At 35.9% G+C, this 60,948-nt stretch overlaps 5 protein-coding genes and 1 pseudogene across 5 annotated transcripts in view; 4 read left to right on the forward strand and 2 right to left on the reverse strand.

Annotated features, from left to right (window-relative positions):
- The window catches only part of LOC143562970 (uncharacterized), a 5,601-nt gene extending 2,170 nt beyond the window's left edge, over positions 1-3,431 (forward strand). The window contains exon 3 of the mRNA XM_077050628.1: positions 3,219-3,431. Coding sequence (XP_076906743.1) covers positions 3,219-3,248 — 30 coding nt within the window. The 3' untranslated portion in view covers positions 3,249-3,431. The remainder of the gene's footprint in view (positions 1-3,218) is intronic.
- Positions 2,467-3,212, reverse strand: LOC143562969 (serine carboxypeptidase 3-like). Its single transcript, XM_077050627.1, has 3 exons — positions 2,987-3,212; positions 2,741-2,909; positions 2,467-2,637 (listed from the first exon to the last, which is right to left on the reverse strand). Exons 2-3 carry the CDS (start codon positions 2,906-2,908, stop codon positions 2,485-2,487), a joined length of 321 nt encoding a protein of 106 aa, XP_076906742.1. The 5' UTR covers position 2,909; positions 2,987-3,212; the 3' UTR covers positions 2,467-2,484.
- A 7,880-nt stretch (positions 3,432-11,311) lies between the features above and the next one.
- On the reverse strand, positions 11,312-14,616 carry LOC143562950 (serine carboxypeptidase-like). The gene is made up of 10 exons (XM_077050612.1): positions 14,608-14,616; positions 14,309-14,562; positions 14,067-14,235; positions 13,653-13,772; positions 13,445-13,588; positions 13,213-13,363; positions 13,064-13,146; positions 12,117-12,366; positions 11,506-11,639; positions 11,312-11,426 (listed from the first exon to the last, which is right to left on the reverse strand). The coding sequence occupies exons 1-10, from the start codon at positions 14,614-14,616 to the stop codon at positions 11,337-11,339; spliced, it is 1,404 nt and encodes a 467-aa protein (XP_076906727.1). The 3' UTR covers positions 11,312-11,336.
- A 19,123-nt stretch (positions 14,617-33,739) lies between these two features.
- On the forward strand, positions 33,740-37,078 carry LOC143562963 (serine carboxypeptidase-like 49). The gene is made up of 8 exons (XM_077050622.1): positions 33,740-33,870; positions 34,280-34,448; positions 34,542-34,661; positions 35,496-35,636; positions 36,462-36,524; positions 36,606-36,711; positions 36,783-36,916; positions 36,989-37,078. The coding sequence occupies exons 1-8, from the start codon at positions 33,740-33,742 to the stop codon at positions 37,076-37,078; spliced, it is 954 nt and encodes a 317-aa protein (XP_076906737.1).
- An 817-nt stretch (positions 37,079-37,895) lies between these two features.
- Positions 37,896-40,088, forward strand: LOC143562951 (dynamin-related protein 4C pseudogene; annotated as a pseudogene).
- A 10,671-nt stretch (positions 40,089-50,759) lies between these two features.
- LOC143562964 (uncharacterized) lies at positions 50,760-51,389 on the forward strand. The gene has a single exon (XM_077050623.1). It carries the CDS (start codon positions 50,760-50,762, stop codon positions 51,387-51,389), a length of 630 nt encoding a protein of 209 aa, XP_076906738.1.
- The last annotated feature ends 9,559 nt before the right edge of the window (positions 51,390-60,948 follow it).

Consider the following 60,948-nt stretch of genomic DNA (forward strand, 5'->3'; position numbering starts at 1 on the left):
CTCCAAATCCCGCTTGACCCGGCCAATTCATGGCCTTGACCCATCTATAGTTCCCTGGATCATTATATCGGAATGTCTAGTCAACTAAGGTTTGATCATACCACATTTTTGTACATATTTGCTTGGATTATCACTCGACATATGAATTGCATTTTTACACTATTATCTATATGCTAAACTATGTTTACTCATCAACTATTTATAGTTGACACTCTATTTTATACTTGATAAGGTATGGACCCAGGATAATAAATCAAATACAATATTATTTATTGTTTATGTTATGTTCTGTTTGAATTATTTGATTTATGTGTGACAATTTAATATGGTTTTATTAAGTATATTGCAACTTTAATTAGTGTCATGTGCTATGAACAATTGCTCACGCCCCAACTAGGGGTGGCAATTGTGACCCATTGGGTTGAATGGATTAAAATGTATATAATGGGTAAGTATGGGTCAAACTAAAAAAAGGATTTGATTGAAACGGGTCAAAACAAGTTGACATTTCTCGAGGTTTTTTTTTGGAACGAGAAAAACGGAGGAAACTTTTTTGTACTTTTACTTTTTAAGTTTTTGATTTATATTTCGAGTTATGATTTTTTAATTATTTTTTTAAAATTTTTTAATGAGGGGTTTTTGAAATGGGTCAAATGGGTTGAGATTTCAGAAACCCCTCATTAAAAAATTCAAAAAAAAAAAATAATTAAAAAATTTTAACTTGAAATATAAATCAAAAACTAAAAAAGTAAAAATGCTAAAAAGTTTTCTTCGTTTTTCTTGTTCCATAAAAAAAAAGACTCGAGAAATGTCAACTCGTTTTTACCCGTTTCAGTCAATTTTTTTTTTAGTTTGACCCATTCTAACCTATTATATACATTTTAATACAACCAATGGGTCACAATTGCCACCCCTAGCCCCAATGTATAAACCGTCGTCAGTTGGGGTGTGACATATTAAATGGAATGCAATTCAGTCTTTCACATTCATGTTTTGAATTTTGAATTCAACATGAAAGAATCTTACCAAGCCAGCTACAAATAACATCATATTCTCCGGCATATATAAGCACCTTAATACCATTCTTCAAAATATCTGGAATACCACCTGCGAGGTTTTTCATTATGTCTTCACTCATTATTTCATCCACAGCATTACTACATGCTGCGAACTTTATATTTGGTGGTACCCCTAACGCTTTCTTTGTTGATGCCGTGTTCAAAAACTGTTCGATTTTGGACAAGTCATAACAATCTTTCCTCCTAATATCATATTGCTGTCACATTAGAGTATTGATTGATTAATCCAATAAGTTTAAATGAATAGCGCAAAATATTTGAGTTTAAGTGCCTACACATTTCTTGCTGATGTTCAAAATCTCTGAGTTAATCTTATAACATTTATTATGGGCATCAACACAGACGCTTTTGCCATTTGTCCTGCAAATAAAAATCTAATGAAGAAATGATTGAGAAGAATATATTCAAATTATTTAAAGTTCATTACCGCATTGATTTGCTGACTTTTCACTGTCGGGCACCAACTTATTTATTCTGTTGAAATCTTGTTGGTTAATTAGTTTATTCTCAAGAGCATAATCAGGAGATGCCGCGTACTGGGTTCCAGGTACAGTGAGTCCATTGCCTATCGCAATTCCCTATTCATTTAGTCATAATCCCATTAGTGAAATTAGGGTTGTTAATATATGACACAGACTTGTTAACACGACATGACACGACACGGGTTTTAACATTAACAGGTTAAAGACTGTTAACCTGTTAGTAACCTGTGTAGTTTTTTAATTTTAAAAAATAAATAAATATACACTCCTAAAGTTCTAAACCTAAAGTCATACTTATATACGCCATTTCACTCATGTCCATTAGAACCTGCAAATTTTTATTGGATGTTATGATTTGCTTCTATGGTTTTTTGTTTCAAGCATGCTATGGATTTGTGGTTTTTCGTTTCATATATATTAAGGATTGTGGTTTTTTGTTTCAAATATGTTATGGATTATGTATTATTTAAGACTTTTATGCTTGTTTTGAAAAATTTTGTTTCATTACGCTTGTATTATTCATTGTATGTTTAAACATGTCTCTTAACAAGTCTTAACATGTTAACCTGTTACTAAATAGGTTCGTGTTCTTGTTTGGAAAATATGACACGATTAGTTATCGTGTCGTGTTCGTGTTTAGTACCACAGGTTATCGTGTTTTATCGTGTCGTGTCTGGCATGTTACGACAACCCTAAGTGAATTGAAAATCTTAAACGGGTTACAAAATTCAAAGTTGTAGCTTAACCTTAAAGTTTATATGAACACCATTTTTGTTCGCGTTCCCCTGTATTATACGCGTAGCAAAAGCTGGAATGTATTTCCCCGCATATGATTCTCCAGTTACATAAAAATCGTTTTTCACCAAATCAGGGTGCGCACTGAAGAACCCCTGGTTCAGTATTAAGTTATTAAGTTTGAGTTTTCACAAAATATTAAGTAATTTCAATCTACATACCTGCATGAAATCATAAAGATCATCACTCACGCCCTTTTGATCACGTCGCATGTCTTTATCACTAGAACTGTAACTGAAACCAGTTCCAGTAGGTTGGTCAATGAATATAATATTGGAAACCTGTCATATATACCAATAGGAAGTTGTAAATAATACTTTTACATGTTGATTCAATGTTCATGATATATAAAGTTATGCACTTATGCATGAGTGTATAACAGACCTTATCCCAACCAAAGTCATTCCATGTTAGAGACGAATTATTGATCAAATGGAACGGACCGTTTTCTATAAAAAGTGCTATTGCACCGCTACAACCTGGCCCTCCAGTCAACCATAGAACTAGAGGATCATCCTTCTTGTTTCGTGACTGAAAATAGTAGTAAAACATCCTGCAAACATAGTTAGAATATAGTCATAGTCTGATTTTTAATAGCAATTTTTGCATATTTGGCTGCAACAAAAATACCTTGCACCAATAGTTTTATTAAGTTTAACATATCCAGCCAACTGGGCAAGATTTTGAATAGTAGCACCTGGTTCACCAAGGACATTGAGTCTTAACGGTTTCTCAACGACTCTGGAATTTGAAATGCTGACAGAATCGGACTCGTTTGGTTTAAATATGTTAGCATCTGGTTTGGGGTGCAGGTTTAATGCCTTAATATTGAATTCAAATTCTGTTTGTGTATGCTGTGAAGTTGAAGAAGGATTATGCGTTTGCGATTTAGCAAATATGAAGGGCAAATGACCAATGAGGGCAACGAGAAACATGTAATTTATAACTTGGGCCATGATGGATGTTTGATATGAGTTTTAGGGATTTGTTGACGGTTTAAATACATGTATCACTACAGAAATCAAGTCGATTTTAGTACACCTAACGAGAGTGATGGCATGTAATATATCTTTTATGTAAACTGCTAGAAATAGTCCCACATTTTTGTTGTGTGTCGCTCTCGATAAACAATTGAGTAGATCTATTGAGGAAATCTTGGATTTTCTTATCTCTAAAGGCTATAGTTATTATGCTTGAATTAATAGTTTCTTCTTTTATTATGATGCTTGTTCTCCATTAAAAAATGCCAACAGAAACTGGTCCTTTTGTATTATGTTTCTATATCTCATTACTTAATTTGTTAACTTTATATCTGTTACTATTGCCTTTTAAAAGAAGATTTGTTATTTGTCAAATGTGCTTACAAAAAATATGTTATTTCAAGAATAGTCTAGTTATTTTTAATGGTTTCAATTACCACTAGATTAATCATATACTAGTCACATTTAATGACTTCCTACTAGTTAATAGGATTGATTGTGATTAATGAACCTGAAGCCTGGAGAAGATTGTTTTTTCTCATAATAGTTTTCAAAACTAAAATTTTTTAGTAATCAGTTAGAGCGTAACATGAAGCTTCTTAGTCGTAACTAAAATTTTTTTGACTCTTTATATTCTTTTTTTTTTTGGACCAAGGCATCCACATTGATACATTAGACAACCGACTAAGCTTCTATGCATTTGAGGGTTTGTATCTTCCTTGTACTCACACTTGGACAGCTTCATGTTACGCTCCATAGGTGTAGTCATAGGTATGCAATAATTCATTCTAAAACAGTCAAGAATTCCCTTTGTATACTTTGTTCATTTAAATCTCTGTTTAGAAAAGCTGATTTAACGTTTATTTGGTGAAGATGCCAACCATATTGTGTGGCTAATGCTATCACTAACCGAACTGTTTCAAAACGTATGACATGTGCAAAGACATCTTGATAATCAATTCCATATTTCTCTTTATATCCTTTTAACTACTAAACGTCCCTTGTATTTATGTCACACTCAGCTCCTAGGAATGTGACTAATAGTTGATACCTGTTTTTTAATTACATCAAAGTTTTGACCACAACTGTGCAAAAGAAGGCTGCGTCTTCATTTTGTATATTCAGAAAGAACATGTTGAAAACTGATTCAACATTTTGTGCTTCCATCTGTTGTACTACTCATTAAAAACATTCTAAAAGATCGTATTTTCATAATATTCCATTCAGTTTGTAGTTAAGTTTTTCATCCATCCGCATTTTGGGCTTGTTTGATGATGATAATTACGTATCCAACAAAACTTTTGTATAGGTATGTTTTACGAAGTTGTTTTGGAAGTGTTCATACATGCATTATATATATATATATAGGGGAAGGTTAACATACAAATGAAATTAACATGCTAAACGTGAGAATCAAGTAGAGTAGTTATATATACAAGTAGAGTAATTATGTAATTACATCATAGAGTAATTATCATAGAATAATTACATAATTACTCTATTTGATTTTCACGTTTAGCACGTTAATTTCATTTGTATTTGATCTGAACCACACACACACACACACACACACACACACATATATATATATATAGGGGTGGGATCGAGAGAGAACTTCTCTTAAATAGAGAACTAGAGAACTCCTATAAATACATTAAATTCAATTGATATAATGCTGAAAATACTAAAAGTGAATGAAACTAAAAGAGGCGGGGTCTTGAAAGAAAAAGGGTAAACTTGGAATTAAAAATAAAATAAAATCATAAAGGCTTCCTCTTCACACTCTTCTTACTCTGAAATTTTCTCCAACTCCAATGAACATTTAGGGTTTTCAAAAATCGAGCAATCGGTGGTAAAATCAAGCACGAAACAGAAGATCATCAACAGGTAAATGATCGTAATAGTTGTTTTCATATTCTATGAGTTTCGATTTGGAGTATATCACGTTGATTCGAAGCGGGTTGTATATGTAGTATCGATTATTCGTATAATAAGTGTCGATTAGGTGTTTATTGCTTCGATTCTGAACGATTTGTGCATTTAGTATGGATTAGGCATATTGTAAGTGTTTATTAGGCCTATTATAAGTGTCAGTTACGAGTGACTCAGCTGTGATGATAATGTTACATCATTAATTTAGGTATAATAGACATGTGATATATTTTTGGATAACATTGTGCAGATTGGCAACAATATAGGGGAAAGTGTGAGCAAGGAATGATTATTAGATCTTTAAGCAAAGCTATTTCGATCGTCTAGTTTGTTCAATTCTTGTGCGAAACCGAACATAAATCTGAAGAAAAATAACAGGTAAACGACTGTAATGTTAAATCTCACACATTATCTCGTCGTTTAGGCTTATTATGCACCTAATCAAGCACAAACAGAGTTATCGCGTTCAGTTGGCCCTGTTTTTGTTCCTTTTTTGTTTCATTAAATAATCGTATAGCATTGATGAACATTAAGGAATATATCGATTATAAGTGAAAGCTATAAATAATGCACATGTTGATTTGTTTTTTGTACTTTACACGGTTTTTCCAAGCCTTACATATACGTATTGCTGATGCACTATACGTGTATGCATTGCTGATGTATTACACATATACGTGTTACAAATGTATTACACATATACAAGGTTTATGTGTATTACGTGTATGCACGGTACATATTTATTACATATACGCAATACATATGGATGACATATAAGCATTACTGATGTATTGCGTATATGCATTACTAATGTATTACATGTATATGCGGTTGTGGCGTATTACATATATGTAATACACATATGTGATTGCTCATGTCGATTTATATAGCATATATGTAATATGTTTGAATCTAGTAATATTAATGCAACCACACATATTTATTAATGTTGCATATATGTACTATATATACTAGAAATTTGTGATGTTAATGTTAATGCATTATTTTTTAGGCATGCTGCATAAATCTAGTACTATTGTAGTACGTATTGGGATGAAGAATCCAAGCAATGGGTGATTGTGGTTTCAGCGATGAAGATATTAGGACGATTGGATAGTTAAAGCTCATTAGAATATTCTATACCATTAGACTATGCTTTTAGATGTCGATGTATTCAAGCAACAGAGCGATTGAAGATGAAGAAAAACAACAAAAATGGAAGATCCAACGGTGAGACTAGTTAAAGGTGTCTTATTTGTAGTTTGTGGATATTAAAAGTTGGTTTTATCTTGTTATTGTATAGGGTGGAATTGTGTATTGGTTGGTTGTTATATCATGTGATGGAATTTGAATATGACTATTACGATATATTTACATGGTGGTTTTAATTGATGTATAAAACAAAAATGTGTGAAAATTATGTAGCGCTGATGTACAATGTGGGTATGTAATGCTGATAGACTACAAATATGCAATACTAATGTATTACACATGCGTAATACTGAGTACTGCGTTTTTGTAATAATGTTATTGTTGCATATATGTATATGTATTTCTTTTTTAGTATTACATATATGTAATAACATATTGCACGTGTGTAATACTCGGAATGTAACACTACTACAATATTACCATGTTTCCATCATGTATATATTTTATAACACCATTATATGTTTGTATATAACATATACGTAGTGTTAGTGGATTTCATATATGCAATACTATTGTATTACATATATGCACTACTAAAATATTACATATATGTATTATATATAAACACTAATTGTTTACTTTAACTTATAATCGGCGACGAAGATTAGACATTAAACTTACCAAAAAAAGTAGAAAAAATGAAAAGGAGGACTCGTAACAATTGTATTTTTCTATTACAAATATTTAAACAAAAAGGTAGTCCTCGTAAACAATGTAGCGCCTATATCTCTTGCTCATCTCATCAAGTTAATATGCTTGCTTCAACGACTGATTTATTTGTACGTCATATCTTGATTGTGTGGAATTTGCACTGTCGTGTAGTACTTCGGCTAAAGGTGTGATGGTAACGGTTACTTTGTGTACCGGGAACAAACCTTTACCGTATAAAGCTCAAACAACATCCGACATACCACATATCAACAAGTAGGATCATAAGTCGACTCCAAAACTGCATAATACAATGTTTAAAAAGTCAACAACCTGCATATATATATATATATTTATTATTATTACGTATATGTAATACTAACAGTATTATGAATATGCAATGCTTAATTGTCATACTGTTAGTATGTTAGTAGTATTACATGTTAGTATGTTTCTTTTTATTACTAAAATTATGCAATCTTAGTAGTATTACATGTATATAATACTAAATCTGCATATTACCATTAAAAGTCAGCACTAATTTATGAGCATATGTATGTCCAGATCATTGAATTATCCAAGCTTTTTCATTAAATTCATCCAAATATTAACATCTAATATCTGCACATTACTTATTTTATATTACCATTGAAAAATGCATAAATAAAACGGTATTATAAGTAGAGAAAGCAAATTAAATATAAGTAATTTTAGCTTTTTTACTTTAAACAATCAATTTTGTTGTGCCCGATCACTTTATCCAAAAAAAAATAAATTCTTATTAATGTGACTTAAATATGCAAGGATTTTATTGAAAGAAAAATATGATAAGCTTTGTTTAAACAATCACTCAAGGAAAGAATTTAATAATTACCTAAATCAAAGATTTCAATTCAACAAGAGGATTTGGTATCATAATGGTTGTATGCCCAACATTAGCCATCAAAGAAGGAGAGCAGCAATTGGTGGCAATACTAGTTTCTTGCCTTCATGACCAATTTTAAAGCAATTAAAGACCTAGCACATTATTACCAAGAAACTAATTTATAACAACTAAATCTCTCCAAGGAATATCCACGACATCATCTACAAACCCAGGTAAAATCATGACTCATATGAATGCCAAAGCAACAATAACTCAACAAGCCACTACATGTGTATGGATTAACCAATCAACACCTAAATTATTCTTATAAACAATAACACTGATACAGATGTGGAGGCCTCCACATATATTATCCCAAATTGATAAAATAAAAAATCAATTATCTCCTAATCATGCCTATCAACTTGTGACTCATAAATTCAATTAGAAGTGTAAAGAGGAGCCTTTAATGCTTACTTGTGCGATTGCTATAAGGAATTGATCTTCAATTTTCAATTTAATTACAGGAATCGGACTTCAAAATCATCGTTTATTTCTTGTAGTTGAATAGATGGCGTCAAATAAGGAATCGATCTTCAATATACTCGCCAATTAGGGTTCTAAATCATCGATTTCTTTCAATTTCTAAGTGTTGTCTCAATAACTAGGGTTCATAAGAGTCAATTGGTTTTTGGGATTGTATCGCACAGGGGAGGAAGCCAGACGTAAGAGACATATTGGGAAACAAATTGACAATTACACCCCCTCCATTTAGAAGTTCTCTAGTTCTCTCCCTAACAAGGAGTTCTCTCTCGATCCTTTCCCTATATATATATATATATATATATATATGTTTTGGACTTTTAATCAAATGTTAACGGATTGGATTTAACTGTATAAATAGTGTTACACTACAGTGTCATGGAAGACTAGAAAGCAGTTTGTTGTTTCACGTTCATCGGCTGAAGCCGAGTATTAGGCTATGGTAATTATCTTTTTGTTGGTCATTGTTCACATTATATAGCCTACATTATATACTAAGGTGTTGTTTGTTTTTCTTAAAAATATATTCGAAAGCTCTTTTGTTTGCGACGCGCATACCACGGCAGACATTGTCAATAGCAGACTATTTATTTTCTCGAATACGTTTTATTAAAAAAGTCTGTGCAAGCTCTTCTTGGTGCAGACTTGGCCTATCCACTTCTTAGATTTTTAAAGTCTGCGCAAGCTCTTCTTGGCCGCCTTCTACCACCACCACCTCCACCGTCTGACCACCACCCATCACCTACCATCCGCCACCACCATTACACCATCCAGTACCACCACCACCACTCACTACCACAGTTCGTAAATCACCACCAGTTTATTTTAGCTACAGACGTTCAAAAACAAACAGTCTTCTTATTGCAGACTGTAGAGGTTTGGTCCACCTCTTCTTCTACAGATGTAGGGGTGAGCAAATTAACCGTCATAACCGCAAACCGAACCATAACCGACATAACCGAACCGATTTTAACCGATAACCGAGATAACCGATGGGTTGGTTTAATGAATTTTTGAAAACCGCCAAATGTGGGTCGGTTTTGGTTAATGTTAATTCCAAACCCGCCATAACCGAACTGCCCCATTTACGTATCTATTAATCAAAATATAAGGGTTTGGAAATTAGAATTAGTGCATGAGCGATATATATTTACACTTTTACACTTATTGCCGTTAAAAAAAAAGTTCTCTGCACCTACTAGGATTTAGGCCAATAATAATAATAATACTGGTGATATTGTTTACCCTATTCATTATAATGTTACGTAATTGTCATTCTAAATTTCCGTCCAAATTGTCATTTCAATTATTTAATATGTCAACTAAATATGCATATTTCATAAATTGCAGTAAAAAAAAAAGAAAATATATTTGAATTCCACAATACAATTAGCGACTACTCAGTGTTCAGAATCATACGGAAGGATTGTTTATTTTAATCACGGTTAACCGACCCATAACCGAACCGTTATAACCGTTAAAACCGATTAACCGAAACCGCCATGACGGATCGGTTATGGTTATGGTTATCTATTAACCGCTATATCGGTTATGGTTATGGGTTTGGCCAAAAACCGCCCCAAACCGACCCATGCACACCCCTATATGCATATATGGTTTGCAGACTGCGAACATTTTACCTCTTAAAAAACAAACATCACCTAAGTTAATTGTTCACAGCATATCATTTAATTTACAATAATTTATTATAATTGTGTGTCGTAATTTATGAAAACAGGTGAGGCTGCAAGTACGATTCTGGAGGGGGAGATGTTGAAGGTGACACTTTCAAACCCTAGAAATGGCAATGCACAACATCAGCGTGTTGTATCTAGGGGTGAACAAATTAACCGCGATAACCGTTAACCGAACCATAACCGACATAACCGAACCGAATTTAACCGATAACCAACATAACCAGTGGGTCGGTTTAATGAATTTTCGAAAACCGCCAAATGCGGGTCGGTTTTGGTTAAAGGTTGGTCCAAACCCACCATACCCGAACCGCCCCATTTATATGATTGTTAATTGATAATAGGGGTTTGAAAATTGGAATTAGTGCGTAACCGGGAGATTTTTTTGACTCTTTGATTAAATAGAAGCTTCTTAGTCGTAACTGGTCTCTACACCTATTTAGCCAATATATTGGTGGTTACCATATTGATACCAAATTACCAATCTTCCATAATTGCCATTTTAAGTATCGTTTCAGTTATTTTAACACATCTATTAAACTTGAATATACTCCAAAGTCAAATTGTCATGTGCCATCTTCATTCCATACATGCAATTCCAAAAAAAATATATTACATATATATATATTCCATATGTTCAACAACCCATTCACAATCGTACATAATCCATTCAGCGACCCATTTACAACTGGCGACCCATTCAGTTTCAGACCCGAAGATTGACCCATTAATTTTATCATGGTTAACCGACCCATAACCGACTCACTATAACCTTCAAAACCGATTAACCGAAACCGCCATAACGGGTCGGTTATGGTTATGGTAATCTATTAACCGACATATCGGTTATGGTTATGGGTTTAGCCCAAAACCGCTCCAAACCGACCCATGCACACCCCTAGTTGTATCGGTTGTTCCGTTGAAGTCAGGTTTTCGCACTGTAATGAATACTATGGAGTAAGATCTGACCGTTAATTGTTCGTTATCTTTTTTTTATGCTGCAATATTCTATCAAATTTACAAATAAATTAAATAGCATTTTAAAAGATCATATTTTTGTAATATTATGTGTAGATATGTCTATTACACATAGAAAACATTCTCTTTTAGTGCAGTTTTCCTTCCATCCACATTTTTAACATCTGCAGTGACGCCTTCGGTTGATCCAGTGGAACCATATGTCCAGCATCACGCACCTGTTTGATACATAGGGTGGTCAACTCGTGTAGAGTTCAATGTTAATCGTAAATTGTTAATACACACGCACACACGAACCCTAAGGAAAGTGAGTAGATCCTGGATCTTTAGCAGTCCAGCTTCTTTCCCGTCTACGTCAAATTTGACATCCTTTGCTGCTCCAAATCCCGCTTGACCCGGCCAATTCATGGCCTTCACCCATCTATAGTTCCCTGGAACATTATATATCAGAATGTATATTATCATTAGGGTTTATTAGTATTGAGCCAACGAACCCAACTTACTGTTAAACGTGTACAACACCAACTCAGATTGATGACTCCTAGAATCTCGGACAATATTTAGTATAATAATAATTAGTTTATTATTATATATAAGTTAGTCTTATCTTTAATCCTAACTGTATTTGGTTTCAAATTATGTATTTGAAGTTGGTTAGGATTAGGAAATGTGGGTTTATATATACCCTAGGTTCAATGTGTTAGTTAATTATTAAGTTTTTCTCGTTTGTCGTTTTCTTAATAAAAGTTGATCGTGTGGTGATCAAATCTCGTGTTCGTGTTCTTGATTCACCCGCTAAAAGTTTAACACTTACATCCATATATATTGTAATCCCCTATTGAATGGAATGCAATTCAGTCTTTCATATTCATGTTTCGATTTTTGAATTCAGCATGAAAGAATCTTACCAAGCCAGCTACAAATAAGATCGTATTCTCCGGCATATATAAGCACCTTAATACCATTCTTCAGAATATCTGGAATACCACCTGCAAGGTTTTTAAATATGTCTTCCTTCATTGCGTCACCCACCGCACCACTACATGCTGCGTACTTTATATTCGGTGGCACCCCTAATGCTTGCTTTGTCGATGGCGTGTTCAAGAACTGTTCGATTTTGGACAAGTCATAGCAATCTTTCCTCCTAATATCATATTGCTGCCACATAGCATAAAGTTATATCGGGAGACTTCACATTATCACATATACATCTACAAACTTGAAAAAAATATCATATGTATTCATGCAAAACAAAAAATATCATATATGCCTGAGCCCACCCTACAAAATAGATACACTATCAAATGTACTTTGTTCATTAAAACAATTTAATAAATAACCAGTATACCCTTATTTTTATATATGCACATCTTTAATCCCAGAAAAATTATTTACCGTTTTAACTTTAATTTTATTTTACCCACTATCAACTTATTTTGTTTTTTTACCCATAAACTATAGTTTTCTCAAAATATTAGATTGATAATTATCGTTCGTTTAATCATGTGGTCTGGTTAATTGGGTTTATTTAATTCGAGTTTAAATATATGATCGCATGCAGATTGGAGTTTTCGATTATCTTCCGTTGCAAAATCAAAAAAGGCGCCTTAAATAAATATTCATTAAAGATGACGGTTTGATACTTATCATCTATGTCGATCAAAATCCAAACAAAAAGTAGGGTTTAAACAAGTATAATGTAAAGGGTAGAATGATCATTAAGTAAAAATTCATTAAAGCTGATGTGTGTGTGATATTCTTAGCTTCTTAGAGTATTGATTGATTAATCCACTAAGTTTAAATGAATAGCATTGTTAATTATGGCTGTAGGATTGTAAGATACTTGAATCCTTACACATTTCTTGCTGATGGTCAAAATCTCCGTATTAATCGGATGACATTTAGTCGGGGCATCAAGGCAGCTTTTGGCATTTGTCGCTACAAATAAAATGTAATGAACAAATGATTGAAAAGAATATATCAAAAGTATTTAAACTTCATTACCGCATTCATTTGCTGTTTTTTCACAGTCGGGCACCATCTTATTTATTCTGTCGAAATCTTGTTTGTTAATTAGTTTATTCTCAAGAGCGTAATCAGGAGATGACGCGTACTGGGTTCCAGGTGCAGTGAGTCCATTGCCTATTGCAATTCCCTATTCATATTACCATAATCCCATTATTGTAATTGATCGAAAATCTTAAAAGGGTTACAAAATTCAAAGTTGTAACTTAACCTTAAAGTTTATATGAACACCATTTTTGTTCGCGTTCCCTTGGATTATACGCGTAGCAAAAGCTGGAATGAAGTGCCCAGCATATGATTCTCCAGCTAGATAAAAATCATTTTTCACCAAATCAGGGTGCGCACTGAGGAACCCCTGGTTAAATATTAGGTTATTAAGTTTGAGTTTTCGACAAAATAAGTAATTTCAGTTTACAGACCTGCATGAAATCATAAAGATCATCACTCACGCCCTTTTGATCACGTCGCAAGTCTTTATCACTAGAACTGTAACTGAAACCAGTTCCGGTAGGCTGGTCAATGAATATAATATTGGAAACCTGTCATATATATATGCCAATTGGAAGTTGAAATAATACTGTTACAAGATGATTCAATGTTCATAATATATAAAGTTAGGGTTTGGATTAAATACAAATGAAATTAACATGCTAAACGTGAGAATCAAGTAGAGTAATTATATATATACAAGTAGAGTAATTATGTAATTACATCATAGAATAATCAATAATTACTCTACTTGTATATATAATTACTCCAATGATTTTCACGTTTAGCATGTTAATTTCATTTGTACGTTAACTTTCCCCTATAAAGTTAAGTGTATAACAGACCTTATCCCAACCAAAGTCATTCCATGTTAGAGACGAATTATTGATCAAATGGAACGGACCGTTTTCTATAAAAAGTGCTATCGCACCGCTACAACCTGGTCCTCCGGTCAACCATAGAACTAGAGGATCATCCTTCTTGGTTCGTGACTGAAAAAAGTAGTAAAAAATTCTGCAAATATAGTTAAAATATAGTTCTGGATTTTTAATAGCAATTTTTGCATATTTGGTGGCAACAAAAATACCTTGCACCAATAGTTTTATTAAGTTTAACATATCCAGCCAAATGAGCAAGATTTTGAATAGTAGCACCTGGTTCGCCAAGGACAGTGAGTCTTAACGGTTTCTCAACGAATCTGGAATTTGAAATGCTGACAGAATCGGACGCGTTTGGTTTAAATATGTTAGCATCTAGTTTTGGGTGCAGGTTTAATGCCTTAATATTGAATTCATATTCTGTTTCTGTATGCTGTGAAGTTGAAGAAGGATCATGCGTTTGCTATTTAGCAAATGTGAAGGCAAACAGAAACATGCAATAAATAACTTTGGCCATTGTGGTTGTTTAGTGTTGCTTTGCTATTTGCTTCCGGATTTGAGTTTTAGGGATATACAGACGGTTTAAATATACACATCACTACACAAAACATGTCGATTTTAGTACCTAACGGGAGTGATGGCATGCAGTTTATCTTCTAGGCGAAGTTTTATAGTTAATCGATCATGTTGTTTTACGAGTAACATGAAAATGGAAATGCATGATCCAACAAGTGTAAACTGCTAGAAATAGTCCACACTTTTGTTGTGTGTCGCTCTCGATGAACAATTGGGTAGATCTATTTAGGAAATCTTGGACTTGTTTATCTCAAAAGGCTATAGTTCTTATGCTTGAATAAGTGGTTTCTTATTTTATCAGGGTGATTACTTGTTCTCCTTCAAAGAATGCTACAAGAAACAGGCTTTTCAGTGTTATGTTTAAAGAATACTACTGCCTTCCAAAAGATGATTTGTTATATGTCAAAATGTGCTTACAAAAAATGTGTTATTTCAAGAATAGTCTAGTTATTTTAAATATAATCAATTATGAGGTTTTATGTGTACTTTGGACGGCATGTTTGACCCTCTTTTTATTGAGTTACTTTTTAGTTTAACCCCTAGTAATAGCAATGCCATCAACATATATAGTAACTGCCACGACCCGACCTTATACCCGGAAGAGGAGTCGTGAACACGAGCACTGGTATCGGTGTTATTCATTAGGACCGTCAGGGGCGGACCTGCCTAAGGAGGGAGCAGCTAGCTCTCAACTTTTTGCCGCAAGTGCAAATTTATTTATTTTTTTGACAGTTTTTATATTTCGATACCCCTAAAAAAATATAATCTTACCTCTCACTAATAGTCAAACACCGTATATTCTCAAAGATTAGTGAAAAGCCCAAGCAAATTTAAGCCTAAACTAATTAAAAGCCCACATCTACTCTAATTAAAAGCCCAAACCAATCTAAAAGTCCACTGTGACACCATTTGTTCTTTGTCTTTTAAAGCCCAAATTAAAGCCATCGACACTAGAGTTGATCAAAAAAACCGGTTCCTGGAACCGAACCGGTGGACCCGAACCGGAACCGAACCGGTTCCTACCCGTTTTTGGTAGGAACCGGACCCTATCTGATTCAACCCGATGATCCGTGACCGGTTCTTGCGTTTCTGAGTGGGGGCGGGTAGGAACCGGAACCGAACCGGAACCGGTTCCTAACCGGTTCCATCCGGAACCGGTTCTAGCCGTTGGATCGATTAAGCCGTTGGAAATCGTTTTTTTGGCCGTTTTTTGACCGTTGGGGTCAAAAATAGCCGTTTTTTGGCTCCCCCAAGCACCCCACTATTAGTATAAATAGGTATTTGGTGTCATGGGTTCATCACAACACTCAAAACGCAAACCCGAACGTAAAAAAATACAAAAAACGCTATTACAACGTTTTGAGTTCTCTAATATCTTGTTTTCTCTTCTTCTATATTCATATTTGTTGTTATGGCTGCCTCACAATCATCGGTTGGTCAAGGTTCCAACGCCGAACCAAATTCGTTCGTATTGTACCTCATAATCGTAATCAAGAGATTTGGTGCAATTGGGATTTGGTTGAATTGAGTGACCATTCATTGAAGGCTCGGTGCAAGTTTTGTGGGGTTTATTTAAACCCACTTTCGAATTCAAATTTGAAGAAACACATCGAAAAACCGTATTGCAAGGCGTTGAAAAAGAACGTCGATTCGCAACAAACGCAAATGGATAGTGAAGGCGGAATATTTACATACCAAATTGATCGAGTTCAAGATCGTATGGCGAAGTTTGTGATTCAAGAAACTTTGCGGTTTAGCCACTTCGACAACCCTCGCTTAACCGCCATGATTCGAGATACGCTTCAACCACAATACACTCACGTAAGTCGTCATACTCTTAAACGTTATTGTTTAAAATTGTGGAAGAAGGCCAAATAGGTACTAATTGCATATTTTGAAAATATAAATACGGGAATAAACTTAACTAGTGATGTTTGGTCGGCTCCACATGGTCTACCCGAATCTTATCTTTGTGTCACCGCTCATTGGGTAGACCCGTCATCGTGGGAAATGATGAAACGCACCATTGCTTTCGAACTCTTTGAGTATCCACATACGGGAGATAATTTGTTTGAAATTTTAGATTATGTTATAAAAACTTATAAACTTGAAAATAAAATATTTTCAATGGCATTTGATAACGCGTCGAATAATATATCGGCGGTTGATAAATTAAAATTAAAATATACGCCGATTTGCAATGGTGTATTTTTTCACTTAAGGTGTGTTGCACATATCATTAATTTAATCGTGCAAGACGAACTTGCTTCGGATGAGGTTACATCGGTTATAAATGATTTTAGACTAATGCTACATGAAGTTTTTAAGAAAAGTAAAAAAAGACAAATGGATTATAGAAAATTTTGTAAAGATACGGGAAGAAAAGCTTTGGGAGCTAATTGGGATGTACCTCATCGATGGAATTCCACTTGCACAATGTTTCAAAGTGCTTTGGAACAAAGAGAAACTTTACAAATGTTTCATTCTAGTCTTGCCGAGAATGATTTGGCAATCCCCTTTTCAAATGAGAAATGGGCAATTATCAATGACTTATCGACTTTTCTTGAAGTTTTTAAAACATCAACTACGAAACTATCGGGAACGTATTATCCGACAAGTCCCTTGGTTCTTTCAGAGTTATTTTTAATGGTTAACAATCTTAAAGAATTTGAAAATAAAAGTCCAATGTTTTCAAACATAATATTACCAATGAAGTTTAAATTAAAAAAATACTTTCTTGAATTGCCACCGGTTTTTACTTGCGCCGCCGCTTTAAACCCAATGTTAAATGTTACGGGGGTTGAATGTGTGATAGACGAAATTTTTTCAGCCTTAGATATGCATGAAATTGACCCAAACTTTTCAACAGAGGCAAAAAATTATTTTAACTTGAATTTTAAATTTATGTATGACTTTTATTTAAATAAATATGGGTCAAACATACACATGCCTATGCCGGGGGGGTCTTCATCAAGTTCAAGTGCTACTAGAGTACGAGATCCCATGATTAGCCTTATGAACACCGTTCGCAACGTAACGGCTAAAAAACAAAGGGGTAACACCCCTTCAAGCGAACTAGGAAGGTATAGTGCAAATGATTACTCTACCGGTTTATCCGAAGAGGAATATGGCACTTTTGATGTTTTGGCTTGGTGGAAGGTAAATGAAACCGAGTTTCCGATTCTTGCCACCATGGCCCGTGATTTACTAACCGTCCAAGCTTCTACGGTAGCTTCGGAATCCGCTTTTTCTCTTAGTGGCAGGGTAATATCGGTGAGAAGAACAAGACTAAATTCGGAGTCGGTGGAGATGTGCATTTGCTTAAAGGATCACTTGGACTCAATCGATCGTATTCAACACGTAACCACTCTCGAAGATGAAACACCACTTGATGTTCGAGTGCACGACGAACAAGAAGACATTTCTACAAGTAATTCCGAGGAAGAAGTCGCCGCTCAATAATTACGACGAACAAGAAGGCTTTTCTAGAAATTATATGTCACAACTTTATATTTATAAGTTTAATGTTTTGTTAGTTTGTTTTTGAAGATTTTAAAACATGTAACCTTTTTTTTTTGAACTTCTTAAAGTAAACAAAATGAATTTTATGTTAATTGTTTTGTTTATTTTTCATGCTATACAAATACGAATCGTAGTTTAGAATCCAAATCGCAAACGAAAAACGAAAAAAAATAAAATTTTTACACTGTAACCGGTTGGAACCGGTTACAGTGTAGGAACCGGTAAGAACCGGTTAGATAGGTTAGGGGTCCGAGGGTGGGAGAACCGGTTCGGTTCCCTAACCGGTTCGAGCCTGGAACCGGTTTAAAAGGGGGTTTTGAATATAGGAACCGGTTAGGAACCGGTTCCGGTTCCTAGTCCCAAACCGTTTTGAACATCTCTAATCGACACACACATGCGCCCTATTCTACCCTCCAACCTCCACTGCTGCAGCTGTTGCTCGGGCCTTCGATATTCCGACCTCCACAGTTTCAATTAGGTTTTTTTCCACTTATATTAAAAAATGTAAAGGTTTGTTTGTTTATATAAGGGATATTGGTTTTAAATACTTTAAACTTTGACTCATTGGTAGATAACACTTCCAACTTACGAAATTTTCCCCAACACTCCTAACTTTTAACGTATTTTCTTCTAGCACTCCCGAAGTAACGAGACACTAACTTCGTTAGTGTTTGGGGGTAAAGAATGTCATTTTTCAAAGTTTAAGGGATAAATCAAAATTTCATTTATTATATATTTCATCATCCCTCTCCAACCAACCACCACCCCTCTTCCCTGTCGACAGTCACCAATCACCACCGCCACTTACAGCCACCAACCACCACAGCTGCCACCACCACCACCATCGGAACTATATCGCCGGAACTTGGAAACATAACAAGACTTCAACAAATTTACCTTGGATATTATAACACTTACACCGGCGGTATTCCGTCAGAACTCGATAACATATCTAACCTCCGTAGCTTCGACGCCGCTAACTGCGGCCTATCTGATGAAGTCCCGCTTGAGATTGGAAAGCTTTAAATTTGTGATACCTTATTCACAAGCGAGATACAAGACTCATTCCGGAACCTCAAGAACCTCTCTTTACTAACCTGTTCTGTAACAAGCTTCACGGATCAATATTGGATTTCATCAGTGAGTTACCGGCTAGAGGTGCTGTTGTAGGTTCCCAGCCGGATCTACACGAGATATCGCGTACTACGCAGGTGCGGAATCCCTACGTAAGACGTTACGAGTATAGAAAACAATACGATTAACACACGATAATCAAACACGTTGTATACCAACCTTAAACACGTGATACGAAGATCACTTGATTACAGACTCTCTCTGACTCGAATACACGAAAACTGTAAAACTGAATTCATTATTAATAAGCCGTAACAGATGGATTATATAATCACGACAACTTCGCCTGGCATGTTCAGGCGAAGTTGTCACTAACTTCGCTTGTCTAACAAGTTCGCCCATATCAGCGAACTTGTTAGCAACTTCGCTTATACAAAACATAAAATATTACAAACGCAATTACAGACACTAGACACTGAACTACTGACATTATGCACCAACAGACTCCCCCTTGGTAGTAGCTTCATCTCTTTAGCTTCAATCACGTGTCTTGTAATCTTCAACCTTGTATCTTCACACATGCACTCCTTCTCGAACACAAACCGACACAACTCTTTGATATTTCCTCGCTTCGTCTTTCCAAGCAGGAATATAAAAGATTTTCTTCTCATTGAGCACCTGCAGATCAGCTTGCGATAAGTTTACCAAATGCATCGGATCGTAAACTCTTAGCACCTCTTGTTCATCCTCGTCTTCCATCACTGCCTCAGCTGTCTCACAATCTACAAACCACCACTTTAGGTCTTTAAGCACATCCTTGGGCATAAGCTTCATCGGTACTTCTTTCAAACACCGGATCGGTTTATACTTCATGACCATCCAAGGCTTTCCATCAGCTCTCAAACCTCTATCCTTGTTTTCAACAAGTTTTCCCTTCTGTGGTTTTAACAGCTCAAATTTCTTCTCTTTTATACTCTCTTTCCATACAATTTTCCCAATGACTCTAGCCATATTATCATCACTTCGATTGATTAACCCCAATCTGGCTAAGTCTTTCACTTCACATTCCGGCAGTGTATTCAACGATCTTAACATTCTTTTAAAATACTGAACACCGTCATACATTTTAATCACGAAGAGCCTCAACTGCTTATCATAGATCCAGCATATAATCCCTTTCTTCGCTTCAGCATAGCCTTTAATGTTGTAACTCTTCTTAAACATTGTAGGGACCGCCGGTTTCTTCGTTTTGACGAACCACTGAGCATAGCCTTCCTTCCATCTAGGCTGCTCTTCCCATTCAGACTCATCGCTTCCAATCTGTTCACTCAAACCTGCTTTCTCAACATCTGGTATCTCATGCTCCACATTCTCTTCTACTATCTCTCCCTCTTTTATCTCTGTATCAATCACAATATCTTCTCCAATCTTCTCTATCACATCACTTGGTAGTACATCATCATCACCAACCAAAACATCATCCATCTCTTCTACGTCCACTACCACCACATCATCACCACCAGCTGCAGTTGTCGACTCCCCCTGAGTTGTGGAAGTTCCAAGAGCTTGATCAGTTCTTGGTAGCTCACCACCTGCATCTTTCGACGCATTGGGATCATCGTCTCTATCATTCCTTCTCTTGGTCCTCAACTCGTCGCCTTTACAGCTCGTCTCCCCCTGAGATGCCAAGAACTCCTTCAGAGCATCTATGATCTTTCCATGTTCTACCAGCAGGGACGACTGCATCTGATTCTCTGCAACTAGGCGTTGAATAGCCTGGGTCTGGATAAGATTCACCCTTGATTGTTCTGCCACGACCCGTTCAAGTGCTGCTATTTGTTCTGAGTCTGAGAGGGTTGCATCGAAATCGAACCTCATATGTGAAATGTCTTGAGTGTACTGAGGAGGGATTTCCGATGTCACCGGGACCTCAGAAGTAGAAATAGACGTAACCGCAGGTGGTATCGTCACCGATAGCCCTGCAGTGGCCACAACAGTCGACTCAATAAAGCGTGCCACGACCTCCGATGGAGTAACAGTCGGAGGCGGCAACGAAACGATCACGGGAGCCAAAAGTTGGAAAGTAGTGGGTGGAAGGCCAAATGTAGATGAGGTAGCCACCACGGGAACACCCGTAGCGCTTGGCCTTGTAACCTGTAGGGATGAGGGAACCATTGTCATACCGGATAGTGCTGGTGGAGTGAAACGTACCACCCTAGAGCTTTCACCGGCTCCTGATCCTGCACCTATCCGTTCCCTTCTTGACCTTCTTATCAACTGTTGTACCTCTTTCTCAAAGTCTGACTCGTCATCATCATCTGTTCTCTTTCTTTTCCCATGTAGTCTTTCTCGAGTCACCATAATCCTTCTCGCCTCTGCCACTTCATCATCAGAATCTGAGCCAGCCACCGTTGTAGCTGCCCTAGTAACATGCACAGTCGAGGCACGTTCAACAGGGACCTGAACGTTCTCCTCTGGATCCACCCGATCCATATCAAAGAAGCCTTGACCACAAAATTCTGCATCAAGGTCCACGTTCTCCTCCGGTGACACAACAGTCGTATTCCACAGTCTGAACTCTTTGATTGTTACTCTTGACTTTAAAACTTCTTTATATAGGGCCGCAGATGTACCGGCGAAGTTGTGGATAACTTCGCCTATCAGGCGAAGTTATGCAGAACTTCGCTGATATTAAAATTTTTCAAAACAAACCCCATAATTTGAACAATTTGCAATTAGGTTTTAAAACATCATTTAAAGTGTTAAATGAAACGATCAAGACCAAGTAACCAGGTATAAAATCAAACAATTACAAAAGTAACAAAAATTTGAAAAATTAAAGTACACGGGATCAAATTTCAGTCTCGACAGGGACTACCATGTTTTGGAAAAGATCCGAACAGGAATCATACTAATTTCGTGACTGTCACACAGATCCGTGTTCCGCTGTATTATGACATAAAGAAACAGGTTGTAAGCAGGTAATATACTTAAAATGGTTTTCATCGTTTCTGTGATACGAGTTAGGTTCAATTAAGCTCAAAACTTAAGTGGGCAACAACTCAGAGATTATGATGCCTCCTATCTATTCTCAAGGCGTATTTGATTTTCCCCAAGTCACCCCGAATTGACCTCAACCCGTAGTGTCTGATTAAGTAGTAATTACTCTTCGATCTTAGACTCTGTTTCCCGTTCACCTTCTTGTGTCTTGATTGATAATCATTATCATTATGAACTCTAGAAATTATTATTATTATTATTTTATTATTATTAACACGTATATACACAACTTCAAGAAGAAAATAACTGCAAGTCCCGAATCTGGATCACTGCAGCGTCTTGACACTCTATCTTCACGGGAATCAGAACACTCACGGGCTCGTATATGACTGGGTAATCGATTTTCTGCCCATCATTCGGAAAGATATGTATGAAGACATGCACAACTCTTAAGGAGTTTCCACAAAAAATCGAGTAGATTTAGTTAGTATCACTTCTACTTTTACGCACCATAAAAAGCTACCATGACATACAATGACTGTTCTAAAGACTTTTAAGCCTAATAACTTCACTAGTTAAGCACACAGAATCAGTATACCTATCACTTTCCAAGGTTGGATCAATTTTCTGTTAAACATAGTAAAGTAACTTCTTACGTAGTAGTAGACTTGAAAAATAATTTCATCTCCCTAAAAGAAAAATTTAACTTCTATCGCCCCGACCAGATCAAAGTCTTCAGGTTAACGGCTATCCCGAAGATCCAATGGATCAGCTGGACCGACCACATACTAGTATGTGTCCTTCTAACTAAGTATGATCGAGTAATTTTCAGCGAAAGAATGAAAACTCATCATAAACCGCCCCGGTCACTTTCAGTCATCTGGTTAATGGCTATCCTCATATTCTACAAGTAGAAATAAGGACCAAACATATCCTAAGACATGTCCTTCAAACTGAGGCAACTGACATAGTTCTAAGCGATAGTGACGGTTTTTTTTTTTTAATAAAAAACACAAAGCATGGTTACTCGGGATTGATCATCCCATTCAGCTCAACAAGATTTTGAAATCTAGTTTTGTCAAACGCTTTCGTGAATAAGTCAGCGAAATTATCTAACGTATCAACCTTTTCGAGCTCAATCAGCTTCTTCTCAGCACAATCCCGTATAAAATGATGACGTATGTCAATATGTTTAGTTTTACTGTGCTTCACGGGATTGTTAGTTACTGAGATAGCAGCTGTGTTATCAATGCAAATAGGAGTAAGTGAGAAATTCAGACCATAGTCGCGCAACTGTTGTTGAATCCAAAGAACCTGGGAGCAGCAGTTGGATGCTGCCATGTATTCTGCTTCACAGGTTGAAATTGCGACTGAAGTCTGCTTCTTGCATTGCCACGACACCAATCTGCCACCAAGAAACTGACATCCACCAGTTGTAGACTTCCGACTCTGATCGCACCCTCCATAATCAGAATCTGTGTAAGCGACTAGCTCCAAGTCTCCTCCTCTCGGGTACCACAACCCCAACTTCGGTTTGCCCTTGAGATAACGCAGTATCCTCTTCGCACCCTTCAAATGAGATTCTTTTGGGTTTGCCTGAAAGCGTGCACAAAGACAAACAGCAAACATTATATCAGGCCTAGAAGCAGTTAAGTACATTAAAGAACCTATAATAGCCCGATATTGGGTTGGGTCCACGTCTGCATCGTTATCTGAATCAGCACCCAATTTGTGATTGACGCAGACTGGAGTTTCATATGGAGTGCTGTCCTCTATCTTGAAGCGTTTGAGAACATCATGGACATACTTCGTCTGATGAATGAACATCCCGTCTTTCTTCTGATCAACCTGCAATCCTAAAAAGAAAGTTAGTTCACCCATAGCACTCATTTCAAATCTCTTCTTCATGACGGCCTCAAACTCCTGACACATGATGACCTTTGATGCAGCAAAGATAATGTCATCCACGTAGACTTGCACCAGCAGAAAGTCGCTTCCCTTTCTCTTGAAGAACAACGTGCTATCAATCTTACCTCTTTCAAACTCATTCTCAAGCAAGTAATCGGATAACGTTGAGTACCAGGCACGAGGTGCCTGATGTAGTCCATACAGCGCTTTACTTAGCTTGTACACGTGATCGGGAAAGTCAGGGTCAGGAAAACCCGGAGGTTGCTCAACATACACAACCTCGTCGACTTTACCGTTTAGGAACGCGCTCTTCACATCCAACTGAAAAACTTTCATCTCCTTATGAGCAGCAAATGCCAAAAACAGCCGAATGGCTTCCAATCTTGCCACAGGAGCAAATACTTCATTGTAATCAATCCCCTCTTGTTGATTAAAGCCTTTAACAACCAGCCTCGCCTTATTCCTGATAAAAACCCCTTTCTCATCTCTCTTACATTTGAAGACCCATTTAGTGCCTATCGCATGTACATTCTTCGGTTTTTCAACCAGATTCCATACTTCCATTTTCTTAAACTGAGCTAACTCTTCTTGCATGGCTTCGACCCACGAGCTGTCCTTAAGAGCCATTTGATAGTTCTTTGGTTCAATCTGGCTGATGAAGCAGGTGTACAAGCATTCGTTGATAATGCCCGTGTCTTTAATGCTTGTGTAAACACAGGTGTGCTCATTCACGCTTTTTCTTGTTTGTACACCGGCGGACAGATCACCTATCACATTCTCCAACGGGTGATTTTTGTGAATTCTCGTAGTCGGAACCGAACTGACATTTAGATTATCTTCCAAGTTCGAAGATAGCTCATCCATGGTTGATTGATGTTGAGAGTGAAACGGATTGATGAATTCCTCTTCAGTAGAGGCAGCAGGGGTATTGACAGCATTTGACGAGGAAGGCTGACATTCATCATACTGTGGTCTTTGCACCAAAGTGTCTTCCTCATCGCATATCATCTTCGTAGCAATTCGTTCCTCATCTTCTGCAAAATCCAAATAAGGCATGTTAAAAGATTTAAAAAGTCTATCATAGTCAAAAACCCCAGCGGGTCCCGTGCTTGGTTTTGGTGATTTGTAACTTGTGATATCAGTGTTACACACCACCTCAACCTTGCTGGTCGATGTATTAAAGACCCGTCTGTTGGGAGTCCCAACAACGTATCCGACTAAGATTCCTTCGTCGGCAACTTCACCAAATTTTGAATTGGTCTTTAATATCGAACACGGGGACCCGAATGGTTCAAGACCACTCAAGTTGGGCTTTCTCCCATGCATTAGTTCATAACAGGTTTTATTTAATCTTTTAACAGTTAACACTCTATTAAGGATATAACAGGCTGTTGCAACGGCTTCAGCCCAGAACACCACGGGAAGTTTCGAATCAGCCAGCATGGTCCTGGCTCCTTCAATCAAAGTCCTGTTCTTCCTCTCAGCCACTCCATTTTGTTGCGGAGTGTACGGTGCGCTGTATTGGTGTTCAATCCCCTTCTGTAGGCAGAAGATCTCCATCTGATAGTTCTTGAACTCAGTCCCATTGTCACTCCTGATGTATTTAACTTTTTTTCCCATAATGTTCTCAACTTTGGTAATCAAATTTATTACCATCTGAACAGTTTCATCCTTCGACTTCAGGAAATATACCCACGAGTATCGAGAAAAATCATCAGTAATCACCAAGCAGTACGATGTTCCTCCTAGACTTTTTACATTCACGGGACCGAAGAGATCCATGTGAAGTAATTCTAGGGTACTGACAATTGAATTGACCTTCTTGGTGAGATGGGATTTCTTGTGTTGCTTTCCCTTCTTGCATGATAAGCATTTGTCTTCGAAGTTGAAATTCTTCAAGGGAACCCCCAACACAAGCCCATTTTTGACAAGGTAGTTCATCTTACGAAGATGAATGTGCCTCATTCTCCTATGCCATAATTCGGACTCTGATTCAGTCGCTTTCGACAAAAGACATGATTCTTCAGTGGCCATTTCAGTAGACCTCATATCCATGATATACGTATTCTTCACTCTCGGAGCCTTCATAACAATCCAGTCCTCTGGTATCTTAAAACCAGGATACAACACTATCGCCTCATTCTTCGTGAAATGCACGGTATAATCCTTATCACAGATCTGCGAAACACTCAGCAGATTGTGCTTCAGTTCTTCAACAAAGTTAACTTTCTCTAGCGTCATCTTCCCGTTAGTCACAGTCCCAATTCCTGTGATCTTTCCACCGCTCTCTCCTGCGAAACTCACTCTTCCTCCTTGAACATGTTTCAAGTCGTGCAACAATTTCTTGTTACCCGTCATGTGCCGGGAACAGCCGCTATCCACAACCCATTGATTGTTGGCAGCCCTGTTCAACTGTTCCTGCACGATTAAATCAGATGATTAAAATCTAGGGACCCAAGACCTCTTGGTCTTGGGTCGATACATCCCGTACCTTGGCTGTCCAAAGTTAGTATCATTATAATTTCTGTGAGTCCTAATAGGATACCATCTTGTGGATTGTCTATGAGGCCACTCAACCCATCTTGAATTAAATGAATTATTACTTATGGTTTGGTTGTTTGCAGTGAAAAACTGAGATCTATTTCTTTGAAAACCTGGATTAGACCAATTTCTGAATTTTGATGGGTTTTCATTTTTACCATTAAATCGATTACCGTTAGCTCTTTTCTCAGATTTTGAAGACCTCACTCCTCTGAATTTCTGCTTCAGAGGGCAATCAGCAACAAGGTGTCCTAATTGATTACATCTGAAACAACTCCTGTGTTCAACTTTCTTATCAAAAGTTGTCTTAGATGTTGAGGCAGTATTACTGCCCATTTGTCTCACATAAGGTGGGACATACGAGTTTAGTGGAGGCTTCTTTTCAGGTGTTTTATTTTTCTCTCCACTTTTTGGTAATACTTCCTCTTGTTTTGTGTCACACGACTCAGAAGACTTGTCCGAGTTAGATGAGACAGGACTCGGAGCAGAAATTTTAACACTTGCAACAGGCTTACTAACTTCTGGTTTTTTAGCAGTAACTGGAACTGGAACTGTCTGACCATAGTCAACATCGACAGATTTCTGATTACTAGGGTCATAAGTGTAATTATGATTGAAAGGTGGTGGAACTTCATGATAACCAATTCCTCCCCTTTTTGGAGACCCTTGATCACTAACAAGGTGATCAAGTATAGCGGAGGAATTTCTGAATTGTTCAAGTTTCCTGTTAAGTTCCACCACTTTTACCTGGTGATCAGCTATCTGTTTTTCCCTCTCAGCTATTAGTTTGGTTTTCTCTTCTAGAACTTCATAGCTAAGATCAATCATGTTAATTTTTTCAGCAAGCTTTGCTTTAAGACTTTTAATATATGTTTCACTAGCTTTAATTTTTACTTAGTAACTATTTTCTCTAGCTTTAGTGAAATGATGATCTTCTTTTAAAGTTTTATATTGCGCATCCAAACTAATAAACTGATCAGTTAGAGTTGTCAGTTGTTCAGACAGAAGTTCACACTTAGTACAAGGGAGTTCGGTACTTACCTCGGAGAGCTGGTCTGCTACATCTGCCATGTACGCTTCATTTTCGCCAGTTCCCTTCTCACTATCTGCATTTTCGATGTTTGCCAAGTTGGCCTGTTCAAATACTTCTTCAACATGCAGATTCCAGTTGTACTCTTCATTCTGTCTGGAAATCATGGCACTATAGTCATTACCACTCCCACTTTGCTGTGTAGATCTATTCTGACTGCGTTCTACACGTTCATTCTTGCATTTTTTTGCAAAGTGGCCATTCTGCTGACAGTTGTAGCAGCGAACCTTAGACTTATCAAACCCTGGCCTCTCACCGACAAACTTCCTGCCAGTCTTCTTCATGAACCTCTTCACCCTTCTGACAATCATAGCCATCTGCCACTGCAGATCCATCTCCTCCAGATCATCAGCATCGATCTGGTCATAGTCTTCATCCAAAACTGCAGGATCAACGATCTTACCCTGAATGTAGTTCTCATACGAAGCAATAAAAGATGCATAGAGAGCAAACTGCTGTTCAGCAGATTTGACACTCATGGGCATCTTCTAGTAGTTGTTGTTTGAAACCCTTGGGGAATAACTACTCTGGTCGCTTGAGGTTGAGAAGTATTTGACCCTCCAGCTACATAGCACACATCACCGTTCATATTGAGAGAAACATGTCCCTCATGTGTTGAGCTCGCGCCTGACTCTCCCTTAGAGTAATAAGCAGATGATTCCGTTTTCGAACTTGATCCGGAGTTAACCTTTGCCCCATACATACCCAGATCTTGAACCTGATCGGTAGGTGTCTCCTTTCGTACCATGTTCAGTTCAAACGTTCTCAGCTTGTTAACTGCTGTCTCAAGGTCATAGTCAGCAAAGTCTTTACTTCTCTCATCAACACAATATACATCTCCCATTTTGGTGGGAGAGCATCAAGAAGCTTCTCAACAATCTCATCTTCTTTGTATGCAATTGAATAGTTGCTGAGTTCAGTCATCAGATGATAATATCTGGTGATGATATCATCAAGTGATTCGTTTTTTAGATACTTGAAGACCGAGAATTGGGTTTTTAGAAGTTTAATCTTCGAAGCACGAATTCCCACATTGCCCTCAAAACGGTTTTCAAGAGCTTCCCAAAGCTCTCTAGCAGTCCTATACTTTCGGAAGGTGTGAAGTATCTCTTGTGGAAGAGCCATTGTAATTGCTGCATGAGCTTTACTTTCTGCCTCATACATCTTCTTCTCTTCATCTTCCATTTCTTTGTACTTCTTGATCTGATCACGACCTTCATACTCAGTAGTAGGTGGAATGTAACCATCTTGTATACACACCCACATCTTGGCATCTTGATACTTGACATATTGTTCAAAACGATCTTTCCACGCTACATAATCCGTTTTCTTAAGCATCTTGGGTGCCTTTGTAGCTGAACCTGCTTCTATTTCCATCTTTACTAGTTCAGTAATGTTTATCGAAGACATCTTTCTCTAAACTCAAAGAAATCCGAAAATAAAAATTTTATTTTCAAACAGCACTGTTGGCGAAGTTGTGGATAACTTCGCTTAAAGCTTAACTTCGCGTGAATTTGTAACGTCGCTCACTTTCTTAAATTCGCTGGATTGGCGTACTTGAGAATAACTTCGCTTAAGTTGAGCGAACTTGGGAGGTAGGCGAAGTTGAGGGTAACTTCGCTTAAGATAAGCGAACTTGAAGAGGTAGGCGAAGTTGTGGATAACTTCGCTTAACCTTATATCTTCGCCGAAACCCTACTTACAGTGACGGCAACTTCGCCTGATGAACACGAACTTTCTGCAGATTAGATTTCTGGGTTTTTCGAGGTGTGTGAAGGTGTTATGGGTTGTTTTTGAAGGTAGGGGGTGAGTAGGACACAAAAACTCAGAAAACTCGTCCCGCGAATAGTCGAACGGAACGATTTCTATACCCGTGTGATAATCCCGAACCACAAAATCGAGCAAACGCTCTGATACCAATTGTAGGTTCCTAGCCGGATCTACACGAGATATCACGTACTACGCAGGTGCGGAATCCCTACGTAAGACGTTACGAGTATAGAAAACAATACGATTAACACACGATAATCAAACACGTTGTATACCAACCTTAAACACGTGATACGAAGATCACTTGATTACAGACTCTCTCTGACTCGAATACACGAAAACTGTAAAACTGAATTCATTATTAATAAGCCGTAACAGATGGCTTATATAATCACGACAACTTCGCCTGGCATGTTCAGGCGAAGTTGTCACTAACTTCGCTTGTCTAACAAGTTCGCCCATATCAGCGAACTTGTTAGCAACTTCGCTTATACAAAACATAAAATATTACAAACGCAATTACAGACACTAGACACTGAACTACTGACATTATGCACCAACATCTGTAACTCTGGGAAAACAACTTACACCGGCAGTGTTGTAATACCCGAGGTAGATTTGTTGAAGGCTTGTTATGTTTCCAAATTCCGGCGATATAGTTCTGATGGTGGTGGTGGCAGCTGTGGTGGTTGGTGGCTGTCAGTGGCGGTGGTGGTTGGTCGTTGTCAGCAGGGAAGAGGGGTGGTGGTTGGATGGAGATGGATGGTGAAATATATAATAAATGAAAATTTGATTTTATCCCTTGAACTTTGAAAAATGACACTTTTTACCCCAAACACTGACGAAGTCAGTGTCTCGTTACTCCGAGAGTGCTAGAAGAAAATACGTTAAAAGTTATGAGTGTTGGAGAACATTTCGTAAATTGGAAGTGCTATCTACCAATGAGTCAAAGTTGGGAGTATTTAAAACCAAAATCCGTTTATATAAATTGTTAATTTGGAACTGTTTACGGAAAATTAAATAATTGATTATGGTTTACATTGGATATCTAGATAATGGTTTTTGTGGAATTGATTAGGGATTTAGGGTTTGCGTGTAAATCGTATTTGAATATGGATTAAAGGTTGAAATTTGAATTGATTATGGATTTATAGTTCAAAATTTTGTTTCCTCTAAAATTAAGGAACTTGGAAGATGAAAAAACAGTCTTGTTAACAATCTTTTTAAATGAGAATTACAAAAAAAATGATGATATCAGCCCAAACAGTTAGAAGATGTTTTTATAAAATGAAACTTATAAAGACGGTTTGTGCAATCAAGCTTGCAAAGATCAAAGAGGTGAAATCTATTAGGTATGTGCTTAAATTTATTTATTATCGTGTTTCGTTTACATTGTATGCAACTCGATAAAAAAATTGAACGTTACCCCTAATTTTTGTTCTAGATCCGCCACTGAATGGACCGTAGTTAGGAAAATTTTAGTAGATTGTGAAACACCGTGATTTTATTTCATAAACTGTGATACAAGCCACTTTATGTGTACAAAGGTTTTACAGGGATAAACCTTAATTTACAAAATATGTTCCTTTATTCCGATGATAAGCCACTTATTTAAGCTGGAAGGCCCACATGCATCAATCCTATGTCTTTTAACAAGTTACGTGAGGCATGTTTAAAAACATTTGACCATCAGGAAATACTGGAATGACACATTTTTACAGTTACAACATTAAGATGTTTTTAGATCCGTCTGCTTACAAATTACCGAAAGGTACTTGTCACTCGAGACTGTGGTCATATTATTTATTAGCTAACACATGTCCGTTTATTAACATGTAAATAGCCCATTAGGCAAACCTTGTATACAAAACCCAACAATACTAGTAGTAACCATCATGTAGGTTTACAGAGACTTTATCAATGTGACGTAATTAAAACCTTTTGAAATTATTTTTAAAGCATTTGAACTATCTGTCATGAGTTTAATAAGTTTGAAAATTATCATAACAGTATTGAAAACCAGTTACAGGAGATATAAAAGAAACAAATTGTAAAGTTACGCACTTACGACTGATATACAGAGTGATACCATTGTTTGAATTACACATCATTTTATTTTCATGTTTATAGAGCGTCTAAGTTTTCAAGAAAATAGATGAATTTGCCCAAGAGGTTGCATTAAAGCTCATTATTGGCTTGATGTTTTTAAGTAAAAGAGGAAGGCGTTAAAAGGCGGTAATCTTAGGCAGTGCTCAAATCAAGTCTACTCGTGTATGCATTGCAGTAGCTAGAATACAAGCGTAGCTCATATGCCGCCTTTTGTTCTTAGATGTGGTATTAGTTTGCAAGGATTTTGTGATTATGTTCATGCATAAGTCAATTTTTTTCTCTCTTATATATAATTCTCGAGGACAAGAATCTTTAGAGGGGAGAGTATTGTTACGTGTTAAATAGTAAAAGGAGATTAGTTGTAAATGTAGTTAAGTGAGCAGACGGTTAAATGTGTAACTTGTAACCCTTACCCGTTTAAGTAGACGAATTATTGATCATCAACTGATTGAGTAAACTTCTTCTCTCTAGTTCTTCTATCTCTTAATCGATTATAATGACTTAATTTGAACCATAACATATAATCATTTTTTTTTCGTGATGGATGCTATTGAAAGAGTAAAGACCAAGAACATTTAAAGTGGATGACGTGGGACTGGAATACAATATCTTTAATTGAAAAAAAAATTTGTGTTTACATTTGTTCGTTTTTACATTTTACCAATATTGGACGATCAATAAAATTTGGTGGGTCTCATGAACGCTCACGTAGACACCCTTTTACGGAAAATTGTAAATTTAGAAGAAAGAAATGTTGTCAATTTTAATTTGACAGATACTCAATAAAGAAGATAAATGAAATTGAGTAAGATAATAAACAACCAATCAATCGCATGCATTTGTGAAAACTCACAATTTATTTAGTTACGGAGTATTAGCCAACACTACAAGCTTTTTCCATATATAACTAGACATGGTCTAAAATAACGTTTAGTTACACCTCACCTTTTGTATACACGAAAAGCACTATTATATCTACAACCAAATTATTTATTAACCACCATGCACCGCTATCATTATCATTTTTTAATTTAGTAAACAAAAAACTTTTATTTTGAGGTGGGGGTATTTTTGTCATATGTATTTTATTTTTGTGTCTTTTGGTACCTATAAGCAGTATTGTAAAAATCGCTAGTCGCTAGTCGGGCGGTTGGGTGAGAACTAACAATTAGTCGGTATTTATTGAGATTAATCGGACTATTATGTATAAATTTCAGTTTTATACATACACACACAATTTATATGTAATTTTCAGTATAATACATACACAAACATATTTTGGCTGGATTATCTCTTGAAACCGTTAGTTTTTGCTTGAATCTCGCTCGGAACCGTCGATTTTGGTCGGAATCTTGCTGGAAACCGCTGATTTTGGTCGGAATCTTGCCGGAAACCGCGAATTTTGGCCGGATTTGACCGTTGACCGATTAATTGACCGACTAGCCCAAAATTAATCTGTGAAATAGACTAGCGATTAATCGAGAATTATTCGGATTGAGATTTTTGCAACACTGCCTATAAGTAATATTCGTTGTATTTTCATACCGACGGGAGAAAAAAACAAAAAAACAAAATTCTTGATTTGATGTTTTTAGCCGTTTAGGGAGTAGGATGAAAACTTAAATGTTCTTAAGAATTAAGATACGAACACATAAAGGAATAATGCCTTTTTTCTGGTAATATTCTTTAAAAAAGAACAAAATATATAACCATCCTAATGAAAGGGAAGAAAATTCATTCACGCCTAAAAATTATAGCCTTTGAGTGAACAAATCAAAGTATACTAATAAGATGATAGATCAATCAACTAGAATTAAACTAAAAAACTGAATAAAACAAAAAGGAAAAGCCTAACAAATAATAAAGAAAAAAATAAATATAAATATATAAAAACATTATATAAGGTTGAATTTGAATTCCCTACTTGTGTAACACTTCATTTCTATTATCATCCCAAATCCTCTCTAGTTCACCGATGGCCCAAGTTGTTTTTCTCCTGTTTCTACTTGCCCTCATATGTCACTTGCCCTTCTCGTTTCCTAAACCCGAAATGCGTGATCCCAGTTCCAGAAATGTTGAAAGACCACTAAGACTGCCCGTTCTTGGCGAGTCACATGCGTCTATTCATGATCTGGCTCATGATGCTGGATATGTTAAGATTAAGCACAGTATAGGCGCAAGGTACGTTTTTTTTTGTTATCATTGTTACACACCCTATTTTGTTAAACTGAAAGTACTCGTTGCGAAGCGGAGAATGGTTACTCTTATTTTTTCATTTTTTTAGATGATGATTTCGATTATACAAATCCATATTAATAAGCATTCAGAAACGTTTACTACATAATTATACCATAAGTAGTAATACAACCAAAAATACTGAACTGTTGTTTATTTAAAGTTCCAACCTAGATGTATAAATCTGATCGTATTAACGTCATTTACACAACATGCAGACCCTACCATAGCATTGCTATTGGTGGGATGTACTGAGTACGATGATGATGACACAACATGCAGAAAATGTTAAAAACAGATATAAAATAAAACAATAACACTAATTTAATATTTTAATTATGTTTGCACTTTGCAGGATGATTTACTATTTTTTTCAATCAAGAAACAGTAAGGATGATCCCGTGTGTATATGGCTGAACGGAGGACCGGGTGCTAGCGCTGCATTAGCAGTTTTGAAGGAAAATGGTCCATTCGATTTAACCAAACATTTTTCTCTGGTCTGGAATGACTATGGCTGGGACAAGGTCCGTTACTTTACACATTTTATTATTTGAAGTATCTGTATTGAATAAATATGTAACAATAATATTTCAATTTCAAATTGGTATGTATGACAGGTTTGCAATATTATATACGTTGACCAACCTACTGGAACGGGTTTCAGTTACAGCTCTAGTAAAAAAGATATTCGACGTGATGAAAAGGGCGTGAGTGAAGATCTATATGACTTCTTACAGGTTTGCAAACTTATAATTAATTAGAATTATAAACATCATCATCATCATTATTATTATTATTAAGCTTATTTGTAATAAATACTGATACTTATGTTATTATTATTAGGATAGGTTAATATTTATGTTGGGTAACATAAACACACGGCTACAGACACATATATCCAACGGTTGTGTTTGGCGCCTAACAGTTAAAATGGTTACATTAGGCATTTACCCACCAAAATTATGTATAAACCAGACATGATGGTGTATGATAATATACATACCAAGATCATTTGATCCTTTATCAATAAAATCACCATTTACAACGTTGTTTAACTGCGTTCCTTTCTTTTTCTGCACGTTTTCGATATACTCTTCGATTATCATTTTAGTTTTAATCAAATTATACCCAAACAAATTCACTACTAGAAAATGAGGCATTTTTCTACGACAAATATCATAGGAAATTTGTTGGAAAACCTACTTTCTAACAATTTTCCAACAAAAAGGTTACGTTGGAAAAAACACATGCTTGAAAATCATTTCAACCGTTTCAAACAATTTTCTAACAAAATTGCTACAAAAATATGTTCTTCCAAACTTCCTACAAATTTCCTACAAAAATGTTTGCTACAACATTCCACCGAAAATCCAACAAAAGTATTAATTTTTAAAAAAATCAAATATGATAAATTCCAAAAAAAATCTGTTAAATATAATTTTTATTGGATTTTGTTGGAAAGTTATCAACAATTTTCCAACGAATAATCGTGTTGTCGCTATGTTAATATATGAATTTGTAACTCTTATGAGATTTTCAGTTACACTAACGGATTATGATTATTTAAATAGGGAATTGCAATAGGCAATGGACTCACTAAGCCTGGAATCCAGTTTTTACCAGTTACTGATTATGCTCTTCAGAATAAACTAATTAACCAACAAGATTACAACAGAATAAATAACATGATGGTGCCTGGGTGTGAAAAGGCAGTAAATCAATGCGGTAATGAACTTTATATTATTTGTTTTTTTCATTTCAATCATTTGTTCATTACATTTTATTCGTAGGGACAAATGGACATAAAATATGCGCTGATGCCTGGCGTCTATGTCTAAAGATAGTTTTAAAGATTGAGAACATTAGCCATACTTGTGTAAGCACTCTAGCATCTTACAATCCTGCAACCATGATTAACATCTGAACCAGTGGTGGATCCATAAACTTTGCTTAGGGGGGGGGGGATCGGTAAAAGTCCCGTGTATTGTCCTCTATTACAAACAAAATGTGGCTAAAACGTCACTTTATGTATCGATCTTTCTTTCTTTCTTTCTTTCTGGAAAGTCATGACCACGAAGGAAAATTATCCAAATTAGCAAAACGAAATTTGAAGATGGTGCTTTCGTTTCACAAACCTTTCCATAGCACCAAATATAGAACCCAGAAGCTGATTTTAAACCAAGGCAATAAGAAATTTAGATGAACATGCCGCTAGTGCAAAAATTGAATTGGGCACGGAACCATTTATCGGTGGACTTTGAAAGATTATCATTATTATTATTATTATTATTATTATTGATAAAATAGGCTTTTAAATTAGCTTTAGGAGGAAAGAGTAGACGACTTCTGTGGCCAATGAATAAAACTCAAGGGGATCTTTAATATTAGATCTATTTTTGCAAGAAATATATATAGAAACTCATGAAATATACATAAAAACTTGAGGTTGAGTGGGGGCTAACGCCCCCCCCCCCCCCTGACAATCAAGTCAATCTGTCACTGATTTGAACTGAATATAATTTTGTGTTATGTGACAGAGTTTTGATATTAGGAGGCAATCTTGTCATGTAACATTTGAAGTCCAAGAATTCTTGAATAAGGCATATGTGAAAAAAATATTAGGGGTGCCGCGGGATTTAAAGTTTTTTCAATTGAGTAATGTGGTGTTTGACACAATGAAGGAAGACAAAATGAGAAACCTTGAAGTTGGCCTCCCGGAACTTCTGGAGAATGGTATTAAGATGCTTGTATATGCGGGAGAATATGATCTTCTTTGTAACTGGCTTGGTGAGATTCTTAATTCTTTCATGCTGAGTTCAAAAAATGAAAAAATGAATAATGTTTATCTGAATATACAGGGAGCTATAGATGGGTCAAGGCCATGAAATGGTCGGGTCAACCGGGATTTGAAGCAGCAAGGGTTGTCAAATTTATGGTAGACGGGCAAGAAGCCGGAGAGCTAAAGAAGCATGGTCCACTAACTTTCCTGAAGGTTCGTGCGTGTCTATGTGTGCGTGTTTGATAAGCTTTCTTGGTTTCAAAATTTACTTTTTGTGTCAAACAGGTCCATGATGCTGGACATCAGGTTCCAATGGATCAACCAAAGGCTTCATTGCATATGTTAAAGGTGTGGATAGATGGAAAACTTAAGTAAAAAAGAGAATGTTTTCGTTGTGTAAAGACAGATCTACACACAAAATATTATATATTTATGTCGTTTTAGAATCTGTCATCGCACTTGAGCTATATAAGCAAAGTAATTTTGATTAACTGAAGCTACTGTTTACCCAAGACTAACCAAATTAACGTTATGTCGAGTCAAGTCATATTAACGAGTCATGTCATAAATTGCCATCTCTATTACGTGGTAGATAATTATCAGGTATATATTCAGTGATAACAATTGCTATAACATAACTCATGTAAACTCGTAAACTCATGACCTATTGGTCTATAGTAATGTGATGGGTTCACATCCTTGCATATACAATGTGTTGTTAAAAAAAGTTGTAAACACATATGAAGAAACAATTATTATGTTTAGGTGTTTATGAGAGTTGATTAATCTAAACATTATTTTTACAACTCAAACTATATACTTGTCCAAAGAAATTTAACAACTTTATTATTATTATTATTATTATTATGAAATTATGATTTTTGGGTTTAGGATTCAGGATTTGTTTTAATTTGTATATCAGGATTATTTTATTTTATTTTTTTTGTTACATGATCAAGATACCATCATGAATAATAAAAACCTATCTTCAGTAGCCCTTATTAGTCTTCATTGTTGTTGAAACCTCACATGAAGAGGCTCTTGAGACCTGTCTTATTAATATATCTTTTTTGTTCAACTATAACTGAAAAATGGTAGGAAACTCTTGAGATCCCATTCCCATATTACATAACTATAAAACTGCCCACTAATAACCAAGTACTGATAACCAAACGTTACCACTATTAATAAATCAAAGATAGTTGCTACATTTCACTTATAAATAAGTAACCTACATTCACTTCCTTAACATCTAACTCCACCATCAATCACAATCTCTATCTAACATGGCTCTAGTAGACACCAAGAGCAGTGCATCCAAAAGACGAACCCATAGCCGCAGCTCATCCGACAGCGATGACTACTCATCCCTAGTCGACGAGGCTGACACCACCGCACCAGACCACCCACCACTCATATCAACCTACAACGACCGCATCCGCCCCTTGCTCAACTGCATTGACAAACTCCGCCAACTCAAAGTCATGCAAGAAGGCATCCAACTCCCAACGATTGTCGTCGTGGGCGATCAATCCTCGGGCAAGTCAAGTGTCCTCGAGTCCCTCGCGCAAATCAGCCTCCCACGAGCCCAAGGCATTTGCACGAGGGTCCCACTAATCATGCGCCTTCAACACCACCCGGGCCCACATCCGATACTCCACTTGGAGTATCATGACAAGACGGTTGTGACTGATGAGTCGCGTATTGAAGAGGATATTATTTCCGCAACTGATGAGATTGCGGGTAATGGTAAAGGTATATCACATACTCCATTAACATTAATTGTCAAAAAGAAAGGTGTCCCGGATCTTACAATGGTGGACCTTCCGGGTATAACTCGGGTTCCGGTACATGGCCAACCGGAGGATATATACGAGCAAATAGCCGCGATAATTAACGAGTATATAACCCCCGAAGAAAGTATAATACTAAACGTTTTATCGGCTTCTGTTGATTTTTCGACATGTGAATCCATTCGAATGTCTCAGCGTGTCGATGTTACCGGACAACGAACTCTAGCAGTTGTCACAAAAGCTGATAGAAACCCTGAAGGTTTGCTAGAGAAGGTGACCGCGGACGATGTAAACATCGGTCTTGGTTACATTTGTGTAAGGAATCGAGTTGGTAATGAAACTTATGAAGAAGCTAGAATCAAAGAGTCCAAGATGTTTCAATCTCACCCGCTTCTTCGATTGGTTGATAAATCGATGGTTGGAATACCGGTTTTGGCTGATAAACTGGTTGAGATTCAATCGACGATTATATCCAAGTGTCTTCCGGATATTGTAAAGAAGATAAACGATAAACTCACCGGTTATGTTGGTGAACTAGACAAGTTACCTCGAAAGATGACATCTGTTGCTGAAGCCATGACGGTTTTCATGAGAATTATTGGGTGCGTTAAGGAATCGTTGAGGAAGATTTTGATTAGAGGCGAGTTTGAGGAGTATCTGGATGTTAAGGACATGCATTGCACCGCTAGGTTATCGGAAATGCTGAATGATTACTCGGATAAACTACAAGCGAGTGACGAATCTCGACGAAAGGAGTTGTTTCTTATGGAAGAAATTAGGGTTTTGGAAGAAGCAAAAGGGATTGCTTTACCTAACTTTTTACCAAGAACTGCGTTTCTCACAGTTCTCAATAAAAAAGTCAACGGCATATCTGGCATGCCTGTTGACTTTGTTGGAAACTTGTGGCATCACATTGAGGGAGTTGTGATTAATGTTTTAATGCGTCATTCGGATAATTTCCCGCCGCTACAAGTTTCAATGAAGAGAGCTGCGCATAGTTTAATTGGCAAGATGAAGAATGTGTCGGTTAACCGAGTGATGGAGATGGTTGAAATGGAGAGGATAACCGACTACACTTGTAATCAAGAATATACTGATATCTGGAACAAGCTTATGCATCATCAACCAGCTTTCATGGAGGCAATCACTGATGTTACGAAACCCGTGGAGCTTGAAATCGAATGGTTTAAAGTTGAGATCGCGCAATTGAGAAGCTGCAATCGTGATGTGGTGGCGCAAGCGTTTGATATGAAAATGAGGATGATGGCTTACTGGAAGATTGTGCTTAGGAGGATGGTTGATTGTATGGCTCTTCATATGTTGTTTAGTATTCAAAGTCTTGTTAATAAGGATTTGGAAGTTGAGATAGTTGAAGAGATGATGGTGCCGCATGGTGGTGGGATTGAGAGGATGCTGGAGGAGTCGCCGGTGGTGGCCGGAAAGCGGGAGAAGCTTAACCGGAGTGTGAAGTTGCTGAGGGAGTCGAAGAATAGTGTGACTAATATGATGGATCAGGTTGCTACATATGGGGATTAAATGTTGGATGGTTTCTTATTTTGGTGTGTTTTTGTTTTATCTTTCTGGTCTATGTTTTGTTTTGAAACTTTTGATCCACTTATGCAATGATTGGTTTAATGTAACTTGAAGCACCGTTATAAATGATTAAGCTTAAAGTTATATAATAATGTCAATGGCCTATTATGTATCCACTTGTTAGTTGTTACTTTGGATAATCATTTTTCATATTTTCTAAAGACACTCTTCTACTAAGTTTATATATATGCTTCTCTTAAGAAAAAATGACTTGCATTATGAGACACAATACAAACTCAAATAGGGCATTGCTAGGTGTATGGTGTTAAGATAGACCTTATAAAACACGTTTTTATGTCAAAAGGTTTTCAAGACATAGTTTATTGACTATATATGACCCACCCCTTTGCCTTTGTAAACTCAACCTAGCATATCATATGTCTTGCTTAAAACCCATCTTCATCTCAAGCAAGCAGTAGGAGTCTAGCTTAATTTCCAAGCTCTCATGTGCACTTTTGGCCTTTGCAATCACTCAATATATATATGTACATGATACCTCGTTATTTGTACATTTATAGGCTTCGATGTTATATCACTATGTAGTTAGGTTTACTCTTATAACATACGAAGTTTCATAACCTTCATGGTTGACTTGATATGCCAACTTTACAATTATTTCACACTCAAATACTTATGCACCATGAGCCATCTTTTAAGATTCATATATGCTTCCTTCATTAAGGCTTGAGCTTATCTGTCCTGGCAACCACATATGGGACCTTTTGCATCACGCTAGCTTAGAGAATCCACAATAACAAATCGTCGCATTAACTCCACATTGGATTCCAACCTTTCTAAAAAAACTTTCATTTTCTTTCCTAACAAACCATCACATTTTCATCTACTTCACAATTAATATATATTTAAACAATTTATCTTTATAATATATCAATGTTTATATTTCATATGTATTTAAATAATAAAATATAACTTAAAAAATAAAAAGTTGAAAAAAATATATTAAATCTAAAATTAAATTAAAATTTAAAATATAATACGTTACATTTCTAACGGCTATATTTTCCAACACCCACAAATATGCAACTTTCATATTCACTTCTCAACTTTCATCTTTAGTTATTCATCTTCACTTGAGGTAACGATAATAACTTCGATTTGTGCAAGAACCAAACTCTCTCCGTAATGTGCAAGAACAAAACTACTCTCTCCTACTTGTGAAAAACGAAGCCCTTCCCTGCTTAATTGCACAATTAACCAAACCTCACCCGTTTGTGCAAGGACCAAACTCTCCATCGGTTGTACAAGAACCAAACCCTCCCTCGGGCAGAGTAGTTGGCGCCGGATGATTTTGACAACCTATTAAAAATTTACAATTGATTGTATTCAACTATCGATCAGAAGGCGAGTACGATAGCAATGATAAATCGGAAGACAACTTTAATCCTTTTAATGCAATCCTTTTTCTTAATTTTAATATAACGAAATTTAATTGAATAAATTCATAATTTTTTTTGGGATGACTATAGTAAAAAAAAATATTATATGGAAATTATATAAACCTTCTTTTAATTTGGCCCTGCCCCTCCATCCCGATGGGGTTTGAATTCACGGACTTCATTCAACCGGAAATCCCCCACAAGTCCACAGCCAAGGTCGTTCGCCACATCAGGTCTGATTCAAGCAAACCCATTCACGAACGTACCGTTGTGGGTACTCTTGGTTCAGTGCAAGCCTTTATTTTACATCAGGCACCCGTGTGTGCCAACTTTCTTCATTTTGGAGTATAAGTCAATATCAAATATATGGTACGTTTCTGTATCACAGTGTATTAAAAGGTTCTACCATATTTGGTATTGACTTATCCATATATTATATGTTTTAAAGTTGGGTTTGTAATTGGTTTCTAGAGATATTGAGGCTCTACATATATATATATAGGTGTCACTTGACTTATACTCAGAAAAATGATATTGAGGCTCTATATATTAGCTTTACGCGTAAGTGAGAAAATATATACACTAATGACAATGCTTGCAGTGTGTGACACGTTTCACTGAACTAGAGTTATTATAGAATGCTAAAACATGTTAAAAGATATAAAATAAACACGCTCATTTAGAAAGAAAAATAGACAATTTTAATAGAAAGTTATTCTGAGTGATTGCTTCCAACCATTAAGTAGTACATTAAAACGTAAATAAACATGGGCATACTAATAAAGCGTAAACAAGCATGTGATAGGGCACCGGGGGTGCTCACTTAAGGAACCTGTCGAAGATCCAACCACCAATTAAAGGACAATTCATCACAAACCGCCGAGCACGGAACCCATATATCCATTACCGCTTGGCAACCCGTTACCCGTGAGGGGTACCCGAAGATGCCACTAGCGGCCTAAGAGATTTTTAAAATTTTAAGAGGAATGTCACATCTTCAAAGCATGTTTATCTTAAGAGGAATATCTTGTTTAAAAGTGAGAAAAGAGTGACGATAGTGGTCAATAAATCCATATTTATCTCTTGTTAATTAGTCATCATTATAAAGTTTTCTAACCACTCTTTAGTTAATTTTTAATCATACTATCATTGACTTTGATGTCCACTAAGGCTGAGGGGTGTGGGGCTTCAACGGGGGCGCTAGAGCCCCTCCGCTCGCGCCCCCAGGCGCTAACACCACACCACCGGGGCGCTAACGGGGGCGGTAACGCGAAAAACAATGCAGGCGTGAGCTGGTTAGCGGGAGAAGAGAGAGAGGAACACACCTTTTGAGGTATTTTGGACCGTTGGGAGCCGGAAAAAACAAAAAAAAAAATATATTTTCTATATAGGTTTACGGAAAAGAGCCGTTGAGCTCATATTAAATTAAAAAAAAAATATTTTCTTAAACTATAAATATATACCTTTATAAAATATACTTCATTTCACAATTATACACCTTTCCTCCTAAAATCCTCTCAAAACTAACACAAAAAAAATGTCGTGGTACTCGTCTTGTATTAGATTAGTGTTATTATTAAGTATTATTGTTTGTTTAATTTTTAGTATGTTTTTTTTTGTAATTTGAATTTTAGATATTAATGTGTTTTTTTTATTAATGTGTGTTTTTTTAATAATTTATGAGTTTTTTTAATAATACGTTGTTTGAATATATTTATAAAAAAATAAAAATAAAAATTTTCGCTGGAGCCCCTCCACACCAGGGGTCAGGGCTCCAATAGGGGCTCCAACAACCCCCTTATCCAGTTTCTCTCTCTGCCACACGTCATAATATTATTGGTTGGAGCCCCCACTAAAGCCCCCCACACCCCTCAGCCTAATTGCTTCTTATTTATTATTTTGAATATTCTTTGTGTACAATGCTAATACTCTTTCTTTTTTGTTTCTGACACCAATTTTATTTCCACCAAAATTACTCTAATCTTCGTCTAAGGATTTGAACTCATTACTCTCATTTTTAAAAGGTAGACACCATATAACTAGACCATTAGATTATTAGTAATGCTAAAACTCTCTGGCTGCATCTTGTCAATACACTTTTATTTTTTTCAAAAATAAAAACAAACTTGTAGGAAAAGTAGTTGGAAAATGGGTTTTCCAGTGAAAACTATCATAAGAAAATGATTCTTTCCATTATTTGTATTTAATTAATTATTTTCTAATAAGGGTTGTCCTTTATAAACTAAATTTTTTATCTTAACAGTGGCCATCACATAAAAACTAGTGAAAGGTTAGAAAACCATAAGTAACGTACTTTGTAAGAAGAGGATTTTTAATTCATTCGGACCAACTAACACTAAACTTTGAATCTCTACCGCTTAACCACAAAAACAAATTATTAATGATACAATCAAAGAGTCTATTTTCTCATTTCTTCACATAAAAAAAAATGACATGACCATTCTAGAATCTCCATATCATCCACCAAACTTTAAGAGACAAATAGCATATCAAGCCATTTCAACGTTCTTGATATAGAAGTACGGCACAAAATCCATGGCAAATTAATTCCTCCGAAAAGACATCCGTCAACCCAAAATGTTAACTTTGATTGGATCAAATCAATTCTATCGGGTAACTCAAGCCATGATAGGTGGAAGCACGCAATCAATATGTTCACGAATAAAGTTAAAATTTGAGTCATCAAAATCTGAAATCCACAAGTCACTACAGTTGTTAATCGCCACCTTCTGTACCTCATCTAAAAAGGAATTGAATTGCTTGTTCAGCTAGTCCCCTCCACCTATCTCCCCACTTAGATGCTCAACTATCCAATGAGTTGAGCCAACCCTGGCTCTGGCTCAGCTCATTTGGAAATTGAGCTGAGTCGGCTCAATTAGTTTCGGTACAAACTTTCTTCAAGTTTTTATTTTCCTGAATCAACTTCATGTGAGCCAGGAGTTACAAGCTTTTTTATAAACATCCCTAAACTTGTTTTCGAGCTCCCCTTAAATCAATTTAAATTGTTATGTGTAGCTTTATTTATTTATTTATAAAGTTTTTCCAAGTTGTCAAGTCTATCCTCAATACAATTAATAGGTTTATACGGAAACTGATTATGGAGAAACTTATTAAATAATCCGCATCACATACAAGTTTAAGAATAAATGCAATATAATTAAGCTTCTTCTGTCAAATCCCAGGGCTCAACTGGACAGGCGATGGAAACTACCAAGCTGGAGTACGGTAGGGGCAAACGGAATTTCCGGTGGAGCGGTGAAATGCATAGAGATCGGATAGAACACCAACGGCGAAAGCACTCTGCTGGGCTGGGTTTACATACAAATACGTTGATCTTAGTAAAAGGTGCGTTAGATGCACGTGGTTCCAAGTGAATGCCAGATAAAAAGGATTTTGGTTATAGTTTTCCGTGCGATGGCCCAAGACGCAATTCTATTTAAGAATGAAATAAGTTAAAAGTACTTTTTTGTTATATTTTAGAAATTTCATATCTATAATCATTACCATGTCACAACAAAAAAAGCACTATCACACGTTTTTTTTGAACTTCTTCGTTAACATGTGTTGGTTCTACACTATTTGGTGTATGCATACTTTCTTGACAAAGTATAGAATATTATGTTAAGGCAACGTTGTACAACCTGCACATATCGCGTTGAATACGTTGTGAAAACCATGTTGCACCTATACCCGAGTAACACGACATACATATTTTAGGTAAAAAAGTAAAAGTTTATAGAATATAAACTATTAATAAAAAATTAAAACGCTTTAATTTTATATTTGTATTCTCGTAAAAATATATTGTTTTATAATGAACCGTACATTTAGAACCGTATATATATTGTTATTTTAATGTGTATTTTTTTTTGTTTATGACCCTATGAAAGAACTTAACTAAGAAAGATAAAAACAAACAACTTGGTATTATACACTTAAGGAGTCAAAGTTTTACGCACAACATTACCTACTTTTCATACTTATTGCTATTTGTTTAATTTTATATACTTGAGGATGGAGGAAATTAAAAAAAATAATAATAAAAAAATAAAAAAGAAGAAGAAGAATTAAGAAGTGTACGTTTTCTATTATAAAAATTCATTTTAATTAAAAACCATGATAATCATATAAGTACTTGTACGTAATATTTTAAAGATATAACTAGAGAAAGAAAGAGTAGTGGTTATGCATGCATCATTATTAAAATAGTATATACATTGTTGCCGAAGTTGCTAGCCACGGTAAGATCAGTCGACTAAGAGTAGCAAGTACTCAAGCTTGTTAAAGAGAACTCGGTAATTACTCGTCAGGTACCTGGCCTACACGATTACTCGTTGAGTACTTCACCGCCTAGACCGGTTTTTACAACAATGAGTATTAGGGTATGTATATATATAACTGTTTATAATAGTTTAACATTTTGTAGCTAAAATTAATCATACATCAAACAAGATACAAAGAAGATATAAGTTGCTTGTGGTCAAATATTAAAGTCAAAAGTCCGTCTGATTAGACTCTTTACTTGTTTTTCCTTAACATTTTCTACCGCCACAATATAAAACATAGGTATTGACTTTTCTCGAGGTGCTTATATAGGTAGCAATTATTTGACTCACAATTCTATTCTATCAATTAAAAATCGCTAAACGTATTATATAAATATCCATTGTTCAAATATGATTCTTTCTAATGTTTTAAAAAAGAGTATCAATTATTAATATCCATACTTCACATTGTCAAAGTCATCTTTACTCCGCGTTTGGCGCTTGAGCTTCACTCTATAACTACACATACATTTTTTTTATTATTCCCTCTCGATGTCGACTTATTCTATTAAAATTCCTTCCAAGATAAATTTAATGCTTATTAGTTCTTCCAATTACGTGAGATTTTTACATATCACCAATGATTTCAGACCCGGCCCGGACGTCGACCTGGATGCCTAATGTCTTACCAGGTCAAAGGTCGAAGTCTGACCGACCTGAAAGGGCGGACCGGTATTTGATCCGGATGGCGTCATAAATAATTTAAATATATTTATATATACACCCTATTTATATATACATATACAATTTATATATATAAAAAATAATATTAAGCAACTTTCATGTCCATCTGTAATGTTTGTTGTCACTATATAGTACTTGTAGTTCAAATAATTATACACAAATTAGAGTTGCTTGGTGGATTTTTCTTAAGCATTTCAGCTCGGATGGGTCCCAGGTTCGAGTCCCGGCGTGAGCAAAAGCTTTTTATTTAATAAAAACAAGGTTTTGCCGGTTCAACCGGCTGGTCCGTTTCAGGTTTCAAAACATTGCATATCACATATGTATATCTTCATTTATGTTATCTTCATACATGAAGATTAATGGTTTTAGAATTTGAAGACAGTCTGTGCCTTCTTTTATATAACTTCTTATTAGCTAGTAAAATGTTGAGTTGGAAAGACTGGTTGTTGCTAGAGCGACTAATGTACACTATGGGCGGTTTGTCCGAGGGCGGCCAAGCACCGTGGCGAAGGTAGCATGGTCAAGGGAGAGTCGGCCCTTATGGGCATTCTAAGGCGACATCATACCAATGAAACGAAATTAAAATTATGATTCCTTCGTGAAAAAAAATAATTTATATACGTTCATATGTAACTGTTTGAAATCAAAGGGTCTTTGGCTGGTGGTATTAAGTTACTAGATAAGGTTTTGTTTTTTCAAGTGGTGAGTGATCAAACCTCATGAGTGGCAAATTTAAATTAAAAACCGGTTAAAAAAATGTTATTGTTTAGAGGTATTAGTAGTAGTTAGTTAACTGTATAAGTGAACATTTAGTCATCAAGGCACTCCTAAAACGACATCTATTTAATAAAGATGTACATGCCATTTCGGCCTAACAATCACACATAGGGCCAAATTGGACTCTGTTTTTAAATTATCGTTTTTAATTTTTAAATGGCTTGACAATTTCAACACAGTTGAAAAAACATGTATGCTATATTCCATGTCTAGTATTTAAACATAACCTAATCCCCTAACAGAATAATCTGATGGTTTTTGGATCAGTTTGGATATTAAAAAAAGTGAATACTAGAGTAGAATCCCTCGAGGTGTGGTGAGTGTCACTTCAACATCTCATAGGTTGTTATTATGGTTTGAATTCTAAAAAACAAACTATGATATTGTTTGGTATGAAGTAATGAGATATGGAATGAAATGACTTGTTCCAAAGAAATGAAAGAAAACATGTTTGGTTACTATTCATTAATGAAATGAATCATTCCTAAGGAATGCAAACCCTTCCATATATAACATTTTTCATTCTTTAGCAAAAGGTGGTTTTTCTTTCATTCATTCTATAAATGAAATGGAAAATGATAAATAATAATAATAATAATAATAATAATAATAATTAATAATAAAAATAATTATTATTTTTGTTATTATTATTACTCCTACTATTATTATTGCTATTTATCATCATCATTATTATTTTATTATTTTATAAATTTTATTAAATTATAATTGTTATTATACTTTTATTACTATATCGCAATATCTTATAACCGTTTTATTAATTGATAAAGAATATTATGATTGAATAGTTTACTATTTAATTAAAAAAATAATAAAGTGATGATTCATTTTATTCTTATTTGGTAACCAAACAAGACAATGGAATAGTAATGATTCATTTCATTCCTTTATTCATTATGATTTCTTTGTTCATTTCATTCCCTCGTTCATTCCATTACAACACACCAAACGGACCATGTTTGAACTTGGCTTGTTTAAAAGCGATTAGCTTGTTCGGCTTGGTTTTGCTTGGATTCGTACAAACTTTTCAATTTTAAATTCTAAAACTCCAAAATGTTATTAATTCATGATTTATAACTTAAAAATGTCTAAACTTCCAACTCTATAGTGTTTAAAACTCAAAGTTAACAAGAAAAAATACATAATAAATTCAACAAGGATACCTAATCGATATTTCCTCCTACCAATTGAATAAACAATTCGTGTATCAAGCTTGACGAGAACAAACTGTTAGGGTTTCGAAGGTGTCCACAAAGTATCGAACAACGGAACGAGATGGAACGATGTGGAAAAGTGGAACTGTGGACTATGGTTTAAAACTGAACTTTGAAGTCAACATAAAAGAAAAATTTTAATAAACTAAAAGATAATTCGAGCAAAAACAAACCAAACTAAATTGAGCGAGGCTTAGCTCGTTTTCAAACATAACCAAGCCGATCGGCGAGTTTCCAAACCAAGCCGAAATCAAGCGAGCATTTTCCGAACTATTTCCAAGCGAATGGTAAGCGCAGCAAGAAATTTGGACAACCCTATTTATGACAACTTGTCCTATATCGATGGAAACCTTACAAGTCATGGGTTGTTGGCCAACATTTACAATGCACTATGGTTCTAAGTTGACATTAGACGTGTATGAGTCAACCAATGAGACTAGTTTGGTTGTTACATTTTATCTCGGAGTCACGTTTTCGTTTTCACCTTAAAATTTACATAAGTTACGAAGACACCAAACCCCTCACCTCAAGGACTCACCCTAACAAACAAATAACAAATTGAGTAAACTACCTTACAAATATTGCACTTCTTCATTAGTTATTCCTTGTTACAATAATACATTCAGAAGCACACACAGGGTGTGCCCGTGTGAGCCATCGTAAAGGGCTCAATATTTTGAGACGTAAAAGGAATTTTTATTTTCTTGTTTCATACGCGCACAAGTTGACAGGTTATTGCACAACGGACATTTAATGTACAAAAAGTATTAAAAATAGGTTGTGCGTAATTAATATTAAAATAAGTTGCGTAATTATTTGCACATAGATTTAGTGTTTTAGTTATTTCTTTTATTAATAGAAATTATGGATATAGAGGCTTCAATCCTTCAATGTAGTATTTATTTTCTACAACCATTTTTTATATTAATAACTACTTTAGTTTTTAATATGATATATTAATTATAAAATAACAAAATAACTTTAATTTATTTAAATCATATAAAATGTAAAATTATAGAACTTTAATACATAAATTTTAAATATTGCATATAGTTAACGGGTAATAATGTAATATACCTTGACCTCCTTGTCTATGTTATATAGATTAGAGTATAAACATCATTGATCTCCCAATTATAAATGGGCCTACAACTATTTACAAGTGATTACTTGAATATGGTTATTAAACTAGAGGAATAGTCTTAAATTATCTAGCCAATATTTTTTCCTTTTGTATTTGAAAAGAGTGACCCTTATGGAATTTTTCTTAAAATAAAAGGATATGTTGACATATACATACCCTCTTAACCTATAATTACAAACAATCTTTCTTTAAGAGCAAATAGTTGTAATCAATAAATTCATTTTCAACAACTTAAGACTTAAGTGACACAAATCAGTCTTTATAAGGCTACTACACAACCCATTCCTCCACCCTTGGAAACACACATTCTCTTTATTACAAGTTCATGGAAGATCACCCCAACTGCATTCTTGATTCCACATATTTGTACCAAGAAAAGGTCACAACTTTATCACTTTTTTAATCTTTATATCCATACTTCTACTTCAAATTTCACAACTTTTATTTAAATTGTCTATATATTGGTTCGTAGTACTTTTTGTCAATGCTGTAAAAGTATGTCTATAAGGTCGAGTACTCCCTGAGTACTTGTTACAAGTTATGGCGCCGAGACGAGTTTCTTTAACTCCGTACAGTTACTAAGAATCAAAACATAATTCGTATTTATGTAATATTAAAGAAAAAATATCATTTTTTTAATTAATGACTAGCGATTTTCATAATAACTTAGTATTTGAAAATGAATTTCTCTAATTATATTGGTATTCACTTATTTTGTTATAAATATTTATAAACTTATGATATTTGACGTATATATAATCTTCAAAAATTAATTCGCTTTATATTTACCATTTCCGAGTACTCTCTGAGTAAGCCGAGTACACCAAACTCTCCAGTCGGCCGCCTAAGGTCCATCTAACGACTTTTGTAACCTTGCTTTATGTACGCGTAGCTGACCCTAGCCCATTCCTAGCCTGTTTAATTTAAATTCGTGTAACCAAATTTTGTACTCTATATATATGCATTGCATATGTACTTGTAATCAATTGTCATTTAAAAATAATATCTAATCGTCACCCGTGGACGATGTGAAATGTAGGTCAGTCCAGACCGAACCAAATCAAATCCTCGTTTTCGTTCGTTTCCTAATATGAATCTTGAAATGAAACAGAATGTAGAAGAACTAAAGCAGTCACTATGGCTAACAACAATGGAGCTAAAAGCAAGAGATGATCGGTTAACTCAACTCGAACATCTTCTAAACGACGCCGTTTACCAACGAAACCAAATTCAAAACAATTATCAATCCCTCTTGCTTCTCCAGCACCAACTCCACCACCGCCGCCGTCAGACCACCTCAGCTCCGCCGTACTCCGGCGTGTCATGTGTTGAAGATGAACCCATTACAAATTTTGGGTTTTGTTCATCAGATTGTGAAGAAAGCATAGAAAGTCCGGTGAATTTTCCGGCACCGGCGCCGGAGGGGTGGCCGGAAAATGGGAAGTTTCTAGAGGCGGTGAAGAATGTGGGGCCATTGCTGCAGAACCTTCTCATGGCGGGACCGCTGCCGAATTGGCGCCAACCACCTCCAGCAATAGACACGTGTCAGATTCCATCGCCAGCGTGGGTGGTGCCAACTCAGTGTCAGATTCCATCGCCAGCATGGGTGGTGCCAACTCAGCATATTAATATTAGTAGTAATAGTTGTGAGTTTAATAAGAAAAGAGTATTTTGTGAAGACTCTATTTCTTCAACTGAGACCAAAATTCAAAGAATTTAACCCTGATTCTTAACAGTGAAATAATAGTTAATTGTAAAATTGTAACAGTTAAAGATAGTTAATTTTACTACAATTTGAAGGGTTTATATGGTTGCATAAATCTGATAGATCTTATGTGAAATTGATTAAAACTTTTTGTTTGATGATGACATTGGGCGGATCCACACGTATTAGAACGGGGATTTTAAGTTCAGTTGAAAATGCAATCGATCGTTTTCAAAATATGAAAAACTCATAATGAATATCTAAAGAAATTTGTTGTTTTTTTTTTTAATTTCTAATGAAATCGTAATTTTATTTGTGTTTTTATGTTATAGTGTTTATTATGTTTCCAACTCGATCCCATGATCTAACCAAACCTGACCCAGAAAAATGAATAACTAAAGAAATGTGTAGTTTATTTTTTTAATTTCTAATGAAATCGTAATTATTTTTTGTTTTTATGTTATAGTATTTTTTTATGTTTCCAACTCGATCCCATGATCTAACCAGACCTGGCCCAGAAAAAGTGAACCATGAGTAGAAATTCTTGAGTCCGTCACTAATGATGACAATTTATGGGTGTATGATTGAAGAGTTTGGCTATGTTATTTGGATGGTTGTGTTGTGGTTTAGGTACAGGCAGTAGGGTTTAGGCTGCTGGACCTACAAATTAGAATCAAATCTACTGGAAGGTGATTTGGTTTGATTGGTTACTTCAATTATTGTCTTATTTAAGTATGAATGAATTTTCTTTCATGAATGTTTTTATTTGCCTTGAAGCCAGGGTAATTGTACAGTGCATCGTTTGTTAGCTTGTGGAGAGACCGACCCCACGAACCATTCAGTCGTTTCTTCTGTTCACATACGCTTATGTCTTTCTGAACTCGACTTTCTTGGTTAGGGACAACAACCACCTAGTGTCGTCATGTATCTCTTTCACATCAAGTGAACATGGGTTCGAGTGGAATTCTGTTACACATGTTTGGAAATAAAACTAGAGAAGTTTGTTTTGTTATTGCACTTACTCTAGTTTTGTACATTAGTATGGAATTGAATCTTCTATATGAATACAAAATTGAAACTGACTATTTTATAGATACACAAAATAACCGACCAACGTTTTGAAATCCGGACTAGCAATGAGTAATCAAATAAACTATCTTATTGGTTCACTGATCAGACCGGACTATAAAACCGGTATCATTAAACTTAATATAAATATTAAAAGTATAAAAGCATAAGGCTCACCTACTTGGACTCTCTGTGCCAACTATTAGCCCAATTTTTGCTTAACCCATGGTCCAATTGTCTCAACACTAAGCCCAACTTTTTTGCAAGCCCGTTTAAAATGTTAAGTGAAAGAGTGATTACATATTGTTTTTTTCTTTTTAAACTCTGGAGAATGTAAGAATATTAAGTTGAAGCTATTATTATAAAAATAAGTTTTACAGATTCGAAACATGGTTATGATTGGTATGTGTTATATAAAAAAATTGAAGACCAAACTCAAGCTAACATCAATCATCTTAGTCGGTTATCTACATGGGCGATTATGTGTCTGGCTAAAGGCTAATTGCTTAATCAGTTATCCACAATTGGTGTTGCCAATATGAAATCTTCAATTCCAAATTACTGCTAATAGTTAATTGTTAACTAAGTTATTATTTTAAGCGTTTAAAAGGACCAAAGAGATATTGGATATTTGGCTATAAGATTAGTTGATTATTGGTAGCTAAACAAGATAAGAAGAGAGATTTAACACCCCCCCCCCCCCTTTTCCCAAATCCCCCACCCAGCTAAAAATGTTGGCCGTTGTGTACATAGTCTAAAATGCCCTTGTATAAAATTTTTATCTTTAACGGTCACTTAAATAGGGCTTGATTGTAATGTCATATAGGCAAACTCGTTTGGATATGTGTAAGAATCACTTGACAAAGGGACTTGACTACGGTTATCGTGTAACTTTTCTTTTTAATTTTATGATTTTAAATTTTATTTATTTTAACTTTAATGATTTTCATTTCAAATAAATATAACTAAAGACAAATTTGTAAGTTAAAAAAAAGTTATTAAAGGCATATTTATCAATTAAATAAAAAACTAACACATTCAGATAAATACAAATCAATACGAGTGGTTTAGATTCATGGACTAGAGATTCTTTAGAAAGAATTTGTGTAGTTTGAAAGAAAGGGTTTTGTGAAGTAGAGTTTTGAAACTTGTAAGTGGGTATAAAGTTTGTAAAGAAATTAAGAGTTTTTATTTTTAATTGAAAACCCCTCTAATATAATAGATTAAGATGTTATATTTAAATTTTAAGCCCAACTATATATATCATATGTTAGTTATTTACCATGTTTTGTTTACAACTTGTATCATACTTTCGGGTTGTATATAACTATATATTATCTAACTAGCTAGTTAAATGATAGTGTAGACTTTTCTATGTGTTAGTTAAATGTAACAGTTATGAAATACTCAACATAAATTGAGTATTGTTGTAAACGGCGCTTATAAATACATGAGAGAAATTTGAAGTTTGATTACTAAAATAAATTTAAGTGAAAACTTATTTTAAAATGCATATGGTTAAGCTCTAAAAAATAAAAATTCTAAGAATCTCTACCATATATATAGGTAGCGTTTGTTATGTAGTAATGACAGGCGAAATGAAATGATTCATTACGTGGGAATGAAATAAGAGATGTTTGGTTGCACAATGGAATGGAATCATCCATTACACATGGAATCATATTCCATCAAAACCATTCATTCTCACCCCCTTCTTTTTTTTCATTCTTCCTCCTTCAACCTACTTTCTCAAAAACACCATCATCTAACAACCACCGCTACCACCACCGCTACCATAGCCACCACCATCATCTGACCACCACCGCCACCGTCACCACCACCACCTCCGTCGCCACCACCGTCGCCGCCACCACCACCTGACCGCTACCGTCGCCATCACCACCTCCACCACCACCACCTTACCACCAAAGCTACCACCGCCACATCGTCGTCATAACCACGACAACCATTGTCACCGTCGCCACCCGACCATAACCGCCACCACCACTATCACTGCCTGCCCACCACCACTGTCATCGCCACCCTACCACCGCCATCACTACTAATGCTACCATCGCTTGACCACCACCACCCTCGTGGCCTGACCGCCACCACCACCACCGTCGCCACCGCCGCCATCACCACCTTCGCCACCGCCACCACCATTTTCATCTCCAGAGCTACCACCACCGTCACCATTTCAGTTTTTTTTTTTTTTTTTTTAAATATATATATTTTGGGATAGGAATATTTTTATTATTTCTATTTTATTCCTAAAAAATTTTTCGGATACCTAACAACATAAATTAATTATTCATTTCATTCCCATATATTAACCAAACAAGACAAATAAATGGTAATGATCCATTTCATTCATTTGTCCATTTCATTCCTTCTCACATTCCATTCCTTTCAACCAAATATACCCATAAAGTCATATTCTTGAGAGAAATTAATGGACAAGCTAGTGGAGTACATAAAAATTTGTAACTAAAACTTATTTTTTGAAAGAAACTTCAAATGAAATTTTCGGCTTTTCGCACAACCTTATTTTCGCACAGGTGTGGATTTGCATGAAGTTTTGGTAAGTTAGATTGTGAATGTCTTGATCATTTGGAGTGTGTGTGTGTTATGAGTCTGTGAGAAAGCCACTTGAGGTAAGCTCACCTCAGGTTAGGGTAGGACTAAAATGTATGTATGTGTGTATGTATGATTGTAATCTTTTGATTAATGTTCAAGCATTCGATTCAATCATATTGCATACTATACTATTTCTTATTCATTTATTGTTGTTCAATTAACACATCCGTCTCAATTATTATTCAAGTGCAATTGTTTGATGATTGATTGTAACTTACAAAACTATTATAGGCTAATATTATAGGGGTGTTAAACGAGTCGTATTTATTAGTTGGCAGATTGATGACAACACAGAGCCGGATATCAAGTTAAATACATGAACTAAATATAGCACATGTATTCAAAGATGACTTATACATAAATAACCCGTTTACCCGGTATATTTTTCTTATTAATAATTATTAATTCAAAAATTTTTAAAAATAATTAGAAACGCATATAGAACTAATACACTTACATATAAAATTTAATGTTCATTTCTCTATGTATTTTGGGCTATTGAATTTAAATACTCTAAACTATCATCTTTTTGCTTCTTGCTTAGGTAGACCATTTTTTACACACATGACATGCTTATGTGAAAAATACCTCTTTTAAAAATAAAAGAAAAAACCCTAATTTTATTAACAACCCTATAATACATCACAATGGATGTTCAAGCCCAAATTTCTCTTCCCCAATCAACAGGTTGTTCATCCCATATCAAATTGGATACTGATTCTTACACTGAAATTGTTACTTAAAACAATGACAAGCTTAAACCGAATGTTAACCAACGATTGCTTATGTGTCTTCCCTTTACAACAACGACGACGACGAACTACTAATTACTCGTGAAAACATAGACGAAAAAGAAAATTTCGACTATGTTTTCGTTCATATATTTCGATACCATTTCTGACTCGAGTCCTAACTGATTAGTGGAGAAAGAGCAAAATCATCAAGTTCCAAACATCGATTTTTAGTGTTGAATCCAAGAAACAAGTTCCATGATGAGAAACCTTGCCATAGAGCTAGAACTCGAAATGTTTTCACCTTCTCCATGACTACCATTAGATATGGTTAAATTAGGGTAACACAAGAAAATTTTAAGGTAAGAAAGAAGAAACAATATAGAGGATTTGTGATTGTATGATGGAAATCAACGTATTAAAAGGATAATATTATAGTAAAGTAAGACATGAGTTAAGTCATGTTGTATGGTGTGGCAACGGTGAGCGGCGATGATGGCAGGCGGTAACTAATTAATTTTTGGGTAATCGGCTAGAAAATAGGTAGCTAGACCTAGTCGGCCGTAATCAGGGGCATCGGACCTTAACTCCGGCCTTAATTCTGGCTAATTTCAGGAAATTTGGGTAGTTTCTAACCAATTTCCAACAATTTCATATACACACACATGCATGCATACATACATACATATATATGTGGTTGTTAGGCATCTAAGCTTAGATGCGAAACCATCAAAACTACACCATTTTGGTTAAATGTACCAGAAAAAATTATTAACGTTATTACTCTTATTTCCTATTATGGTGCCCGAATTTCCTTAAACATCTCCGATTTACCTTAAGGAGCTCATTAAACATCTCCGATTTTGAGTTTTACATTGCTGTCATTCGTTTGCTCTATTAGTCCTATGGTGAAATTGAAAATATTTGAAGAAGGGAATATAGAATCATTGCATTCAAAATGAAGTGAAGACAGGAAAAAGAATAATAAAGTTACATGTAACCAAAACGACAATTTTGATTGGTTTCGCATCTAAGCTTAGATGCCTAACAACCTCGTATTCACTTTCCCTCATATATATATAAATCATAAATAAAAATGTGTATGTATATATAAATCACATATATAAATATGTGTATGTGTTTGTGTAATTGAAAATTTATGTAAAAAATTTATTTCAATTAATTGTTAGTCCTTACCCTCATCACTCGACTAACGACTTGCGATTTCTACAACACTATGTGAAGGCCTAGGCATATCATGACAATCTTAACCGAGCTTAATGGCCAGCATGGATGTTAATGGACTTCTTGTAAGTCCAAAGGTTATGAAAAGATACCTAACGGCTAACACAGTACTATTGCATGAAAGCTAGCTAGGCAAAGTCTAAGAAAACTTGACAAAATGTTAAAAGTACTATTATGCATTTAAATACCATACACTTAAAATACGTACATAGATTTTAATTGGTATATGTTTAAAACTGAAATGAATGATGATATAAATTCAAATGTACATTCGTCAATGAAAGCCAACATGTTAACATATGCATGCCAAGGTTAGATATTATATATACACACATTTTTATGTATGTATGTATGTATAAAATATAAATCATGGTATATATAAATTAACATTCATGGTACCTTAGCATGATATAAATCATTTGAAATTTTATGTGTGTCCTGCTTGTGGTGCACGCATATAATGTATATATGTGTGAATCCTCGGGTGGGCAAAAGTGAAATTGCACTAATTATGTTGACATTATTTTACTAATCTTATGAAAATAACGTTAAAAGTGGCGGACGGTTAATCAGGCATCATGTGGTGGCGTTGATAGCCGAAAGACAATGGTACATGCACCGATTGGCATTGTCCCGATGGTTGAGTGTTATGTGTCTTATGTCCAAGGCTTGATGAAAAACTACTATTGAGTCGGGGGTCTCACCGGAAGCAGCCTCTCTATTCCTAAAGGGTAGAAGTAAGGCTGTCTACATCTTACATTCCTCAGACCCTACCATAGTTTTGTTATTGATGGGATATACTGAGTACGATGATGATGATGATGATGATATGTATGCATATATAAATCAGGGCAGATATAAATTAACATATTGACTTTCATCTTGAGCCACCATCATGCACCTAGCTAGATCAGCTAAACTCTTGACTTATGTTCAAAAACTTATATGCATGTCAAGGTTTCTAATGAGTATATGTAGGGGGCGGTTCAATCTTATGAACTTTCGGTAGGGGTCTTCGACTTTCAATTAGAGTAGGGGTCGCAACAAGAACAGTTTACAGTTTGTTTCTATTTCATTAACTATCATTAATGCAATATTCATTTGCTCATTAATAATGGTTTTCGATTGTTCAGAAAGATGGAAACAGTACTATAGATAATAACCTTGAGTTGCAGCGATCAGTAGTTTTTTTTTTTCATTTTCTAAGCAGAAATAAGAATATCATGTAAAGAACTTGTTCGAGGTATTCGAAACTGATAACATATTGAACACGTACGAACATAATTTGATAATAAAAAGGATGATTATATAGCCTATACTTAGAAACTTGTTAAAGCTTTGAGCCATATATAATGCTATCAAGGTTAGTATAAAATAACAAACGAAGAAAGAACCCTAAATCTTCATTAATCTCTATCTATAGTTATATAGACTTCTTATTCGCTATTGCATATATAAAATGTTCGAGCCAGGGGTCTCACTGGAAGCAGCCTCTTTATTCTTATGGGGTAGAGGTAAGGTTATTTACATCTTATCCTACTCAGACCGTACCATAGTTTTGCTATTGGTAGGATTTACTGAGTACGATGATGATGATGATGATTGAAGAAACACGGATCCTCTCCCCGGGTATGGGTCCTGGATCCGATGAGTCAACATGGTAGGATACGGTTAACTGCCAAACGATATGAACCTAATTGCCTAAAGTCCAGTGACGAACACCTGCAAAACAGACACCGTGAGCTCGTTACGTGAAGGACAAGAGGGGGGGGGTCTACCCGTAACCACCCTCCGGCGTGAGAATAAGTACTGTTCTGTAGAAGATAAGCACTTAAGTAAATTGAGAGAGTACCGTGGGAGTGAATGAATACCTCATGATGGTTGAAAGAGTATTTATAGCCGAAGGGTGTGGGAAGGTGATTGGGGCCAGCTGTCCTTTAAGAAGATGCCTGCATAACCGTCTGGACACGTGTCCTTATGTGATAGGTTCATCCTATACGTTGCATGTGCATGCATAGCAACCTGGACACGTGTCTTTTTCCCATTGACTAATGGGGGAATATTGGCCATGTGCACGGTTATAACGTCTTTGCCACTTGTCATCAATTGACTGGCCGGGGGCTCACGTATTGCCCAAGAAAGCATCTTGGTAAATCTTCTAGAAGGCAATCATGTGTTGACAGCTGTCCCGGAGCATTTACCTCATGGTTATTTACGCGAAAGGATAGCTCTTCCCGCGGATGACCTTTGAGGGTGTTGTGGGTTTCCGCATGCGCTATGAGGGTGTTTCTTCCTCAGATGATTATGCGGATGGTTTATATGTCCCACGGGTGACTTATGAGGGACTTCTGATTGACCCGCGGGTAGTCCTTAAGGGTATTTGGGTCTTTTTGGTACCCTACCTCTATAAGTCCTCCCAGTCCAGTGTTTCTTCCGTGTGAAGTATTTTATGCGGGTGAAATTCTGGACTTATTGTGGATTTGGGGGTTTTTGACTTGCCAGCTGGTGAAAAATATCTTTTGTTGGTTGTGGATAATGATAAAAAAGGACAAGTTGGCAACTCGCAGGAGCGTGTGCAGGTGACAGGACGTTTATGACGGCTGTAACTGTACCCGACTGTTCAACTTTTTCCCTTTTTTGAATTTCCCGCGTGACGGGCAGTTATCTACTGGGTTGCCTTTTCTCTCTCTACTGTCTGTATCCCAACGCATTAATTGTGGTGGGTATAAATACGTGGAGTTAACTTCTTTTGGAAGTTTATCGTCTTTGCATTCTGATTATTTTCCTTCTATCTTTCTTTGAAATTCTCTGCATATTCCTTTGATTTTACTATCGTACCAGACATTTTCCATTATGACTAGCACGATGGCAGAGGTTGATGAGATAGAAGTACAATGGGACCACGGTGAATACCAAAAGCTTATTGAAACTTATGGTATTCCGTCAGAATGGGAACCGGAGTTCACATCTGCCGGTTCCATTGCCAGTTTCCCTCCTCCTGGGAAGATGGCATTATATGCCGATTACTTTGTTTTGGGAAACTTCCGTCTTCCTGTCATGAAGTTTTTTATGAAGGTAGTGAAGGCGTTTGGGATTCACTTGTCCCAACTTCATCCCCGTGCTGTCATGCGAATTCGCCATTTCGAGTTCGTATGCATGGCTCAAGGGATGGTACCACGGCTGGACCGTTTCGCTGTTTTCTACAAGATGACCCGTCGGAATGGGTGGTTTTCTTGTCATTCGTCGACTGACAGGGCGTTTGGTCAAGAGTTGAGACGATATCCAAGGAATGGAAGAGGAAGTTTTTCTAGATATCAGTAAATGTGGTGCCGGACACCATGGTTCGTCGGCCAGGCAACGAGCCATTGATTTATCTTACTCCAGCTGCCCACGAGAACCGTGATTGGGTTCGGAAGCTGACTGTCCCGCTAACACCAATGTGGGTGCTTCCTGAGGAGGCCCTTGTCTGGGCGGGAATGAGCCGTCTATGGCCTGCTCCCGATATGGAGCCTGTTTTCGTCGAACCGAACGGCCGTAAGTTTTATTGGTTTTTCTTTATGTGATCTTCCAAAGTTTCTGTTACTTTAATTCTTACATTTGTTTTTCAGATTTCGGATCTATGCTTAACGCCTTGTATGACGACAAGGGGTGTATTGGGAAAACTATCCGTGACGTTAAGCAAGTGTCTGTCATGGAGAAGAATGCCAAATATTTCCTCTTTCCTGTGAGTGTGCGGGCCGAGCCATTTGTCTCGGATAATATATTTGAAACAGGTGCGTACATCTTGAACCCTCCGCCTCTTAATATGCTGACCTCCGATGGGATGATCGTCATTCCAAGTGACGATTCTAATATTCTTGAGGGGGAAAGCTCAGATGATGCCACCGAAG

Source organism: Bidens hawaiensis, unplaced genomic scaffold (assembly GCF_021521415.1).
Source record: "Bidens hawaiensis isolate Kalapana, Puna unplaced genomic scaffold, B.hawaiensis_p1.1 tig00021185_1, whole genome shotgun sequence".
Classification (NCBI taxonomy): Eukaryota; Viridiplantae; Streptophyta; class Magnoliopsida; order Asterales; family Asteraceae; genus Bidens; species Bidens hawaiensis.

What these genes read in the sequence shown, in the direction of transcription:
- LOC143562969 (XM_077050627.1), bottom strand. Translation starts at nt 2,908, where the DNA reads ATGTTTTACTACTATTTTCAGTCACGAAACAAGAAGGATGATCCTCTA. An exon ending in ATGACTTTGGTTGGGATAAG is followed by an intron (nt 2,638 to 2,740) that starts GTCTGTTATACA and finishes TATATATGACAG; the next exon opens with GTTTCCAATATTATATTCAT.
- LOC143562950 (XM_077050612.1), bottom strand. An exon ending in AAAAACAGCAAATGAATGCG is followed by an intron (nt 13,147 to 13,212) that starts GTAATGAAGTTT and finishes TTTTATTTGTAG; the next exon opens with CGACAAATGCCAAAAGCTGC. An exon ending in TCTTATTTGTAGCTGGCTTG is followed by an intron (nt 11,640 to 12,116) that starts GTAAGATTCTTT and finishes ATAATGTTCCAG; the next exon opens with GGAACTATAGATGGGTGAAG.
- LOC143562963 (XM_077050622.1), top strand. Translation starts at nt 33,740, where the DNA reads ATGCGTGATCCCAGTTCCAGAAATGTTGAAAGACCACTAAGACTGCCC. An exon ending in ATGACTATGGCTGGGACAAG is followed by an intron (nt 34,449 to 34,541) that starts GTCCGTTACTTT and finishes TATGTATGACAG; the next exon opens with GTTTGCAATATTATATACGT. An exon ending in TCTTCTTTGTAACTGGCTTG is followed by an intron (nt 36,712 to 36,782) that starts GTGAGATTCTTA and finishes CTGAATATACAG; the next exon opens with GGAGCTATAGATGGGTCAAG.
- LOC143562964 (XM_077050623.1), top strand. Translation starts at nt 50,760, where the DNA reads ATGAATCTTGAAATGAAACAGAATGTAGAAGAACTAAAGCAGTCACTA.